This window comes from Triticum aestivum, chromosome 4A, assembly GCF_018294505.1.
Source record: "Triticum aestivum cultivar Chinese Spring chromosome 4A, IWGSC CS RefSeq v2.1, whole genome shotgun sequence".
Lineage (NCBI taxonomy): Eukaryota > Viridiplantae > Streptophyta > Magnoliopsida > Poales > Poaceae > Triticum > Triticum aestivum.
The window spans coordinates 547,758,741-547,814,497 of record NC_057803.1 but is presented as its reverse complement, the minus strand read 5'-3'; the positions used below and the strand labels follow the sequence as shown (position 1 = coordinate 547,814,497).

At 43.4% G+C, this 55,757-nt stretch overlaps 1 protein-coding gene across 1 annotated transcript; it reads right to left on the bottom strand.

The window, feature by feature from the left end:
• Positions 1–18,807: 18,807 nt before the first annotated feature.
• On the bottom strand, positions 18,808–21,174 carry LOC123086876 (uncharacterized). The gene is made up of 3 exons (XM_044508697.1): positions 20,897–21,174; positions 20,122–20,227; positions 18,808–19,446 (listed from the first exon to the last, which is right to left on the bottom strand). The coding sequence occupies exons 2-3, from the start codon at positions 20,179–20,181 to the stop codon at positions 19,006–19,008; spliced, it is 501 nt and encodes a 166-aa protein (XP_044364632.1). The 5' UTR covers positions 20,182–20,227; positions 20,897–21,174; the 3' UTR covers positions 18,808–19,005.
• Positions 21,175–55,757: the final 34,583 nt, after the last annotated feature.

Below are 55,757 nucleotides of genomic sequence, written 5' to 3'. Positions count from 1 at the left end.
CATTCATAGCTTAGAATTCCCTTCATGCCGACACAAGGGGGGCTGCTAGCTACTTCGCACTTTGCTAGGTGAACCTCGGTTGGGGGGAGGGGGCATGCATTCATAGCTTAGGATTCCCTTTGTGCCGACACGAGGGGGTGGGGCAAGCAATACCGTGAGCTTTGCGATAGAGGTGCCACATTGAAGTTGCATTTGGTATTTGAAAATCAAACCACCCTTTTGATACATAAATTTGGTCCACATGCAAGTGTGTTCGTGTTCTGGCCCTGTCCTGCGTCATTTTTCATAAAATTTATGAACATTAGACAAGTTGGATGACGCAACAGATACGATTCGCTCAAACTAACCGTGTGCCACGCCAGTGCCCCTGTCACGCACACATCCGCATAGTACATTGGGCTCCACGAGGCTCCCCCTCTAAAAAATACCTGCCCGCCTCGAGGGTTTTTCTATTTCATAACACACGGTTGTTATCTCCGGACCATGTGCGATATTTCTTGTTCCCAATCCCACCTGCATCCCTAGAAAATATCTACCCACCTCGAGGGTTTTTCTGTTTCATAACACACGGTTGTTATCTCCGGACCGTGTGCGATGTTTCTTGTTCTCAATCCCGCATGCATCCCTAGAAAATATCTGCCCGTGTCGAGGGTTTTTCTGTTTCATAACACACGGTTGTTATCTCTGGACCGTGTGTGATGCACTATCATCAAAATTTTCAATAGCTCGTCATTTCACTCCCGCGTTTGACTCCCGCGTAGTAAAATTTTCAGTACCCGCATCATTTCCTCAAACACCCCCCTCCACACACACACAACACACACACACACACAAAAACCTCCTCGGGCGTGCGCACACACACCCTCCCTCGCTTAAAACCCTAGCAAGGTCCCCACCGCCGCTGCAAGGCCTCCATTGTCAGCATCTGCCGGTTTACCCGTGCAGCTTACCCACCGATCTCCATACCCAGGCCGCCCTGAGTTTATTAGATGACGCCTGCCAAATGCCCCCTTTCCCACAGATCCCCATCCCCATACCCATCCCCCACTCTAAAGCATCGCAGCGTAAGCCCGGTTGCACTTCCCGTGGAGCTCGAGGAGCGACTGGCCCAAAAGAGGTGTGTAGCGGTCTCTTTGCCCGACGTCGTCGAGGAAGCTGACGACCATTACTGGCGGCGGGCACTCAAGCAGTGGGCTAGAGTATGTGGGCATGTCTCGGCCGCTGGCTACGACATCGAGGTCATCGACAGCGACGGCCTGAGGTGGGCTATGTCACAGGTTAAGTGGCCCATCCCCAACCCCTCGGGTTCAACCGCCGTCAATCTCATCCATGGCCCCGCCGGTGATCTCCTCTGGCTCGCTGTCAACAATTTGCCATTCTACATTGCCATCGAGCCCCTTTTGTCATTTCTGAAGGACATGTTCTGCGACGCTGGCTTGGGGTCCACAACTTCCAAGTCATACCTCATCGACGACGACCACGAGGAGGGCACCCTCTCCGGCTCTTCCAAGGGGAAATAGCCCATCTGCTCTTCCAAGGGGAAAGCGTCCGTCTGCGACATCAGGGAGGGCACCCTACAGTCGTGCTCTTCCAAGGGGAAGGAGCCCATCTGTGACAACATGGAGCGCATCCAGGGTCTATGCTCTTCCCACGGGAACGAGCCCATCTGTGACAAGTGAGGAAACCCATGATTTGTTTTGTCGTGCCTCTTCACAGGGGGGAACCCATGATTTGTTTTGTAGAGTCCCTTTTGTAGTGTAGTGAGAATATGTCCAGTTTTAATTGCTATATCTGGTTGTTTGCAGCATGCCTTGTTTATTTCAGTTGTTCACAATGTGATGCTCTATATGTGCAATTATTTACTGTGTAGTACATTTCATCAATCCAGTTTTAAACATACCAATAGGAATGCATATATTTGCTTGTTGTTAAGCCTGTTATAGCTAGCATATGCCTCTTTTAAAGTTTTTAATTGTTCCGTTGTTTGTAGTTAGCATATGTCCAGTTTCAAATGCTATCTTTGGTTGTTCGTAGTATGCCTTGTTTATTCCAGTTATTCACAACGTGATGTTCTATATGTGCAAGTATGAATTGTGCAGTTCAATTTCATCAGTACCAGTTTCAACAATACCACTATGAATGACTACATTTGGTTGATGCATCTTGTAGTTAACACGCCTTTCCATTTTTATTTAACAATAACTAGTGTACTTAGACCGGCACAATACCAGTTTGAATGACTATGTTTGCTTGTTGTTAAATGTTAGGCCTATTGCAGTTACCACACCTTTCCACTTGTTTTTCTTTACTAGTGTGCTTAAACTTGCACACTAAAGCTATCTTTTGGAGATTATTTTGTCTAACATGGATAATTTTGGTTGATGTTTAGCCTGTTGTGCTTAACATGCTTCTCGATGTACCAACACAGGACAATTTTGGGAACGACTTCTATTTTCCATCGAGGTTAGTTTCATCCCATGGCTTATATCTGCTCACTGTTCAGGATATCGGTAGCTGGTACCATATAGGCCGGCGACTGATAAGGGACTAATCGGTGAATCAGACTTTTAACTGAATATATCTGCAACCCATTTATCGTTAGGTTAACTAGGGCCATACGTAATATATCTGATGCTACATAGCAACATGCACTGTACTTAATGTCTAAATATGTAATCCTAGGCTACATAGCAACAAGGAAGAGTGTTACATTAATGTTCTAATGATGTCTAGATATACGTAGAAGAGCAGCAACAATAATAATAACAACAACAACACAGCCATGTTTCGATACTCAACTTAGCTAGAGGTTAGAGTTAGTTTCTAGCTCATGACTAACCCTGAACTAACTCCATCCAAAGAGTTGTTTGGATAGCAGGGTTAGATTGACAATAAATGAACTAGGAGAACTAGCTCCAATTAGTACCTCTTGGGTTGGATAGTGTTTTTGGGTGGGTTATAGATGCAACTAGCTCAAACTAGCCCTCAGGTTTAGATATACTTTAGGGCTATTTGAGCCCGAACTAGCTCAAACTAACTGTAACCCATGGATACAACAACAGTTAATCAGCCGATAATTTGTAAGAATGCACTAAACTCCTTCCGGCCCATAATATAAGATGTTAATTCATCTAATATGTGAGTATATTGGATGTTATAAGATACTCCCTCCATTCCTAAATATTTGTCTTTTTATATATTTCAAATGGACTACCACATACAGATGTATATAGACATAATTTAAAAGAGTGTTGTACTACTCCCTCCGTTCGGAAATACTTGTCATCAAAATGGATAAAATGAGATGTATCTAGATGTATTTTAGTTCTAAATACATCCCTTTTTATCCATTTTGATGACAAGTATTTTCAGACGGAGGGAGTACATCATTGTGCAATTGTTGTTTAGCTTCTAATATTAACTTGGTGCTTTTAGGTACATATGTCATTGGTAAAGATCCACGCTTCGACCCTTTCTGCGTATGGGGCAATGAGATATCGATGAACCAACATCAAGTGAGGAAGCTGGTAAAGATTGTTAGTAAAATGGGTCCAAAGATGGTAATTAAACTATTTGTTTACACTTTATCCAAGACAACAGTGAACTGCAGGATGGTAAGTAAGAACTCTACAGCCTTCTTTTTACTGCCCATAATGAGTTGTGTTAGATGACAATGTCTGAATCTTTTTTCCTTCGCAGTGGTTGGCAAAGCATTTTACTCAAGATTACCTCTCAAACTACATGATTGGTGGGCATGTGATGTCTACCACACAACCTTCTTCTTGTAGACGTTGTTGGGCCTCCAAGTGCAGAGGTTTGTAGGACAGTAGCAATTTTCCCTCAAGTGGATGACCTAGGGTTTATCAATCCGTGGGAGGCGTAGGATGAAGATGTTCTCTCTCAAGCAACCCTGCAACCAAATAACAAAGAGTCTCTTGCGTCCCCAACACACCCAATACAATGGTAAATTGTATAGGTGCACTAGTTCGGCGAAGAGATGGTGATACAAGTGCAATATGGATGGTAGATATAGGTTTTTGTAATCTAAAAAATATAAAAACAGCAAGGTAACTAATGATAAAAGTGAGCACAAACGGTATTGCAATGCGTTGAAACAAGGCCTAGGGTTCATACTTTCACTAGTGCAAGTTCTCTCGATAATAATAACATAATTGGATCATATAACTATCCCTCAGCATGCAACAAAGAGTCACTCCAAAGTCACTAATAGCGGAGAACAAACGAAGAGATTATGGTAGGGTAAGAAACCACCTCAAAGTTATTCTTTCTGATCGATCTATTCAAGAGTCCGTAGTAAAATAACATGAAGCTATTCTTTCCGTTCAATCTATCATAGAGTTCGTACTAGAATAACACCTTAAGACACAAATCAACCAAAACCCTAATGTCACCTAGATACTCCAATGTCACCTCAAGTATCTGTGGGACATCACACAATCTCAGATTCATCTATTCAACCAACACAAAGAACTTCAAAGAGTGCCCCAAAGTTTCTATCGGAGAGTCAAGACGAAAATGTGTGCCAACCCCTATGCATAGGTTCATGGGCGGAACCCGCAAGTTGATCACCAAAACATACAAAAAGTGGATCAATAGAATACCCCATTGTCACCACGGGTATCCCACGCAAGACATACATCAAGTGTTCTCAAATCCTTGAAGACTCAATCCGATAAGATAACTTCAAAGGGAAAACTCAGTCCATTACAAGAGAGTAGAGGGGGATAAACATCATAAGATCCAACTATAATAGCAAAGCTCGTGATACATCAAGATCGTATCACCTCAAGAACACGAGAGAGAGAGAGAGAGATCAAACACATAGCTACTGGTACATACCCTCATCCCTGAGGGAGAACTACTCCCTCCTCGTCATGGAGAGCGCCGGGATGATGAAGATGGCCACCGAAGAGGGATTCCCCCCTCCGGCAGGGTGCCGGAACGGGTCTAGATTGGTTTTTGGTGGCTATGGAGGCTTCTGGCGGCGGAACTCCCGATCTATTCTACTCCTCGAAGTTTTTAGGGTATATGGGTATATATAGGAGGAAGAAGTATGTCGGTGGATCTCCAGGCTGTCCACGAGGCAGGGGGCGCGCCCAGGGGGTGGGCGCGCCCCCCACCCTCGTGGGCAGCCCGGGACTCTTCTGGTCCATCTCCGATACTCCCTGGGCTTCTTCTGGCCCAAAAATAAGTTTCGTGAAGTTTCGGGTCAATTGGACTCCGTTTGATTTTCCTTTTCTATGATACTCTAAAACAAGGGGAAAACCAGAAACTGACACTGGACTCTAGGTTAATAGGTTAGTCCCAAAAATCATATAAAATAGCATATAAATGCATATAAAACATCCAAGGTTGATAATATAATAGCATGGAACAATCAAAAATTATAGATACGTTGGAGACGTATCAGCATCCCCAAGCTTAATTCCTGCTCGTCCTCGAGTAGGTAAATGATAAAAACAGAATTTTTTATGTGGAATGCTACCTAAAATATTTCTCTAAGTAATTCTATTTATTGTGGCATGAATGTTCAGATCCATAAGATTCAAGACAAAAGTTTAATATTGACATAAAAACAATAATACTTCAAGCATACTAACCAAGCAATTGTGTCTTCTCAAAATAACATGGCCAAAGAAAGCTATCCCTACAAAATCATATAGTCTGGCTATGCTCTATCTTCACCACACAAAATATTTAAATCATGCACAACCCCGATGACAAGCCAAGCAATTGTTTCATACTTTTGATGTTCTCAAACTTTTTCAATCTTCACGCAATACATGAGCGTGAGCCATGGACATAGCACTATAGGTGGAATAGAATGGTGGTTGTGGAGAAGACAAAAAGGAGAAGATAGTCTGACATCAACTAGGCGTATCAACGGGCTATGGAGATGCCCATCAATAGATATCAATGTGAGTGAGTAAGGATTGCCATGCAACAGATGCACTAGAGCTATAAGTATATCAAAGCTCAACAAAAGAAACTAGTGGGTGTGCATCCAACTCGCTTTCTCACGAAGACCTAGGGTGTTTTGAGGAAGCCCATCATTGGAATATACAAGCCAAGTTCTATAATGAAAGATTCCCACTAGTATATGAAAGTGACAACATAGGAGACTCCCTATCATGAAGATCATGGTGCTACTTTGAAGCACAAGTGTGGTAAAAGGATAGTAGCATTTCCCCTTCTCTCTTTTTCTCTCATTTTTTTGGGCCTTCTATTTTTTATGGCCTTTCTCTTTATTTTTCGACCGGAGTCTCATCCCGACTTGTGGGGGAATCATAGTCTACATCATCCTTTCCTCACATGGGACAATGCTCTAATAATGATGACCATCACACTTTTATTTACTTACAACTCAAGAATTACAACTCGATACTTAGAACAAAATATGATTCTATATGAATGCCTCCGGCGGTGTACCGGGATGTGCAATGACTCATGAGTGACATGTATGAAAGAATTATGGACTCAACATTAGTCATAAAGAACTCACATACTTATTGCAAAAATCTATTAGTTATCGAAACAAAGTACTACGCGCATGCTCCTAGGGGGATATATTGGTAGGAAAAGACCATCGCTCGTCCCCGACCGCCACTCATAAGGAAGGCAATCAATAAATAAATCATGCTCCGACTTCATCACATAACGGTTCACCATATGTGCATGTTATGGGAATCACAAACTTTAACACACGTATTTATAAAATTCACAACTACTCAACTAGCATGACTCTAATATCACCATATTCATATCTCAAAACAATCATCAAGTATCAAACTTCTCTTAGTATTCAATGCACTTTATATAAAAGTTTTTATTATATCCCACTTGGATGCCTATCATATTAGGACTAAATTCATAACCAAAGCAAATTACCATGCTATTTAGGACTCTCAAAATAATATAAGTGATGCATGAGAGTTCATCTATTTCTATAAAATAAAACAACCACCATGCTCTAAAAAGATGAAAGTGAAACACTAGAGCAACAACAAACTACTCTGAAAGATATAAGTGAAGATCAATGAGTAGTCGAATAATGATGCAACTATATGAAGACTCTCTAACATTTAAGAATTTCAGATCTTGGTATTTCATTCAAACAGCAAGCAAAACAAAATAAAATAAAATGACGCTCCAAGCAAAACACATATCATGTGGTGAATAAAAATATAGCTCCAAGTAAAATTACCGATGAATGAAGACGAAAGAGGGGATGCCTTCCGGGGCATCCCCAAGCTTAGGCTCTTAGTTGTCCTTGGATATTACCTTGGGGTACCTTGGGCATCCCCAAGCTTACGATCTTGCCACTCCTTGTTCCATAATCCATCAAATCTTTACCCAAAACTTGAAAACTTCACAACACAAAACTTAAAAGAAAATCTTCGTGAGCTCCGTTAGTAAAAGAAAACAAACCACCACTTCAAGGTACTGTAATTAACTCATTATTTATTCATATTGGTGTTGAACCTACTGTATTCCAACTTTTCTATGGTTCATAAACTCTGTTACTAGCCACAGATTCGTCAAAATAAGCAAACAACACACGAAAAATAGAATCTGTCAAAAACAGAATAGTCTGTAGTAATCTGTAGGTTTCTAATACTTATGGAACCCAAAAATTATAAAATAAATTGCTGGACGTGAGGAATTTATCTATAAATCATCTGCAAAAATAATTAACTAAATAGCACTCTCCAATAAAAAATGGCAGCAATTCTCGTGAGCGCTAAAGTTTCTGTTTTTTACAGCAAGATCAAAAAGACTTTCCCCAAGTCTTCCCAACGGTTCTACTTGGCACAAACACTAATTAAACATAAAAACACAAAAAAAGAGGCTAGATAAATTATTTATTACTAAACAGGAACAAAAAGCAAGGAACAAAAATAAACTTGGGTTGCCTCCCAACAAGCGCTATCGTTTAACGCCCCTAGCTAGGCATGATGATTTCAATGATGCTCACATAAAAGATAAGAATTGAAATATAAAGAGAGCATCATGAAGAATACGACTAGCACATTTAAGTCTAACCCACTTCCTATGCATAGGGATTTTGTGAGCAAACAACTTATGGGAACAATAATCAACTAGCATAGGAAGGCAAAACAAGCATAACTTCAAAACTTTAAGCACATAGAGAGGAAACTTGATATTATTGCAATTCCTACAAGCATATGGTCCTCCCTCATAATAATTTTCAGTAGCATGATGAATAAATTCAACGATATAACCATCACATAAAGCATTCTTTTCATGATCTACCAACATAGAAATTTTATTACTCTTCACATAAGCAAAATTCTTCTCATGCGGAATAGTGGGAGTATCATAAGAAACTTGAATACTATAAATTGTTTCCACATTAAAAGATTAATGTTCAGAAAAAGGGTAATCATAATCATGACAAGTTATATATATATAATCATCACTACTTTTTATAGCATATGTATCATCACAATAATTATCATAAGTAGCAACTTTGTTCTCATCATAATCGATTGAAACCTCTTCCAAGATAGTGGAATCATCACTAAATAAAGTCATGACCTCTCCAAATCCACTTTTATAATTATCATAATAAGATTCAACGTCCTCCAAAATAGTGGGATCATTACTTCCTAAAGTTGACACTCTTCCAAACCCACTTTCATCAATATAATCATCATAAGTAGGAGGCATGCTATCATCATTATAAATTTGCATATCAAAACTTGGGAGACCAAAAATATCATCTTCATTAAACGTACCATCCCAAAGCTTGGGACCAACATTAATTGCAGCAAATATGTTCTCAAAAACATCATCTTCATCAAACATAGCATCCCCAAGCTTGGGCCTTTTCATATCATAAGCATAATCACTCTCATCATTAATAGTATGGACAACACCAATAGTATAGCAATTATCATCATCACAAGGAGTAATAGGAGCAACATCATTTGGGAGGGATGCCTTTTTACCTTTACTTCTCCGTTTTTTATTTTTCTTCTTCACATCATGTGTGGGTTCAATCCTCTTTTTGGAGCTCCTTATTAATGAGATTGGTTGAATAGAAGGCTCCTCCTCGTTACCTGATTCATCATAAGAAATAATAGGAGGATATTGGGAAGTCTCTTCCCTTTCATTAGTATTCTCTTCATCTTATATTTGTTTTCTTTTCTTTATGTAATTGGCAATATAAGGATTTTCAATACAATTCACCGCGCAATACATATAAATTTTCTCTAGATCAAAATCAAGAAGTTTATCACAGGCAAATACTGGAAGGTAGTTAGTTATACGTTTCATTTCTTCATAACCCATAAGCAAACTAAGTTCATTATGATGTGCAAGGGAAATCAAGTCATCACAATTTTTGGAAACGATTAGATCATGAAACAATTTGCATCGGATGGTTAAATGACCACGTTCATTGCAAAGTTCACAAGTACGGCTAAGAAAATTTAAATTTTCAGCACAAACATCTAGCCTTTCTTGCAACCATTTAGTTTCTAAGTACTTATGCCTCTTGCAAAATCTATCTTCCCTAATTGGTGTGTACATGCAAACTCTATGCACTCCACAAAAATCGACATGCTTATAAGAGACATTATCATCATGACTAGTGCAATCATCATTAGTACTATGGATATTCAAAGAGCTCATACTAATAACATTGCAATCATGCTCATCATTCAAAGATTTAGTGCCATCCATTTTAATGCATTCTTCTTCTAACACTTTGGCACAATTTTCCTTTCCATCATACTCACGAAAGATATTAAAAAGATGAAGTGTATGAGGTAAACTCAATTCCATATATTTTTTGTAGTTTTCTTTTATAAACTAAACTAGTGCTAAAACAAGAAACAAAAAGATTCGATTGCAAGATCTAAAGATATACCTTCAAGCGCTAACCTCCCCAGCAACAGCGCCAGAAAAGAGCTTGATGTCTACTACACAACCTTCTTCTTGTAGACGTTGTTGGGCCTCCAAGTGCAGAGCTTTGTAGGACAGTAGCAAATTTCCCTCAAGTGGATGACCTAAGGTTTATCAATCCGTGGGAGGCATAGGATGAAGATGGTCTCTCTCAAGCAACCCTGCAACCAAATAACAAAGAGTCTCTTGTGTCCCCAACACACCCAATACAATGGTGAATTGTATAGGTGCACTAGTTCGGTGAAGAGATGGTGATACAAGTGCAATATGGATGGTAGATATAGGTTTTTGTAATCTAAAAAATATAAAAACAGCAAGGTAACTAATGATAAAAGTGAGCACAAACGGTATTGCAATGCGTTGAAACAAGGCCTAGGGTTCATACTTTCACTAGTGCAAGTTCTCTCAACAATAATAACATAATTGGATCATATAACTATCCCTCAACATGCAACAAAGAGTCACTCCAAAGTCACTAATAGCGGAGAACAAACAAAGAGATTATGGTAGGGTAAGAAACCACCTCAAAGTTATTCTTTCTGATCGATCTATTCAAGAGTCCGTAGTAAAATAACATGAAGCTATTCTTTCCGTTCAATCTATCATAGAGTTTGTACTAGAATAACAACTTAAGACACAAATCAACCAAAACCCTAATGTCACCTAGATACTCCAATGTCACCTCAAGTATCTGTGGGTATGATTATATGATATGCATCACACAATCTCAGATTCATCTATTCAACCAACACAAAGAACTTCAAAGAGTGCCCCAAAGTTTCTATCGGAGAGTCAAGACGAAAACGTGTGCCAACCCCTATGCATAGGTTCATGGGCGGAACCCGCAAGTTGATCACCAAAACATACATCAAGTGGATCAATAGAATACCCCATTGTCACCACGGGTATCCCACGCAAGACATACATCAAGTGTTCTCAAATCCTTGAAGACTCAATCCGATAAGATAACTTCAAAGGGATAACCCAATCCATTACAAGAGAGTAGAGGGGGGTAAACATCATAAGATCCAACTATAATAGCAAAGCTCGCGATACATCAAGATCGTATCACCTCAAGAACACGAGAGAGAGAGAGAGAGAGAGAGAGAGAGAGAGAGATCAAACACATAGCTACTGGTACATACCCTCAGCCCCGAGGGAGAACTACTCCCTCCTCGTCATGGAGAGCGTCGGGATGATGAAGATGGCCTTCGGAGAGGGATTCCCCCCTCCGGCAGGGTGCTGGAACGGGTCTAGATTGGTTTTCGGTGGCTACGGAGGTTTCTGGCGACGGAACTCCCGATCTATTCTGCTCCTCGAAGTTTTTAGGGTATATGGGTATATATAGGAGGAAGAAGTACGTCAGTGGATCTCCGGGCTGTCCACGAGGCAGGGGGGTGCCTAGGGGGGTGGGCGCGCCCCCCACCCTCGTGGGCAGCCCAGGACTCCTCTGGTCCATCTCCGATACTATGTTGGCTTCTTCTAGTCCAAAAATAAGTTTCATGATGTTTCAGGTCAATTGGACTCCATTTGATTTTCCTTTTTTGCGATACTCTAAAACAAGGAAAAAACAGAAACTGGCACTGGGCTCTAGGTTAATAGGTTAGTCCCAAAAATCATATAAAATAGCATATAAATGCATATAAAACATCCAAGGTTGATAATATAATAGCATGGAACAATCAAAAATTATAGATACATTGGAGACGTATCAGCATGCAAAGGTTAAAGTATTTCTACCAGAACATGATGATTATCTAGATGTTTTCATGAAGACCGTGAAGGATGGGCGGTCGGCCATCACAAGGGGTTGGACTAGAGTCGTGTGTGCCTTCTGCATGGAGGAGGGCACAATATGGGCATTCCGCTTCACCTTGTCCAGCAACCAGAATATATTTCGCCTCTTTCTTTACCATCTTTAATAGTACAAGTATACAACTGTGGTTCATCATTCTTTATTTGGTTTTTATGTAATTCTTCAACATATGTACCTATGAATCGAATAATGCATTGGTTGTTTGAACCTAATGGATATGAATAAAGTTGTAGCATACATTCAAATTCAAATATGGTACAATTTTAAATAGAAACAATTAAATTATGGTGAAATTATGCTCTCCAGGTTGTTACGGCACACACGGTTGGTAAAACACAAACGTTTGCGATATACACCATAATCTGAGACGGTTCACAGAGAGGAAATGTGTGCAAGCATGCACACAGTTGCCGTTTGGAAAGCGTGTGTGATGTCAGACAATATCACAAACGGTGTTGGCAAACTAAATATTTGTGTTAGTTGCCTTATCATACACAATTCATAATCATGAACTATTTCTGATGAAGTATGCATCGTAAACGTTGCACCAAAGAATAGCGTGTGCGATAGCTATCGTGTACGATGATGATACGACGGTCCGACGTTTCGTAATCTTGTCCGACACTCGTATGACGATTAGCTAATCTTCTTAACAGTGAACCGTTTGTGATGGGTCGTGCATCATACACGTTCTATACGTTTGTGATGGGCCGGACATCATAAATGTAGCACCACAGAATATCGACTGCGATGGCAATGCGAGCAGAAACGAGTAGGAGTACTGTAGGGGCCCTATCCCCGACGGCTTCTGGGTCGTGTGGGAAGGACCCCCCTATCGCCCACACTCACTTGGTGACGGTTCCAAATGTCGTCGCGGAAAGGGGTTAAAAATCGTTTGTATAGCACCGACACGCACCGGTGTGTTCTAGAGTCCGTTCGGGGCTTGGGGGGGGGGTCGTCGTCATCATCATCAACCATCATCCATCAATAATTACATGATGCTCACCACCAAGAGTGAGTAATTCCTTCATAGGCTTGCTGGACGGTGATGGAGTCAGATGGTATTTATCATATAATCGAGTCAATTTGTTAGGGCTTGATCCCTAATATCCATTATGTTCTGAGATTGATGTTGCTATGACTTTGCTATGCTTAATAGTTGTCACTAGGGCCCGAGTGCCATGATTTCAAATATGAACCATGTATGTTTTCATGAATATATTTGAGTTCTTGATCGTATCTGCTAGTTATATGCACTTGTTATTGTTCTGATCCGTAGACCCCAAAGAGATGATAGTTGGGATACTCTCCTGGGATGACTGAAATTCGAGCAGTTCATGTATTCACCATGTGTTAATGCTTTGTTCCACTTCTCTACTAAAAGGAGGCCTTAATATCCCTTAGTTTCCTTATTGGGCCTCGTTGCCACAGGAGGGTAGGACAAAAGATGTCATGAAAGTTCTTATTATAAGCACATATGACTATATACGGAATACATGCCTACATTACGTTGATGAATTGGAGCTATTGTGAATCGCTCTAGGTTGTGACTGTTACAAGATGAATTTCATCCAACACAATTATCCATCATTGATCCAATGCCTAAGATTTTCTTATATTGATCTTTTCTAAGTTACTATTGTTGGTGTTGCTGTTACAATCTCTACAAAACTGCTACTGCTACTGTTCTTGTTACTATTGATACTGTTATCATTGCTATCAAACTATCATACTATTGTGCTACTAAACACTTTGCTGCAGATATTTAGTTCTCCAAGTGTGCTTGAATTAACACCTCAACTTCTAATACTCATAAATATTCTTTGGCTCCCCTTGTGTCAAATCAATAAATTTGGGTGAAATACTATCCTTGAAGACTGTCGTGATCCCCTATACTTGTGGGTTATCAAGACCTTTTTCTGACACCGTTGTCGGGGAGCATAACTCTGTTTGTTGACTCACTTGGGAATTATATCTATTTATCACTATGAAGAATCTGAAAAGACGCTAAGACCAAGATCATACCCTCTAAGACGAGGGGGTAAGGAGCCACCATCATACTCTACACTTGATTCACCTTCTGGTTTAAGTAGGCTTGTGACACCACCAGTTGCTATTCATTCTGATATGTCGCAAGTAATTGATGATGCTACTTCTGCTATAAATGAAACTTGTGATGATGCTAGTACTTTGCTTGATAATATTGTGCCACTAGGTGAATCTCTTGATGAACAAATTGCTAAAGCTAAAGAAATTGAGAATGTTGAAACTGATCAAAATTATGATTCACCTATTATGCCTAGCTCTCCTACAATAGTTGAAATGCCTAAGATACCTGATGGTTATGTTATAGATGGGGAGACAACTAGGGAAATTCTTGCTTGTAATGATAGAGATGATGAAATATGATCCTAAGTTTGCTACTTCTCATATCTTTGTTATCGATAGGGATTATGAATTCTCTGTCGATCATGAATTAATTACTTTGGTCGAATCTACTCCTTTTCATGGTTATGAAACTGAAACTGTTATAGCACACCTTACCAAATTAAATGATATTTCCACCCTATTTGCTCATGAGAAAAAAAATCGTTACTATTACATTCTTAAGTTGTTTCCTTTCTCATTAAAGGATGATGCTAAGAAATGGTCTAATACTCTTGCTCCTAGTGGAACCTTATCTTCCCAAAGCTTCCTAAAGCCTCAAGCCTCTCAACATCTCCATGTTGTTTTGGCTTTATCCGTGCGAAGTGCGCCGTAGTTTAATTAAGGTACTTTTATGTTTATAATGAGGCAGTATGTTTTATAAACCAATAAGTTATTAATTCTAGTTCCAATTTATGTTTTCGAGGCGCCTATTTGTGCAAATTTGTGTTTTTGAGGAGTTAAGAATTCGGGGAAAAGGTCTACATGCAAAAAAAAACTGTGGAAATCCAACTTGTCTCTAGGGAGCATATGCTCTTGCACGTCAAAAATGTATTTTACAAATATTTAAAAATAGATATGTCCATTGTCACACCAAAATGCTAACTGCAAATTTTAAAGGCAAAAGCTTAAGCATTTAAAAAAATTCAAACGCTAAATGTTCTTTTCATATACGAAGCATCGCTTTCCTGTTTCGCATGAAAAGTGTCAAGCATGCTTGTTACACTAACATGAACATTTTAAAACATTCAGAATTTTTAAATTTTGTTAAGTTTTTTTGGAGGAGGGGGGTTAAGAGAAGAGGTAGAGATGCTCTAAATGTGGCTGCCAATGTGTATCCCTGTCCTTCCTAGTTAAGCACGATCTCGAGTTGCAGTATATCAAATATCCTAACTGAATGTGTTACAACCAGCCAACGCCAAAGATTTGGAATCCTTGGTGTGCAGGCCATCTCCGGGTTGAACACGAGCATGTGACGTATGTGCCAAGTCTCAACTGTCAAATCTTCGCTAGGCTAGAGTGTTGCACTCGTATGAGACTTGTGTAGTGTGTGGTTGATGTCGTCCTGGTTTGGTACCTGTCGCATTCGCCTCTTTCATGTTCTGCTCCCCTCCCTCTCATGTGTGTGTGCTCCTGTAGTTGTACTCTGTCAGGCAGTACACAACTACACTAGAGAGGGTCTTCAGGACGAGTAGGGTATCTCTAACGATGACTCTTAAAACGCCCACATCATAAATTACTTAACCTCATGTGGAGCATGGAGTGCTAGTCTTATCAGTACTAGGCTATATGCGAAGGGTCGACAATACAACGCAATGAGCATCATATAAGAAATGAGGGGGATATGTCGTGTTTCTTTTAGAATCTTGTATGTATGTATCGTTTTATGCGAGATGAATGATGCCCTTGCCTTAAGGATGGCCTAAATGGGCCGCCCAACTCAACATTTATAAATTTTCTGGATGGTTTATTGTTATTTTACATTTTTCAAAATATTATAAATACAAATATGGTTTAACTTGTATTAAAAAAATTGTACTCACAGTATTTAGAAAAACTTACGTGTATACAAAAAATTTATTTAAAAATAGACATCAAAATATATATTTGAAAAAAATGTTAATCATGTATTAGAAAAATAGACAATGTGTAAAAAAATATAGAAATGTGTTAAAAATGAAGAAATAAACGAAGAAAACAGATGAAAACCGAATAAGGAAACAAAGAAACCGAAGAAAAAGGAAAAAAAGAAAGTAAGAAAAGAAAAACCAAGAAAAAAACGAGAAGAGCGGGAACAGTCTGCTACACTATTTGGGCCGAATCCACGGGGTCCTTCTCGGGTCAAACTCGAGAAGGACCCCGAGAACGGGTCAAACTCACTCGATGGAAGCGAACCAACCTGTGGTTGAGATGGTTAGGTGGACAGTGGTATCCCCAGCCCACCAGAGTTCAAATTCTGGTGATCGCATTATTTCTGGATTTATTTCAGGATTTCCGGCGATGCGCTTTTAGTGGAAGGAGACGTTCCCGTCGACGACGAGGCGCCTACGGTGACTTCGTAAATCAGGATGATATGCCGGCTCAGTCTCTCGGCGGTGCTCATGGGGGTAGGGTGTGCATATGTGCGTTCATAGGATGAGTGTATGCGCGTGTATATGAGCGCTTGTGTCTGGACTGATGCTAAAAAAAACTAACTCGATGGAAAGAGCAGTCCACCCCATCTGGCGAGCCCCGCCGCCGTCGGCAGCCGCCGGTTCCGCTCGCCGCATGCCCCATGGACGCATTCCAGTTTCACACCTTCCTAGCCACGCCGCTGACTGCTGCCAGCCAGCAACAGTGAGCTCTCCTTCCATCCATCCTTTTTTTTCCCGTATTGTGTGTTCTTGTGTTTTTCTGCTGCTGCCGCTGCCGCCGCCGCCGCCGCCGCCGCCGAGGGATACTGTGATTGATGCAGCTGTGTGACTGTGTTGACTGCGTAGATAATTTATCACTGGATGGATTTATCTGGCAAACCTCGCGGCGGTGTAGCCTGGCAATTGATGGCCCGTTGGTTGAGTTTCAGTGTATCAGTGTATCTTGTTCGTAGTTGCTACTGTTGCGAGTTGAATCACAAGGAGTCAGGGACTGATTCTAGTTCTCAACTTACTCCACTTAGTTCAGTACTTCAGTAAACGGTATTCATGGGGTAACTCACGCAATTCAGATTTCTGCTTCTTATAGCTTCATTGCAGAGAAGTCCAGGGATTTGTTATTTTTGCATATGAACATTTTGGAATTCAGAATTAGTTATCGTGCTTACGAACCTCGCTGAAATTCTGAATTCAATTGTGTGGCTGAAATTCTGAATCAATTGTGTTCTTGGTTCAGAGTTTTTGCCGAAACAAGTAAACTAAATGTGCATATGCCTCGGAAAGATGGAGACTGTTACGCAGTCATCTCTTGTCCATTGCAAATTGTTGAAGCAAATTAGCTCTATGATGTGACAACATCTCTGCTTCTTCTTTCTCTGAAATCTACAACACCAAATCCTAGCTAAGTCGGTCATTGTGCGACCCTCAGGATAACAGGCTGGTGCAGCCAAGGAGACTGATTCGTCTCATCGGCAATGGTAAACCTCTTACTATCAGTCTGAAACCTCACCGCCCTTGTGTCAAACTCCTTGAACTGAGCCAGATCAGACTCGGTCGAAGTTGACGATACCGCCATCCTGGAGTCTGAGTTTGAGGACTTCCCACTTGCTTGCCCGTGTGGCTTCTGCTGCTCCCGGTTGCTAGAGTGAGCTCAAGTTTGCATTCCTCTGCAGAGGCAGGGGTGCAGCTGTAGAGCTGCTGACGGTCGGTAGCCTTGTCGTCTCGCCAGACCTCGAGTTTATGTTTCGTCTCAGTGTGAGCCTGGTTCAGCCCAGCTATCTGCATCTCCCTCGTTAGTTGTTTCTGAACATGGTAAACTCGGTGCATCTCATGAACCTGGTTCAGCAAAGATGTGCAGATTGGTGAGAAGCTTTTTCGCCTATCTTGAAGTGCACAACTAATGTAGTACTGCTTCTTAGAAACTAGTCTTAATGTCTCAACTACTTGCTTCTACTCTATTTCCTATCACCTATTATTATTCGTACATCCATCAACTGGATATATAATGGGACGCAAAGAGAGCATGGTGCGACCTAGCAGTACTTAGGAAGTCACACTCACACCCTGAGCAAAGAGTTTCCCCTGTTTGCACGGTAGGAGACACCAAACTGCAGGCTACGAGGCTGGTTTGGACTAAATTTTGGGAATGAGTGGCATCAGGATATAGCCTCTTTCAGGCCAGTGAGCTCAGTGGGCTACATGTTCAGTGTTAACCCATGTCCAACCTGTAAGGACGGTATTAGATGGGAACACTCCTATTACTATTAAAACATGGGTATGCTCACATTTGTTGATGCATTGGAGAAATTAACTTATGTGTTAAGGTGTTGCATGTTCTGGTTAGTTCCCCAACTATGGAGAGCTACATACACACCCACGAAATTGTCCAGGGAAAAGTTTGCGATGATGCCTAATGACTGGCTGTATACTGGAAGCGCGTCCGGTGTTCTACTGGAAGATGCACACATAGGTAGAATAGTGTTTACACGAATGTGTTGCCTTCCATGTTGTTTGAATGTTTGTTCTTGCCCCAGGATAACCATCTTCATCTCCCCTCCGTCCATCTCTTGGAAAATGCTAGCTGCAAGTCTTTCTGTGTCTATCTCCAATCTGTTTCATGGGAATTTCAGAATGACTACGGCATGCAATTTCTGTCGTAAATGGTAATAAATAGGATCTGTCTTCGGTGTTGAAATATTTGTTGTAGTGCCTTGTTCCATTAATTGGTGGCTTTCAGTACGACCTATGTACTTATGTCCTTCAGAAAGAAAAGAAAAACGTCTGGATTATTTTCTGTGGAGAAACCAATTTCATTATTTTTCTGTGGAGAAACCAACTTACTCCGCTTAGTTGAGTAAACAGCTACAAATATTCATGTGGTAGTTCACGCAATTCAAAAATCTGTTGTGTTATAGCTTCACTGCAGAAAAGTCCAGTAAGTTGTTACTTTTGCATATTAACATTTTATCATACTTGTCGTGCTTATGAACGTGGCTGAAATTCTGAATCAATTGTGTTCTTTGTTCAGAGGTTTTGCCAAAACAACTAAATTAGATGTTACATATGCCTCCGAAAGATGGAGACCTCTTGTCTATTGCAAATTGTTGAACCAAATTAGCTCTGTGAAGTGACAACATCTCTTCTTTCTCTGAAATCTACAACACCAAATCCTAGCTAAGTCGGTCACCGTGCCACCCTAAGGATCACAGGCTGGTGCGGCCAAGGAGACCGATTCGTCTCATCGGCAATGGTAAACCTCTTGCTCTCGATCTGAAGCCTCACCACCCTTGTGTCAAACTCCTTGAACTGAGCCAGATCGGATTCGGTCGATGTTGACGACACCGCCATCCCGGAGTCTGAGTTTGAGGACTTGCCGACTTGCTTGCCCTTGTGGCTTCTGCTGCTCCCGGTTGCCAGAGTGAGCTCGAGGTCGCATTCTTCTGCAGCAGAGGCATGGGTGCAGCTGTTTGAGAAGCTGTAGAGTTGCTGACGGTCGGTAGCCTTGTCGTCGCGCCAGACCTCAAGTTTATTTTTCGTCTCAGCGTGAGCCTGGTTCAGCCCAGCTAACTGCATCTCCCTCATCAGTTGTTTCTGAACATGGTAAACTCGGTGCATCTCATGAACCTGGTTCAGCAAAGATGTGCAAATCGGTGAGAAGCTTTTTCGCCTATCTTGAAGTGCACACAGCAAATGCAGTACTGCTTCTTAGAAACTAGTAGCATTAATGTCTCAACTACTTGCTTGTACTCTATTTCTTCTTACATATGACTATTCGTACCTCCATCAATTGGATATATAATAGGATGCAGAGAGAGCATGATGCAGCCTATTATTACTTAGGAAGTCACACTCACACCCTGAGCAAAGATTTTCCATTGTTTGCACCGTAGGAGACACCAAACTACAGGCTACAGAGTCTGCTTTGGACTACATTTTGGGAATGGGTGGCTTCAGGATTATAGCCTCTTTCAGGCTAGTGAGCTCAGTGGGCTATGTCTTCAGTCCGAACTCATGTCCAACCTGTCAGGATGGTATTGGATGGGAACACGGCTATTACTATTAAACATGGGTATACTCACATGTGTTGATGCATTGGGGAAAATCAACTTATGTGTTAAGGTGTTGCATATTCTGGTTAGTTCCCCGACTATGGAGAGCTACACACACCCACGAAGCTGTCCATGGAAAAGTTTCTGATGATGATTGCTGCCCTAGTACGGCTGTATACCTGTCCAATGTTCTACTGGAAGATGCACATACGCATAGGTAGAATAGTATTTACATGAGGTGTTGCCTTACCTGTTGTCTGAATGTTCGTTCTTGCCCCAAGATGACCATCTTCATCTCCTCTCTGTCCATCTCTTGGAAAATGCTAGCTGCAAGTGTTTCTGTGTCTATCTCCAATCTGTTTCATGGGAATATCACAATGAGCACCGCATGCAATTTCTGACATAAATGGCAATAATAGGATCTATGTTCAGTGTCGAAATATTTGTTGTAGTGCCTTGTTCCATGAATTGGTAGCTTTCATTAGAACCTATGTACTTATGTCCTTCAGGAAGAAAAGAAAACGCCTGGATTTTTTGTTTTTGTGGAGAAACCAATTTTCATTTGTTTTTCCGATTGAACTTATAGCTTTCAAAAAATACAGCCGATCAAATCTAGTACTCCCTCCAATCCATATTAATTGTCCCTGATTTAGTACAACACGAAATCAGCGACAATTAATATGAATCGGATGGAGTACTGTATTTCTCTAACTAAGTGAACGGCATTCTGTTACGCTTCTGGCAACAACCGTAAAACTGTTCTTTCTTTCTATGACAGGGTAGCAAAATGGATAGAGCTATGAGGGAGACGGAGAAAGAAGCAGCTGGCAAATTCCCTTTCAGACTAGCGCATGCCACTAGGCCTTCCGAAAAAATCCATCGCAAGATACAGAACATCACAAGGCTAGAGCACTTGAGAAGAACACAAGGATCTGCCTACTCCGAGCTCTGAAGCATGCCACAACATGTTCCATGGAAGAAGAAGAAACAAGACAAGGAAGAGATCAGAAGAAGGATGTGCCCACCTCTGTTTTGGTTTCCAGCCGCCTCCCAAAGAAGGTACTCCCTCTGCCTCTCCCCAAGAAGCTCTCCTCTCTTACAGTTTGTTTACCAGGCCAGAGCTTTGCTTCTGCTGAGATGCAAGCAAGCAAGCAAGCAGGTAGATATAGTCATATAGATATGATTTGAGGCACTAGGGCGAGAGGGAGGTGATGGAGGAGATATAAGATTCTCTCCGGCTGCCATGAGCTTCACAGCGCAGCAGCTGGTGGGGCCTTTTTTGTAGGCATGCCGAACGAATCCAAGTCACTTTGTCCAATGAGTTCGATTCCATGTATCTTGATGTGTCAAAGATGCTTCCGTCTGTCTGGTGCCAGGAAAAGGATAGGCATGATGAGATAAGAAGCTCCAGCTGAGTATTATATTTTCAAACAACCTCTAAATCCTGTGTGTCCCCTGGTGTCTCTACACACTTGAAACGCCTTGGTTCTAGTAATGTTATATATACACATGCACTTGGATTGCCTGCTAGGGATTAGAGAAACATGTTTTCCTGTAATATCATTGTGGGTTTTCATGTAATGGTATATTAAGATTTCATCTATGAGAATATTTCTAGCAATCACCCCGGTACACTATCAAATATGTTGGGTATGTGCTTTGTTTTTCTTTTTAAAAAGGAGGATAATCCATGACCTCTGCATTTCTTTTTGAATTGTTTGGATTGCTTATCACATACTCCCTCCGTTCGAAAATACTTATCATAGAAATGAACAAAAATGGGTATATCTAGAACTAAAATATGTCTAGATACATCTATTTCTCCGACAAATATTTTCGGATGGAAAAAGTATGTCACATGGTATGACCTCTGCATTATTGTGATGCACACAACCATAGGGTACTAGTGGTAGCGTGCTTTGTTAGTCTTTGATCATATTGTCACTTTGTGATGTGTACCTTTCATGTACTTACCGGGTTGCCGTAGCACATTAGAGTCCTCATTGTTTTTTATGGATCAATCCCTCCCAAGAATCATTGAGCAGACAAGTCGACATGCGGCGTGTCTAGATCTCTCGTATTCACATGCGCACCGGATTACTACTGTCAACTCCAGTTGTCCATATCCTAAACACATATTATAGTGATTGCTTATGTTAGTGCCATCCTAAGTCAAACTATCAGCCTCGCATGGGAAATAAAGCTACCGAACGATGGCGACAGATCATGCAGTTAATTTATATTTGGTGCAGAATATGTCATGCTTTATTCCAGGATAATTAAGTTTATGACTTGTAGATCAGTACATTATTTGCCTTGAATAATATTGTTAGAGCATCCACAACAGGACGCTCTATACAAGTCCCAAACGCCGAGACGGCCTGCCCGGACGCAAAATTGCCCCCTGACTGGACGCCCCAAACTTAGCCTATACGTTCGGGCTGACCGGCGATGGATATGGGGACGCCCGGATGAGCCCAGGCGTATCCGCCGCGTTTGATGTCGAGCGAAGAGCGGGCGGCAGCGCGACCCCTAATGACGAGTCCATTGTCTGCAGGTAGAGTCAACCGTTCTAGTTGGGCCTGGTCAACGGTAGAGGGCTTCCGCCCTTGGTCAAGGAAGGAGCTTTCTGAATAAAAAAGGAAGGAGCTTTGGGCTCCGCCGCCGGTTTCTCCTTAGCGAATGTTGCTTTCCCTCCCTTGCGGTCCTCCCCGTCTTCGGCCATGGTGTCGGAGGTGGCACAGGCTAAGGCCCAGTTCTTTTGGGCGATTCTCCCAGAATCGCCCCCCTCCCCAGCTTCTCCCAGAATCGTCACTTCATATATTTTTTTACAATCCTATCTAGTTAAGGTCTAATTAGCTAGGATTGTAAAAAAAATTGCAGTGACGATTCTGGGAGAAGCTGGGGAGGGGGTGATTCTGGGAGAATCGCCCAAAAGAACTGGCCCTAAATGTCTTTACGCGAGGTGTTTAGAAGGAGGCAAGAGCTCTAGACATAAGGAGGAAGAAGGCCAGGGGAATAGAAGCATAAGACTATCCCGAGGCGCCTTCTCTTTTTATAAGAGGGGTAGAAACAAAACGGTGCGCGAGCTCATCGCCTGTCTCGACGTGACGCAAGACCTTAGACCACTCTCTAAAACTAAATGTTGGCTGAGAAAGCTCAAGGCGGCCTATCTGGGCCTATCTTCTCTTGACCAGTCTATTGTGCATCCATGCATCTCACCGGTAGTAGAAGAGGCACATTTTCCCCCTCAAGGTGGGTGATTCTATAATCTCCGAGCCACCGGACTTGGCGGTGGACACTAATAGAAAAAGGGTCTAATGTGAAACTCATTAGTACCGGTTCCAACGGCTAGGCGGGCGGCGCTCATTAGTACCGGTTCGTGGCGAACCTTTAGTATCGGTTCGTGCCACGAACCGGTACTAAAGAGGTTGTGGCCTTTAGTACGGGTTGGTGGCTTCAACCGGTACTAAAGGGGGGGTCTTTAGTACCGGTTGGAGCCACCAACCGGTACTAAAGGTGGTGGCCTTTAGTATGGGTTGATGGCTCCGACCGGTACTAAAGACCCCCCTTTTAGTACCGGTTGGAGCCACCAACCGGTACTAAAGGTAGTGCGCTGCCACCCGCAGTGCATAATGTTTAGTCCCACCTCGCTAGTTGAGAGGAGTTCGCACCGGTTTATAAGCCCCCTCGTGGCTACCGTGTCGAGCTCCTCTCTAAGCAGGCCTTTGTGGGCCTATTACAAGTCTTCTACCCTGTGGGGCCTACTAGGCCGTACGGGCCTGCATCCTGGCCCAACTAGAGATTGGGTTTCTAGTCGTACGCATGCCATGCCGGCCCAGTAGGCGGGCTGTTTTTACTTTATTTCAAAAATAAAAAATCCTTACCAACCGGGACTAAAGGTCCTCCAGACCACGGCGCGCCTCATGCCACGTGGTTGCCCTTTAGCACCGGTTCATGCTGAACCGGTACTAAAGGGGGGGCCTTTAGTGCCCACACTTTAGTGCCGGTTACCGAACCGGCACTAAAGGGCCTTACGAACCGGTGCTATTTGCCCGGTTCTGCACTAGTGGGATGCCTATGACCACTTCACTACCGTACTCGGCTCAGCTGAGGAGCGCTGCTACTCCATCAACCTTGCGTCCATCCACCAAGGCCCGTCTGATCCAGGAGAGCTTGAGCTGCCATTTTCTGAGGATGAAATTTGAGCTGCCATGAAACCACTTCCCACCGGTAAGGCGCCCGGCCCTAATGGCTTCTCAGTGGAATTCCTACGAAGTTGCTGGCGGGTGATCAAGCATGATATTTGCGAGGCCTTTGACAAGCTTTACATGCTCAACGGTCGCGGCTTCCAGAAGCTTGATGAAGCTTTCATCGCCTTGCTTCTGAAGAAGTCTGATGCCAAGACTTTGCATCACTACCAGGCTATCAGTCTCATACATCTCTTCGTCAAGCTTTTCGTCAAGGTGCTCCCTCCACTTGGCTCCCTGACTCAGCTCGATGGTCTCCATGAACCATAGCATGTTCAACGTCGGCAGATGCATTCATGACAACTTCCGCCTCGTCCAGCAAACTATGCGCCTCCTCCACAATCTAATCTGAAATTTCCAAGGATGTTGCTGAAGCTAGACATTGCTTGTACCTTTGATTCAGTCTCCTGGGCATTCCTGCTTGGCACCATGATTCACCTTGGCTTCGGGGCTAGGTGCGAGAGTGGATCTCCATCCTTCTGTCCACAACCTCGACTCGTGTCCTCATCAACAGTGTGACTGGACCTTCCATCGGGCATGCCTGCGCCAGGGTGATCCCCTCTCGCCCATGATGTTCACGCTCGTCATTGGTATCCTCAACTCCATGGTCACCAAAGCTGCCGAACAGGGTTTTTTAGCACCTTACTTCGCTCTACGCCGACGATGTGGTTATTTTCTGCCACGCAGACTGCACGATCCTCCTTGCCGTGCGTGAGATTCTTCAGTTCTTCGGCAACATCTCCGGTATGCGAATTTTGGCAAGTGCTCCGCTTCCCCGATTCGCTACTCTGAGAAGCAGTCCATCAAGGTGACCTAAATCATGAGTTGCCCGGTCTCTCAGTTCCCCGTCGCCTACCTTGGGCTCCCGCTCTCCGTGTGGAAGGTGCCCATGTCCGCCCTACGTCCCCTCATTGAGAAGCTCGAGAAAAACGGTCTCCCTGGTATGTCTCCATGCTCTCCCTGGGTAAGAGATTGGCCTTTGTTCTTCATGTCCTCTGTGTATTGCCCACACACCTTCTCATGGCATTTGCTCTGCACAAGTCAGTTTTACACCGGTCCAACAAAACCATTCAGAGCTTTCTTTGCATTGGCCGCAAAGATGCTCGCGACGGTCAGTGCCTTGTTGCTTGGTCACGCGTGTGCCATCCTCTTTCCTTGGGCGGCCTTGGTGTGCGAGACCTTCACCGCGCTTGTATTTCCCTAAGGGTGGGTTGGCTTTGGCTTCAATGCATCGATGACAGCAGGCCTTGGCGTCACCTGCACCTTCCTGGCGATCCCGATGTTGGGGAACGTAGCAGAAATTCAAAATTTTCCTACGTGTCACCAAGATCTATCTATGGAGAAACTAGCAACGAGGGGAAGGAGAGTGCATCTACATACCCTTGTAGATCGCTATGCGGAAGCGTTCAAGAGAACGGGATTGAAGGAGTCGTACTCGTCGTGATCCAAATCACCGGAGATCCTAGTGCCGAACGGACGGCACCTCCGCGTTCAACACACGTACAGCCCAGTGACGTCTCCCATGCCTTGATCCAGCAAGGAGAGAGGGAGAGGTTGAGGAAGACTCCATCCAGCAGCAGCACAACGGCGTGGTGGTGGTGGAGGAGCGTGGTACTCCAGCAGGGCTTCGCCAAGCACCGCAAGAGACGAGGAGGAGAGAGGTAGGGCTGCGCCAGGGAGAGATCAAATCGCGTGTCTTGGGCAGCCCAAAACCCCCACTATTTATAGGAGGAGGGGAGGAGGGTGCGCCCCCTCTAGGGCTCCCACCCCTAGGGGGGGCGGCATCCCTAGATGGGATGGAGGGGGCGGCCAAGAGGGGGAGAGGGGGGCGCGCCCTAGGGTGGGCCTTAGGCCCATCTGAGCCTAGGGTTTCCCCCTTCTCCTCCTAGCTGCGCCTTGGGCCTTGTGGGAGGCGCACCAGCCCACTCAGGGGCTGGTCCCTTCCCACTCTTGGCCCATGCAAGCCTCCGGGGCTGGTGGCCCCACTTGGTGGACCCCCGGGACCCTCCCGGTGGTCCCGGTACGTTACCGATAAAACCCGAAACTTTTCCGGTGACCAAAACAGGACTTCCCATATATAAATCTTTACCTTCGGACCATTCCGGAACTCCTCGTGACGTCCGGGATCTCATCCGGGACTCCGAACAACATTCGGTACCACATACAAACTTCCTTTATAACCCTAGCGTCATCGAACCTTAAGTGTGTAGACCCTACGGGTTCGGGAACCATGCAGACATGACCGAGGCGTTCTCCGGTCAATAACCAACAGCGGGATCTGGATACCCATGTTGGTTCCTACATGTTCCACGATGATCTCATCGGATGAACCACGATGTCGAGGATTCGATCAATCCCGTATACAATTCCCTTTGTCTAGCGGTACGATACTTGCCCGAGATTCGATCCTCGGTATCCCGATACCTTGTTCAATCTCGTTACCGGCAAGTCTCTTTACTCGTTCCGTAACACATCATCCCGTGATCAACTCCTTGGTCACATTGTGCACATTATCATGATGTCCTACCGAGTGGGCCCAGAGATACCTCTCCGTTTACACGGAGTGACAAATCCCAGTCTCGATTCGTGCCAACCCAACAGACACTTTCAGAGATACATGTAGTGTGCCTTTATAGCCACCCAGTTACGTTGTGGCGTTTGATACACCCAAAGCATTCCTACGGTATCCGGGAGTTGCACAATCTCATGGTCTAAGGAAATGATACTTGACATTAGAAAAGCTTTAGCATACGAACTACACGATCTTTGTGCTAGGCTTAGGATTGGGTCTTGTCCATCACATCATTCTCCTAATGATGTGATCCCGTTATCAACGACATCCAATGTCCATGGTTAGAAAACGTAACCATCTATTGATCAACGAGCTAGTCAACTAGAGGCTTACTAGGGACATGGTGTTGTCTATGTATCCACACATGTATCTGAGTTTCCTATCAATACAATTCTAGCATGGATAATAAACGATTATCATGAACAATGAAATATAATATAATAATAACTAATTTATTATTGCCTCTAGGGCATATTGCCATGTGATTAACACTCACAGGTCACATCACCATGTGACCAATATCCAAAGAGTTTACTAGTGTCACTAAACTAGTTCACATCATCATGTGATTGAGACTCAATGAGTTCTGGGTTTGATCATGTTTTGCTTGTGAGAGAGGTTTTAATCAACGGGGCTGCAACATTCAGATCCGTATGTACTTCGCAAATCTCTAGGTCATATTATAAATGCTGCTTCCACGCTCCACTTGGAGCTATTCCAAATGGTTGCTCCACTATACGTATCCGGTTTGCTACTCATAGTCATTCAGATAGGTGTTAAAGCTTGCATCGATGTAACCCTTTACGCCGAACTCTTTATCACCTCCATAATCGAGAAACATGTCCTTATTACTCCAAGGACAATTTTGACCGCTATCTAGTGGTCCACTCCTGGATCACCTTTGTACCCTCTTGCCAGACATGTGGCAAGGCACACATTAGGTGCAATACTTAGCATGGCATACCGTATAGAGCCTATGACAAAAGCATAGGGGACGACATTCGTCCTTTCTCTTTCTTCTGCCGTGGTCGAGCTTTAAGTCTTAACTTCATACCTTACAACTCAGGCAAGAACTCCTTCTTTGACTGATCCATCTTGAACACCTTCAAGATCATGTCAAGGTATGTGCTCATTTGAAAGTACCATTAAGTGTTTTGATCTATCCTTATAGATCTTGATGCTCAACGTTCAAGTAGCTTAATCCAGGCTTTCCATTGAAAAACACTTTTCAAATAACTCTGCATGCTTTCTAGAAATTCTACATCATTTCCGATCAACAACATGTTAACAACACATACTCATCGGAAATTCTATAGTGCTCCCACTCACTTCTTTGGAAATACAAGTTTCTCATAAACTTTGTATACACCCAAAATCTTTGATCATCTCATCAAAGCATACATTCCAACTCCGAGATGCTTACTCCAGTCCTTAGAAGGATTGCTGGAGCTTTACATACTTATTAGCATCTTTCAGGATTGACAAAACCTTCCGGTTGTATCACATACAACCTTTTATCGAGAAAATCATTGAGGAAACAATGTTTTGACATCCTATCAGCAAGATTTCATAAATAATGTAGTAACCGCTAATATAATTCCAACAGACTCTTAGCATCGCTACGAGTGAGAAAGTCTCATCATAGTCAACTCCTTGAACTTGTCGGAAAAAACTTAACGACAAGTCGAGCTTTCTTAATGGTGATACTTACCATCATTGTCCGTCTTCCTTTTAAAATCCATCTGTACTCAATAGCCTTACGACCATCGAGCCGTTCTGCCAAAGTCTACACTTTGTTTTCATACATGGATCCTCTCTCGGATTTTATGGCCTCGAGCCATTTATCGGAATCCGGGCCCACCATCGCTTCTCCATAGCTCGTAGGTTCATTGTTGTCTAGCAACATGACTTCCAAGACAAGATTACGTACCACTCTGAAGTAGTACGCATCCTTGTCATCCTACGAGGTTTGGAAGTGACTTGATCCGAAGTCTCATGATCAATATCATAAGCTTCCACTTCAATTGGTGTAGGTGCCACAGGAACAACTCTTTGTGCCCTGCTATACACTAGTTGAAGAGATGGTTCAATAACCTTATCAAGTCTCCACCATCCTCCCACTCAATTCTTTCGAGAGAAACTTTTCCTCGAGAAAGGACCCGATTCTAGAAACAATCCCTTATTGCTTTCGGATCTGAGACAGGAGGTATACCCAACTGTTTTGGGTGTCCTATGAAGATGCATTTATCCGCTTTGGGTTCGAGCTTATCAGCCTGAAACTTTTTCACATAAGCGTCGCAGCCCAAAACTTTTAAGAAATGACAGCTTAGGTTTCTCTAAACCATAGTTCATACGGTGTCATCTCATCGGAATTACGTGGTGCCCTATTTAAAGTAAATGTGGTTGTCTCTAATGCCTAACCCATAAACTATCGTGGTAATTCGATAAGAGACATCATGGTATGCATCATATCCAATAGGGTGCAGTTATGATGTTCGGACATACCATCTCACTATGGTGTTCCAGGCTGTATTAGTTGTGAAACAATTTCCACAATGTCTTAATTCTGTGCCAAACTCGTAATTCAGATATTCATCTCTATGATCATATCATAGATCTTTTATCCTCTTGTCACGGCGATCTTTCAACTTCACCCTGAAATTACTTGAACCTTTCAATAATTCAGACTCATGATTCATCAAGTAAATATACTCAACATCTACTCAAATCATCTGTGAAGTAAGAACATAACGATATCCACTACATGCCTCAGCACTCATTGGACTGCACACATCAAAATGTATTACTTCCAACAAGTTGCTTTCTAGTTCCATTTTACTGAAAACGAGGCTTTCAGTCATCTTGCCCATGTGGTATGATTTGCATGTCTCAAGTGATTCAAAATCAAGTGAGTCCAAACGGTCCATTTGCATGGAGTTTCTTCATGCATATACACCAATAGACATGGTTCGCATGTCTCAAACTTTTCAAAAACGAGTGAGCCCAAAGATCCATCAACATGGAGCTTCTTCATGCGTTTTATACCGATATGACTTACGTGGCAGTGCCACAAGTAGGTGGTGCTATCATTACTATCTTATATCTTTTGGCATGACCATGTGTATCACTACGATCGAGGTTCAATAAACCATTCATTTTAGGTGCAAGACCATTGAAGGTATCATTCAAATAAACAGAGTAACCATTATTCTCCTTAAATGAATAACCGTATTGCGATAGACATAATCCAATCATGTCTATGCTCAACGCAAACACCAATCTTGATGGTAGAGGGAGCGTACGATATTTGATCAACCTTGGAAACTTCCAACACATATCGTCATCTCACCTTTTAGCTAGTCTCCATTTATTCCGTAGCATTTATTTCGAGATACTAACACTTAGTAACCGAACCGGTATCTAATACCCTGGTGCTACTAGGAGTACTAGTAAAGTACACATTAACACAATGTATATCCAATATACTTCTATCGACAACCTTCTCATCTACCAAGTATCTAGGGTAATTCTGCTCCAGTGGTTGTTTCCCTTATTACAGAAGCACTCAGTCTCGGGTTTGGGTTCAACCTTGGGTTTCTCCACTAGAGCAGCAGCTGATATGCCGTTTCATGAAGTATCCCTTCTTGCCCTTGCCCTTCTTGAAACTAGTGGTTTCACTAACCATCAACAATTGATGCTCCTTCTTGATTTCTACTTTCGCGGTGTCAAACATCGCGAATATCTCAAGGATCATCATATATGTCCCTGATATATTATAGTTCATCACGAAGCTCTAGCAGCTTGGTGGTAATGACTTCGGAGAAATATCACTATCTCATCTGGAAGATCAACTCCCACTCGATTCAAATGATTGTTGTACTCAGACAATCTGAGCACAAGCTCAACAATTGAGCTTTTCTCCCTTAGTTTGCAGGCTAAGAAAATCGTCGGAGGTCTCATACTTCCTGACATGGGCACGAGCCTGAAATCCCAATTTCAGCCCTCGAAACATCTCATATGTTCCGCGACGTTTCAAAAATGTCTTTGGTGCCTCAACTCTAAACCGTTTAACTGAACTATCACGTAGTTATCAAAATGTGTATGTCAGATGTTCGCAACATCCACAGACGACGTTCGAGGTTCAGCACACTGAGCGGTGCATTAAGGACATAAGCCTTCTATGAAGCAATGAGGACAATCCTCAGTTTACGGACCTAGTCCACATAATTGCTACTATCAACTTTCAACTAAATTTTCTCTAGGAACATATCTAAACATTAGAACTGAAGCGCGAGCTACGACATAATTTGCGAAGATCTTTTGACTATGTTCAGGATAATTAAGTTCATCTTATGAACTCCCACTCAGATAGACATCCCTCTAGTCATCTAAGTGATTACATGATCTGAGTCAATTAGGCCGTGTCCGATCATCACGTGATACGGACTAGTCAACATCGGTGAACATCTTCATGTTGATCGTATCTACCATACGACTCATGCTCGACCTTTCGGTCTCTTGTGTTCCGAGGCCATGTCTGTACATGCTAGGCTCGTCAAGTCAACCTAAGTGTTTCGTGTGTGTAAATCTGTCTTACACCCGTTGTATGTGAACGTTAGAATCTATCACACCCGATCATCACGTGGTGCTTCGAAACAACGAACTGTCGCAACGGTGCACAGTTAGGGGGAACACTTTCTTGAAATTATTATGAGGGATCATCTTATTTACTACCGTCGTTCTAAGTAAACAAGATGCAAAAACATGATAAACATCACATGCAATCAAATAATAGTGACATGATATGGCCAATATCATATAGCTCCTTTGATCTCCATCTTGGGGCTCCATGATCATCTTGTCACCGGCATGACACCATGATCTCCATCATCATGATCTCCATCATCGTGTCTCCATGAAGTTGCTCGCCAACTATTACTTCTACTACTATGGCTACCGGTTAGCAATAAGGTAAAGTAATTACATGGCGTTGTTCAATGACACGCAGGTCATACAATAAATAAAGACAACTCCTATGGCTCCTGCCGGTTGTCATACTCATCGACATACAAGTCGTGATTCCTATTACAAGAACGTGATCAATCTCATACATCACATATATCATTCATCACATCCTTTTGGCCATATCACATCACATAGCATACCCTGCAAAAACAAGTTAGACGTCCTCTAATTGTTGTTTGCATGTTTTACGTGGCTGCTATGGGTTTCTAGCAAGAACGTTTCTTACCTACGCAAAAACCACAACATGATATGCCAATTGCTATTTACCCTTCATAAGGACCCTTTTCATCGAATCCGATCCGACTAAAGTGGGAGAGACAGACACCCGCTAGCCACCTTATGCAACTAGTGCATGTCAGTCGGTGGAACCAGTCTCACGTAAGAGTACATGTAAGGTCGGTCCGGGCCGCTTCATCCCACAATGCCGCCGAATCAAGATTGGACTAGTAACGGTAAGCATATTGAACAAAATCAACGCCCACAACTACTTTGTGTTCTACTCGTGCATAGAATCTACGCAATAGACCTAGCTCATGATGCCACTGTTGGGGAACGTAGCAAAAATTCAAAATTTTCCTACGTGTCACCAAGATCTATCTATGGAGAAACTAGCAACGAGGGGAAGGAGAGTGCATCTACATACCCTTGTAGATCGCTATGCAGAAGCGTTCAAGAGAACGGGGTTGAAGGAGTCGTACTCGTCGTGATCCAAATCACCGGAAATCCTAGTGCCGAACGGACGGCACCTCCGCGTTCAACACACGTACAGCCCGGTGACGTCTCCCATGCCTTGATCCAGCAAGGAGAGAGGGAGAGGTTGAGGAAGACTCCATCCAGCAGCAGCACAAAGGTGTGGTGGTGGTGGAGGAGCGTGGTACTCCAGTAGGGCTTCGCCAAGCACCGCAAGAGACGAGGAGGAGAGAGGTAGGGCTGCGCCAGGGAGAGATCAAATCGCGTGTCTTGGGCAGCCCAAAACCCCCACTATTTATAGGAGGAGGGGGGAGGGTGCGCCCCCTCTAGGGTTCCCACCCCTAGGGGGGCGGCAACCCTAGATGGGATGGAGGGGGCGGCCAAGAGGAGGAGAGGGGGGCGCGCCCTAGGGTGGGCCTTAGGCCCATCTGAGCCTAGGGTTTCCCCCTTCTCCTCCTAGTTGTGCCTTGGGCCTTGTGGGAGGCGCACCAGCCCACTCAGGGGCTGGTCCCTTCCCACTCTTGGCCCGTGCAAGCCTCCGGGGCTGGTGGCCCCACTTGGTGGACCCCCGGGACCCTCCCGGTGGTCCCGGTACGTTACCGATAAAACCCGAAACTTTTCCGGTGACCAAAACAGGACTTCCCATATATAAATCTTTACCTCCGGACCATTCTGGAACTCCTCGTGACGTCTGGGATCTCATCCGGGACTCCGAACAACATTCATAACCACATACAAACTTCCTTTATAACGCTAGCGTCATCGAACCTTAAGTGTGTAGACCCTACGGGTTCGGGAACCATGCAGACATGACCGAGACGTTCTCTGGTCAATAACCAATAGCAGGATCTGAATACCCATGTTGGTTCCTACATGTTCCACGATGATCTCATCGGATGAACCACGATGTCGAGGATTCGATCAATCCCGTATACAATTCCCTTTGTCTAGTGGTACGATACTTGCCCGAGATTCGATCGTCGGTATCCCGATACCTTGTTCAATCTCGTTACCGGCAAGTCTCTTTACTCGTTCCATAACACATCATCCCGTGATCAACTCCTTGGTCACATTGTGCACATTATGATGATGTCATACCGAGTGGGCCCAGAGATACCTCTCCGTTTACACGGAGTGACAAATCCCAGTCTCGATTCATGCCAACCCAACAGACACTTTCGGAGATACCTGTAGTGTACCTTTATAGCCACCCAGTTACGTTGTGACGTTTGGCACACCCAAACTATTCCTACGGTATCCGGGATTTGCACAATCTCATGGTCTAAGGAAATGATACTTGACATTAGAAAAGCTTTAGCAAACGAACTACACGATCTATGTGCTATGCTTAGGATTGGGTCTTGTCCATCACATCATTCTCCTAATGATGTGATCCCGTCATCAACGACATCCAATGTCCATGGTCAGGAAACCGTAACCATCTATTGATCAATGAGCTAGTCAACTAGAGGCTTACTAGGGACATGGTGTTGTCTATGTATCCACACATGTATCTGAGTTTCCTATCAATACAATTCTAGCATGGATAATAAACGATTATCATGAACAAGGAAATATAATAATAATCAATTCATTATTGCCTCTAGGGCATATTTCCAACACCCGAGGCACACAACATATCCCGAGCTTCCATCTCTTAGTCCATTAGCAATGGCTTATCTTGCCGTCTTTGGACGGGTCACTAGATCCATTGTCACTCTGCTGTCAATATTTCTCTACTTGTCTTCAAGCTCGTCCCCAAGCAACGACGCAAGGCTCGCTCTGTCAAGGAGGGATTGCACTTGCGTCCCTGGGTCTAGGACATCTGCGGCGCTCTTGGCCCGATGGAGCTTGTTCAGTATGTCGATTCATGGTGGCAGGTCCGACACATCTCGCTTTGCGACTGGCCGGATGAGTTGTACTGGTGCTGGACTAGCTTAGGCGTGTATAGCACCAAGTCCTGCTATGATCAACTATTTGTGGGATCTATCCCTGACCCATGTTGGAGCCTCACCTGGAAAAATTGGTCGTCGTTTCAGACCAAGGTGTTCCTCTGGCTTGCTCTTCATGAACATTGTTGGACTGCCGATAGACTCGCGCGTCGGGCCCCTCATCAACCATCCTGCCCCTTTGCGACCAGGAACAGAAGTGCATGTTGAAGGAAATATGCCCTAGAGGCAATAATAAAGTTTTTATTTATATTTCCTTATATCATGATAAATGTTTATTATTCATGCTAGAATTGTATTAACTGAAAACTTATTACATGTGTGAATACATAGACAAACAGAGTGTCCCTAGTATGCCTCTACTTGACTAGCTCGTTAATCAAAGATGGTTAAGTTTCCTGACCATAGACATGTGTTGTCATTTGATGAATGGGATTACATCATTAGGGAATGATGTGATGGACAAGACCCATCCGTTAGCTTAGCATTATGATCATTTAGTTTTATTGCTATTGCTTTCTTCATGACTTATACATGTTCCTCTGAATATGAGATTATGCAACTCCCGAATACCGGAGGAACACCTTGTGTGCTATCAAATGTCATAACGTAATTGGATGATTATAAAGATGCTCTACAAGTGTCTCCGATGGTGTTTGTTGAGTTGGCATAGATCGAGATTAGGATTTGTCACTCCGTGTATCGAAGAGGTATCTCTGGGCCCTCTCGGTAATGCTCATCACTATAAGCCTTGCGAGCAATGTGACTAATGAGTTAGTTGTGGGATGATGCATTACAGAACGAGTAAAGAGACTTGCCGGTGACGAGATTGAACTAGGTATGATCATACCGACGATCGAATATCGGGCAAGTAACATACCGATGACAAAGGGAACAACATATGTTGTTATACGGTTTGACCGATAAAGATCTTCGTAGGATATGTAGGAGCCAATATGAGCATCCAGGTTCCGCTATTTGTTATTGACTAGAGATGTGTCCCGGTCATGTCTACATAGTTCTCGAACCCATAGGGTCCGCACGCTTAACGTTCGATGACGATTTGTATTATGAGTTATGTGATTTGATGAACGAAGTTTGTTCGGAGTCTGGGATAAGATCACAGACATAACGAGGGGTCTCGAAATGGTCGAGACATAAAGATTGATATATTGGACGACGTTATTCGGACATCGGATGAGTTCCGAGAGGTATCGGGTAACTATCGGAGTGCCGGAGGGTTATCGGAACCCCCCGGGGGAACTAATGGGCCTTCATGGGCCTTAGTGGAGAGAGAGAAGGGACACAGGGGGCTGGCCGTGCCCCCCCCCCCGTTGGCAGTACGAATTGGACTAGGGGAAGGGGGCGGCGCCCCCCTTTCCTTCCCCTCTCCCTCTCCCTTCCTTCTTCCCCCTTCCACCTAGTGGAATCCTACTAGGACTTGGAGTCCTAGTAAGACTCCTGTCTCTGGCGCGCCCTACAGGGGCCGGCCGGCCTCCCCCTCTCCTCCTTTATATACAGAGGTAGGGGCACCCTAGAACACACAAGATCAATTGTCTTAGCCGTGTGTGGTGCCCCCCTCCACAGTTTACCACCTCGGTCATATCGTCGTAGTGCTTAGGCGAAGCCCTACGCCGTAACTTCATCATCACCGTCGGCACGCCGTCGTGCTGATGGAACTCTCCTTTGTCCTCAACTGGATCAAGAGCTCGAGGGACGTCATCAAGCTGAACGTGTGTTGAACACGGAGGTGTCGTACGTTCGGTGCTTGGATCGCTTGGATCGTGAAGACATTCGACTATATCAACCACGTTACTAAACGCTTCCACTTTCGGTCTACAAGGGTATGTGGACACACTCTCCCTCTCTCGTTGCTATGCATCTCCTAGATAGATCTTGCGTGATCGTAGGAAATTTGTTGAAATACTGCGTTCCCCAACACATGCCCCACTTGCTTGGGGGTTGTTCGTTCTCGCGCCAAATCAGGCACGAGATTCTCTCCTAGTGTAGGATCCATGCTGCGTCTCTGACCGCCGACGTCCCATTCCTTGTTTGGTGGTCGACCTCGCGTACTTCCATCCCCACTCCCATGTGTAAGGGCTTCATCAGAACCAGTGCGCGTGAAACTGTTGGGGATCGTAGCAGAAATTTAAAATTTTCTATGCACCACCAAGATCAATCTATGGAGTAAACTAGCAACGAGGGGAAGGAGAGTGCATCTACATACCCTTGTAGATCGCTAAGCGGAAGCGTTCAAGTGAACGGGGTTGATGGAGTCGTACTCGTCGTGATCCAAATCACCGATGATCCTAGCGTCGAACGGACGGCACCTCCGCGTTGTACACACGTACAATTGGGAGACATCTCCTCCTTCTTGATCCAGCAAGGTGAGAGGAGAAGTTGAGGGAAGACTCCATCCAGCAGCAGCATGATGGCATGGTGGTGAAGGAGGAGCGTGGCAATCCTGCAGGGCTTCGCCAAGCACCGCGGGAGAAGAGGAGGACTTGGGAGAGGGGGAGGGCTGCCCCAGAACTTGGGGTGCGGCTGCCCTCCCACCCCCCACATATATATAGGGGCAAGGGAGAGGGGGGCCGGCCCCTCAGATCCAATCTGAGGAGGGGGCGGCGGCCAGGGGGGTTGCCTTGCCCCCCAAGGCAAGGGGGGCGCCCCCCCCCCCCCTTTAGGGTTCCCCCAAACCCTAGGCGCATGGGCCCTAGGGGGGAGGCGCCCAGCCCACTAAGGGGCTGGTCCCTCTCCACACACAGCCCATAGGGCCCTCCGGGGCAGGTGGACCCCCGGAACCCCTCCAGTGGTCCCGGTACAATACCGGTAACCCCCCGAATTATTCCGATGACCGTATGATGACTTCCCATATATAAATCTTTACCTCCGGACCATTCCCGAACTCCTCGTGACGTCCGGGATCTCATCCGGGAATCCGAACAACATTCGGTGACCATGTACATACTTTCCCTATAACCCTAGTGTCATCGAACCTTAAGTGTGTAGACCCTACGGGTTCGGGAGTCATGCAGACATGGCCGAGACAACTCTCCGGTCAATAACCAACAGCGGGATCTGGATACCCATGTTGGCTCCCACATGCTCCACGATGATCCCATCGGATGAACCACGATGTCAAGGATTCAATCAATCCCGTATACAATTCCCTTTGTCCATCGGTACGATACTTGCCCGAGATTCGATCGTCGGTATCCCGATACCTTGTTCAATCTCGTTACCAGCAAGTCTCTTTACTCGTTCCGTAACACATCATCCCGTGATCAACTCCTTGGTCACATTGTGCACATTATGATGATGTCCTACCGAGTGGGCCCAGAGATACCTCTCCGTTTACACGGAGTGACAAATCCCAGTCTCGATTCGTGCCAACCCAACAGACACTTTCAGAGATACATGTAGTGTGCCTTTATAGCCACCCAGTTACGTTGTGACGTTTGGTACACCCAAAGCATTCCTACGGTATCCGGGAGTTGCACAATCTCATGGTCTAAGGAAATGATACTTGACATTAGAAAAGCTTTAGCATACGAACTACACGATCTTTGTGCTAGGCTTAGGATTGGCTCTTGTCCATCACATCATTCTCCTAATGATGTGATCCCGTTATCAACGACATCCAATGTCCATGGTTAGGAAAGCGTAACCATCTATTGATCAACGAGCTAGTCAACTAGAGGCTTACTAGGGACATGGTGTTGTCTATGTATCCACACATGTATCTGAGTTTCCTATCAATACAATTCTAGCATGGATAATAAACGATTATCATGAACAATGAAATATAATATAATAATAACTAATTTATTATTGCCTCTAGGGCATATTTCCAATAGTCTCCCACTTGCACTAGAGTCAATAATTTAGTTCACATCGCCATGTGATTAACACTCACAGGTCACATCGCCATGTGACCAACATCCAAGAGTCTACTAGACTCAATGATCTAGTTCACATCACTATGTGATAAACACTCAAAGAGTTCTGGGTTTGATCATGTTATGCTTGTGAGAGAGGTTGTAGTCAACAGGTCTTGCCATATTCAAATCCCTATGTATTTCGCAAAACTTTATGTCATATCGTAGATGTTGCTACCACGTTCCACTTGGAGCTATTCCAAATTGTTGCTCCATTATACATATCCGGTATCTCTACTCAGAGCTATCCGGATAGGTGTTAAGCTTGCATTGACGTAACTCTTTACGTCGAACTCTTTATCACCTCCATAACCGAGAAACATTTCCTTATTCCTCTAAGGATAATTTTGACCGCTATCTGGTGATCCAGTCCTAGATCACCTTTGTACCCTCTTGCCAGACATGTGGCAAGGCACACATCAGGTGCGGTACTCAGCATGGCATACGGTATAGGGCCTATGACAAGAGCATAGGGGACGACCTTCGTCCTTCCTCTTTCTTCTGCTGTGGTCAATCTTTGAGTCTTACTCAACTTCACACCTTACAACTCAGGTAAGAACCCCTTCTTTGACTGATCTATTTTGAACTCCTTCAAAAACATGTCAAGGTGTGCGTTCTTTGAAAGCACCATCAGGCGTCTTGATCTATCTCTATAGATCTTGATGCCCAATATGTAAGCAGCTTTATCCAGGTCTTCCTTTGAAAAACACTCTTCAAACAACCCTTTATGCTTTCCAGAAATTCTACATTATTTCGGATCAACAATATGTCATCCACATATGCTTATCAGAAATGGTGTAGTGCTCCCACTCACTTTCTTGTAAATACAAGTTTCTAACAAACATTGTATAAACCTAAAAGCTTTGATCACTCCATCAAAACATATATTCCGATTCCGAGATGCTTGCTCTAGTCCATAGAAGGATTGCTGGAGCCAGCATACCTTTTAGCATCCTTAGGATCGACAAAACCTTTTATTGTATCACATACAACTTTTGTTACAAAAACTGGTAAGAAAACTTGTTTTGACATCCATCTGTAAGATTTCATAATCGAAAAATACAGCTAATGCTAACATGATTCCGATGGACTTAAGCATCGCTACGGGTGAGAAATTCTCATCGTAGTCAACTCCTTGAACTTGTGAAAAGATTCTTTCCCATAAGTCGAGCTTCATAGACGGTAACATTACCGCCCACGTCCGTCTTCTTCTTAAAGATCCATTTATCTCAATGGCTTGCCGATCAATAGGCAAGTCCACCAAAGTCCATACTTTGTTCTGATATATGGATCCTATCTCGGATTTCATGGCTTCTAACCATTTGTCGGAATACGGGCCCACCATCGCTTCTCCATAGCTCGTAGGTTCATTGTTGTCTAACAACATGATATCTAAGACAGGATTATTGTACCACTCAAGAGTAGTACATATCCTTGTCGACCTACGAGGTTTGATAGCAACTTGATCCGAAGCTTCATGATCACTATCATTAACTTCCTCTTCAACAGACGTAGGCGCCACAGAAAACATCTTTCTGTGTTGCATCACTCTCTGGTTGAAGTAAAGGTTCGACAACCTCATCAAGTTCTATCTTCCTCCCACTCAATTCTTTCGAGAGAAACTCCTTCTCGAGAAAGGACCCGTTCTTAGCGACAAACAATTTGCCCTCGGATCTGAGATAGAAGGTGTACCCAACTGTCACCTTTGGGTATGAAGATGTGTTTGTCCGCTTTGGGTTCGAGCTTCTCCAGCTGAGGCCTTAAGCATCGCAGCCCCAAACATTAAGAAATGACAACTTTGGTTTGTTGCCAAACCAATGTTCACACGACGTCATCTCAACGGACTTAGATGGTGTCCTATCTAAAGTGAATGCAGCTGTCTCTAACGCATATCCTCAAAAATAAAAACGGTAGATCGGTAAGAGACATCATCGATCGCACCATATCTCATAAGGTTCGATTACGACGTCTGGACACACCATTTATCTGTGGTGTTCCAGGTGGCTTCAACTGTGAAACAATTCCACAATGTCTTAAGTGATTGCCAAACTCATAACTTAGAAATTCTCATCGATCAGATCGTAGAAATTTGATCTTCTTGCTATGATGGTTCTTAACTTCACTCTGAAATCACTTAAACTTTTCAAATGTTTCAGACTTGTGCTTCATTAAGTAAATATACCTATATCTACTAAAATCGTCAGTGAAGATGAGAAAATAGCGATATCCACCGCACGCTTCAATTCTCATTGGATCACACGCATCAGCATGTATGATTTCCAACAAGTCACTTGCCCATTTTATTTTACCTGAAAACGGGGTCTTAGTCATCCTACCCATGAGGCATGGCTCGCATGTGTCAAGCGATTCAAAATCAAGTGACTCCAAACATCCATCGACATGGAGTTTCTTCATGCATCTTACGCCAATATGACCTAAGCGGCAGTGCCACAAGAAAGTGGTACTATCATTATTAACTCTACATCTTTTGGCGTGAACATGCGTATTACTACGACCGAGATTCAACGAACCATTCCATAGGGTGTGTGACCATGAAAGGTATTATTCATGTAAACAGAATAACCATTATTCTCTAACTTAAATGAATAACCGTATTGCAATGAACATGATCTAATCATATTCATGCTCAACGTAGACACCTGATAACATTTATCTAGGTTCAATACTAATCCCGAAGGCAGATGGAGCGTGCGATGGTGATCTCATCAACTTTGGAAACACTTCCAACACACATCGTCACCTCGCCCTTAGCCAGTCTCCGTTTAGTCCGTAGCTTTTGCTTCAAGTCACCAATAATAGCAACTGAACCGGTATCCAATACCCAGGTGCTACCAGGAGTACTAGTGAGGTACACATTAATAACACGTATATACTTTGTTGAAGTTGCCAGCCTTCTTATCTACCATGTATTTGGGGTAATTCCGCTACCAGTGACCGTTCCCCTTAAAATAGAAGCACTCAGTCTCGGGTTTGGGTTCAACCTTGGGTTCCTTCACTGGAGTGGCAACTGGTTTGCCATCCATGAAGTTTCCCTTCTAGCCCTTGCCCTTCTTGAAACTAGTGGTCTTGTTAAACCATCAACACTTAATGCTCCTTCTTGATTTCTACCTTTTGCGGTCTTAAGCACTGCGAACAGCTTCGGGATCAACTCCATCCCTTGCATGTCATAGTTCATCACGAAGATCTAGTAGCTTAGTGATAGTGGCTAGAGAACTCTATCAATCACTATCTTATCTGGAAGTTTAACTCCCACTTGATTTAAGTGATTGTAGCACCCAGACATTCTGAGCACATGCTCACTAGCTGAGCTATTCTCCTCCATCTTGTTGGCAAAACAACTTGTCAGAGGTCTCACACCTCTCAACATGGGCATGAGCCTGAAATCCCAATTTCAGCTCTTGGAACATCTCATATGTTCTATGGCGTTCAAAACGTCATTGGAATCCCGATTCTAAGCCGTAAAGTATGGTGCACTAAACTATCAAGTAGTCATCAGGACGTGTCTGTCAGGTGTTCACAACATCCACAGACGACGTTGTAGGGGTTTGCACATCGAGCAGTGCATCAAAGACGTAAGCCTTCTGTGTAGAAGTGAGGACACTCCTCGGACTACGGACCTAGTCCGCATCATTGCTTACAATATCTTTCAACTTAATCTTCCTCTAGGAACGTATTGAAACAGGGAGCTACAACGTGAGCTATTTATCTACAACATATTTGCAAAGACAATTTAGACTATGTTCATGATAATTGAGTTCATCTAATCAATTTATTTAATGAACTCCCACTCAGATAGACATCCCTCTAGTCATCTAAGTGAAACATGATCCGAATCGACTAGGCCGTGTCCGATCATCACGTGAGACGGACTAGTCATCAACAGTGAACATCTCATGTTGATCGTATCTTCTATACGACTCATGTTCGACCTTTCGGTCTTCTGTGTTCCGAGGCCATGTCTGTACATGCTAGGCTCGTCAAGTCAACCTAAGTGTTTCGCATGTGTCCCGAGGCCATGTCTGTACATGCTAGGCCCGTCAACACCTGTTGTATTCGAACGTTAGAATCTATCACACCCGATCATCACGTGGTGCTTCGAAACAACGAACCTTCGCAACGGTGCACAGTTAGGGGGAACACTTTTCTTGAAATTTTAGTGAGGGATCATCTTATTTAAGCTACCGTCGTTCTAAGCAAATAAGATGTAAAACATGATAAACATCACATGCAATCAAATAGTGACATGATATGGCCAATATCATTTTGCTCCTTTTGATCTCCATCTTCGGGGCTCCATGATCATCGTTGTCACCGGCATGACACCATGATCTCCATCATCATGATCTCCATCATCGTCTCTTCTTGAAGTTGTCTTGTCATCTATTACTTCTACTACTATGGCTAACGCTTTAGCAATAAAGTAAAGTAATTACATAACGTTTATGTTGACACGCAGGTCATAAATAAATTAAGACAACTCCTATGGCTCCTGCCGGTTGTCATACTCATCGACATGCAAGTCGTCATTCCTATTACAAGAACATGATCAATCTCATACATCACATATATCATTCATCACATCCTTTTGGCCATATCACATCACACGGCACATGCTGCAAAAACAAGTTAGACGTCCTCTAATTGTTGTTGCAAGTTTTTACGTGGCTGCTATAGGTTTCTAGCAAGAATGTTTCTTACCTACGCAAAAACCACAACGTGATATGCCAATTTCTATTTACCCTTCATAAGGACCCTTTTCATCGAATCCGATTCGACTAAAGTGGGAGAGACAGACACCCGCTAGCCACCTTATGCAACTAGTGCATGTCAGTCGGTGGAACCAGTCTCGCGTAAGAGTATGTGTAAGGTCGGTCCAGGCCGCTTCATCCCACGATGCCGCCGAATCAAGATAAGACTAGTAACGGCAAGTAAATTGACAAAATCGACGCCCACAACTGCTTTGTGTTCTACTCGTGCATAGAAACTATGCATAGACCTAGCTCTGATACCACTGTTGGGGATCGTAGCAGAAATTTAAAATTTTCTATGCATCACCAAGATCAATCTATGGAGTAAACTAGCAACGAGGGGAAGGAAAGTGCATCTACATACCCTTGTAGATTGCTAAGCGGAAGCGTTCAAGTGAACGGGGTTGATGGAGTCGTACTCGTCGTGATCTAAATCACCGATGATCCTAGCGCCGAACGGATGGCACCTCCGCGTTCAACACACGTACGGTTGGGAGACGTCTCCTCCTTCTTGATCCAGCAAGGTGAGAGGAGAAGTTGAGGGAAGACTCCATCCAGCAGCAGCATGACGGCATGGTGGTGAAGGAGGAGCGTGGCAATCCTGCAGGGCTTCACCAAGCACCGTGGGAGAAGAGGAGGACTTGGGAGAGGGGGGCTGCCCCAGAACTTGGGGTGCGGCTGCCCTCCCACCCCCCACATATATATAGGGGCAAGGGAGAAGGGGGCCGGCCCCCTCAGATCCAATCTGAGGAGGGGACGGCGGCCAGGGGGGTTGCCTTGCCCCCCAAGGCAAGGGGGCGCCCCCCCTTTAGGGTTCCCCCAAACCCTAGGCGCATGGGCCCTAGGGGGGAGGCGCCCAGCCCACTAAGGGGCTGGTCCCTCTTCACACACAGCCCATAGGGCCCTTCGGGGCAGGTGGACCCCCGGAACCCCTCCAGTGGTCCCGGTACAATACCGGTAACCCCCCGAATTATTCCGGTGACCGTATGATGACTTCCCATATATAAGTCTTTACCTCCGGACCATTCCGGAACTCCTCGTGACGTCCGGGATCTCATCCGGGACTCCTAACAACATTCGGTGACCACGTACATACTTTCCCTATAACCCTAGCGTCATCGAACCTTAAGTGTGTAGACCCTACGGGTTCGGGAGTCATGCAGACATGGCCGAGACAACTCTCCGGTCAATAACCAACAGCAGGATCTGGATACCCATGTTGGTGTTGGGAACGTAGTAATTTCAAAAAAAAAATCCTACGCACACGCAAGATCATGGTGATGCATAGCAACGAGAGGGGAGAGTGTGATCTACATACCCTTGTAGATCGACAGCGGAAGCGTTAGCACAAAGCGGTTGATGTAGTCGTACGTCTTCACGGCCCGACCGATCAAGCACCGAAACTACGGCACCTCCGAGTTCTAGCACACGTTCAGCTCGATGACGATCCCCGGACTCCGATCTAGCAAAGTGTCGGGGAAGAGTTCCGTCAGCACGATGGCGTGGTGATGATCTTGATGTACTACCGTCGCAGGGCTTCGCCTAAGCACCGCTACAATATTATCAAGGATTATGGTGGAAGGGATCACCGCACACGACTAAGAATATGATCACATGGATCAACTTGTGTCTAGAGGTGCCCCCCTGCCCCCGTATATAAAGGAGCAAGGGAGGAGGAGGCCGGCCCTAGGAGGGAGCGCGCCAAGTGTGGAGTCCTACTAGGACTCCCTAGTCCTAGTAGGATTCCACCTCCCATATGGAATAGGAAAAGAGGAAGGGAAAAGGAGAAGGAAGGAAGGGGGCGCCCCCTTCCCTAGTCCAATTCGGACCAGACCAAGGGGAGGGGTGCGGCCACCCTTGAGGCCCTTTTTCTTCTTTCCCGTATGGACCAATAAGGCCCAATACGTATTCCCGTAACTCTCCGGTACTCCGAAAAATACCCGAATCACTCGGAACCTTTCCGATGTCCGAATATAGTCGTCCAATATATCGATCTTTACGTCTCGACCATTTCGAGACTCCTCGTCATGTCCCCGATCTCATCTGGGACTCCGAACTCCTTCGGTACATCAAAACTCATAAACTCATAATATAACTGTCATCGAAACCTTAAGCATGCGGACCCTACGGGTTCGAGAACAATGTAGACATGACCGAGACACATCTCCAGTCAATAACCAATAGCGGAACCTGGATGCTCATATTGGCTCCCACATATTCTACGAAGATCTTTATCGGTCAGACCGCATAACAACATACGTTGTTCCCTTTGTCATCGATATGTTACTTGCCCGAGATTCGATCGTCGGTATCTTAATACCTAGTTCAATCTCATTACCGGCAAGTCTCTTTACTCGTTCCGTAATACATCATCTCACAACTAACTCATTAGTTGCAATGCTTGCAAGGCTTATGTGATGTGCATTACCGAGAGGGCCCAGAGATACCTCTCCGACAATCGGAGTGACAAATCCTAATCTCGAAATACGCCAACCCAACATGTACCTTTGGAGACACCTGTAGAGCTCCTTTATAATCACCCAGTTACGTTGTGACGTTTGGTAGCACCCAAAGTGTTCCTCCGGCAAACGGGAGTTGCATAATCTCATAGTCATAGGAACATGTATAAGTCATGAAGAAAGCAATAGCAACATACTAAACGATCGGGTGCTAAGCTAATGGAATGGGTCATGTCAATCACATCATTCTCCTAATGATGTGGTCCCGTTAATCAAATAACAACTCTTTGTTTATGGTTAGGAAACATAACCATCTTCGATTAATGAGCTAGTCAAGTAGAGGCATACAAGTGACACTCTGTTTGTCTATGTATTCACACATGTATTATGTTTCCGGTTAATACAATTCTAGCATGAATAATAAACATTTATCATGATATAAGGAAATAAATAATAACTTTATTATTGCCTCTAGGGCATATTTCCTTCAGTTGACTCCCACATGCTCCACGATGATCTCATCGGATGAACCACGATGTCAAGGATTCAATCAATCCCGTATACAATTCCCTTTGTCCATCGGTACGATACTTGCCCGAGATTCGATCGTTGGTATCCCGATACCTTGTTCAATCTCGTTACCGGCAAGTCTCTTTACTCGTTCCGTAACACATCATCCCGTGATCAACTCCTTGGTCACATTGTGCACATTATGATGATGTCCTACCGAGTGGGCCCAGAGATACCTCTCCATTTACACGGAGTGACAAATCCCAGTCTCGATTCGTGCCAACCCAACAGACACTTTTGGAGATACATGTAGTGTACCTTTATAGCCACCCAGTTACGTTGTGACGTTTGGTACACCCAAAGCATTCCTACGGTATCCGGGAGTTGCACAATCTCATGGTCTAAGGAAATGATACTTGACATTAGAAAAGCTTTAGCATACGAACTACACGATCTTTGTGCTAGGCTTAGGATTGGGTCTTGTCCATCACATCATTCTCCTAATGATGTGATCCCGTTATCAACGACATCCAATGTCCATGGTCAGGAAACCGTAACCATCTATTGATCAACGAGCTAGTCAACTAGAGGCTTACTAGGGACATGGTGTTGTCTATGTATCCACACATGTATCTGAGTTTCCTATCAATACAATTCTAGCATGGATAATAAACGATTATCATGAACAATGAAATATAATATAATAATAACTAATTTATTATTGCCTCTAGGGCATATTTCCAACAGAAACATCTCAGATACAACTTGGCGCCTAGACCTAGGATCAGGGAGGATGTTTTCGTTGAACCAATTTCAAGATCAGCGCTTTTGTGAAGACGAGGAACAACTTGGATGAGCCGAGGTGCGGCCAGACTTGAAGACCGGTTTAGGTGCTACTGATGGTGTCCTAGCTAGGAGTCCTCTCACCATGATGATTCCCAGCCTGATCGGCCATGCTGAGGACCCTTATGTTGGTTTCATCTCGTGCCCTCCGAGCGCAGCCCATGACGATTATAAGGAAGATCCCGAGGACTTGACATATACTCCAAGATGACAAGTCCGTGAGGAACTCTACCTTCTCATACGTAGCTGACTAAGATCATGTAAACTCTAGGCCCCCGGTTCCTATATAAACCGAGGGTCAGGCTCGTAGAAGAGACATTACAATCTGTTGGTTGGTACTTGTACTTGTACTATACCCCAACGCAATAAACACAAGCAGAAAGGGTATTATCTCTTCGGAGATCCTGAACCTAGGTAAAATACGGTGTCCCTGTTACCGTCGTTCCTAAACGCCTTGCTTAGGACCCCTAGCTCGAGATCTGCCGGATTCAGTTCCGTCAAGGGAGGGGGAGGTGGTATGTGTACGTCTACATTATACTCGGTGTTTGTCAAACAAAAATGTTAGAAACTTAAATCCCCCCCCCTCCTCCTCCAATAGCATTTGTGTTGTTTTGTTGGTGGAACTGCCCATATTGTCAACCAATAACCCTTATTTTAATGATCAACCAACAACTTCATATAACTAGGGGATACCCCACACGATTGATGCGGGAATTCATTGATGAAAACTTGGATTGATAACATGAGAATCAAAATTAAAAATACACATGACTTATTATATTTGATAACATAGTTATACTACTATTTATTGAATATACGTAGAATAATTAAATGAAAAATATTTTCTCATGCATGGTTGAATGTTATGGTGGGTGGTTTCCCATGCATGATTGCATGTTGAGGTGAGCCTTATCTCATTTATAATTGTATGATAAGATAACATGTCTGCATGTTCATATAAATAAATTAGTGACGATGATAATCTATACCTACTAATAAAAGAAATATGTATTCTTAGTCCGTCATGCTATTTTGTAGAAAACCCGTGATGTTTCTGACATTAAACCCATTGTACATAACAATTGTTTTTAAAAATACTTATATCTTCTAAACCGTAACTCCAAATTTAACATGTTATATATAGAATTTGATTAGAAAAATATGTAGAATCTAAATATGATGTTATTTTACTTGTTAACAATTTTTTCTAAAATACTATCTAAGCTGCAATGTCAATCAACAATGCATTATCCGTCTTTTTTCATACCGGTACTCATTCAGGTTGGGGATGAACACCTCAGCAAAACCAGGATTGGACATGAAATTGAAGATAAATTTGCTAGAGACACCCAATAAATAAGGACATGCATGACAAAAAAAAGAGGACCCAATAAAGATGGGATGTCCACTATAAAATAAATAAAAGAGAAAATGCAGAGGAGATCCGGTAAAAATGAGATGTTGCGCTATTATCCTATATATAAGGAAAAAAAGGACATGCATGAAAAAAAATAAAAAGGAGGCATGCATGAAGAAAAATAAATAAATTTGATAAGATATAAATAGTGATGAAACAGGGACCAATACCTATGACATGTATGGCAAAAAATAGTGATGAAATAGGGGCACAAGTACGTGCGCCAACAGGAGACCATATAAGAATGTTCTTTTGTAGACAAAAAAACTCCTTTTATGATTAAAAAAGCATGTATTTTTTTAACAACCTTTTTAACAACTCTTCATGTATTTAAGAAATAGCTACAAATTCTCGGAATATAGAACATTTTTTATAAATTAAGAGCATTTGGTTTTTTCTCTTCCATTGCAACGCATGAGCCTTTTTGCTAGTAATAGTCATGTATATAGGATTACTCTAATAATCATGTGTTTCAGTTTTCCGACAAGAGGAGGAATACTATAAAAGTTGATAGTGGATTTACATTTAGAGCCGGATAACAGGAGTAGTAGCTTTATGCAGAGGTTGTTGGTGGAGTAGATCATCGCTTGCATTAACGATTGACCAACAACCAGCGGGTGCACCTGTTGCCACACACGCGGCCTGATATGGTTGGCACACTTGCCGCTTTCAAAGGTTCCATGAGCACACCACACGTGCACATGACATGCAAAGGAGAGAAGATACTTCCAAACTCCCAAGGACACTGATTGAACAGTGGGCGGACAAAGGTTAGGCAAGTGTCAAATAGCCAGCCGGAGCAGACATCGCCATCAACAAAGGGAATAAAACTTGGCAGCATATCGCACGATACATTGCACTTTGTGTGCATCCCAATCACCGTGGAAAAATCAAGGGGACAACTTCCATGTCGGGATTCATCCTCTCTGGAGCACACCAGTATGTTGATAGGTCTGCTTGTCCTGACCAACTAGCCCTTCAGATGCGGATTCAGAGAGGTTTCCTTTTCTTCAGTTCGTCGTTTTCAGGGTCACTGCTTTGCTGATACTCCCGCCGTTCCAAAATAGATGACCTAGCTTTATACTAAGATTAGTACAAAGTTGAGTTATCTATTTTGGAACGAAGGGAGTAGGTTTGGCCTTGAGAATTTGTGATCGTCCTTGCACCTTGCTAGAAGTGGAGCAACTATTTGTAACTGAGACGCACAAGTGTACGTAAAAGAAGTGGCCAACGAGGTCCATATGTTCATGTCGTTTTACAGATTGTTCGTACATGCGGAACCAGCATAATCAACCGATGGGCCAGTTCCAGTTGGTTATCATGAAATGGCTTAATAATAAATTAGTACGTATGTGTCCATGGATTGCCAAACCCACCCCTCTCCATCGGTTTAGACTTTTAAAGTAACTCGCTAGTGCATGAATTTAATATGTTACACTTGGCAACTAAAAAATAATGGTTACTTAGGGCATCTTCAACGCCGATCCGTAAATTCCTTCAATATATGTCTGTTTTTGTGTCCGAACGTGGTCCGCGGACATGATATGAAAGGAAGCTATCCAACGCTAATTGTAAAGTATTCGGCTAGAAAGAGAAAAGTAGATGAAGATCATGCATATACTGGGATATTGCGGTGCGGTGTCCAGTTGAGAGAAGGGAGGAAAAAGGGGAGGATCACGCGAAGGCTTTTGATTGGTCAAGTGAATGTTCCGTATTCGGTATAGCTCCCATGTTTGTTTCCGCTTTGCCGGAAAACAGGCGTCATAACCACTTTGTGGACCGATGCCGCTTTGTTTTTTGCGGGTCTCCTTTGAAGGTGCCCTTCAAATGGTACTACCTCAGTTTCAAAAATTTAAGACGGGGCCTACCAAAACAACTTATATTTTGAAACAAAGGTAGTAAAGTAGAGACACATAATAAAGAAAATAAAAACTTTAGTAATGCAAACGACTCGTAACTACATTCGCACCAAACGAGTGATTTGCAAAAAACATCGATATTAAAGGTTAGGGTTACAGAAACCACATTTTTATAGTTTTGTGCCAAAAATCACTAATCCTGGGGCTATTTTTTTTTTGCAGAAATCACTAGTCGTCCGGTTCGCTTGTTTTAAGCTCGATTATGACAGATAGGACCCACATTAGCCGTGTGGCGTACCGATTCGTGATAGACGACAGTACACTAGGTATTTTCCTAAAAAAAACTCATCCCCGCCTAACAAAATCTCCCTTCCCGCCCCGCCCGATCCAGGTCGGGATCAGATGTTCCCGCACACCACCGGCCTTGCCTCCTCTGACGTCATCACCGGCGGTGTACCGCGCGCCCAAAACTACCGCCGCCACGGCATGGCCCAAGTGCTCACCACCTCCTTCCCGTCGGGACCCTCGTGGGTGTCTACCATGCCGCTGTTGCACGCGTCGGGATGGACAACCTCCTCTACGTGGCTGCCGGCGACGTAGATCCACCCTCCCAAGGTTGTCGCGGGTCCCTTCCACGGCAACCCGAGGTGCAGTTACAGAGCTTTGGTCGATGGTGCTGGTGAGCCGGTTCGTACTCACCTGCAGCTACTTAGGCTCGACAATCAAGCCGGGCCAAGGTGGCCGGAATGCTGTCGACGAGAGGGCGAGCTCCTCGCACTGGCTGAGCTCCCGCGGTCTTGGCACAAAATTAGCCTCGGAATTAGTATTTTTTTGGCACAAAACTATGAAAGTATGGTCTGTGCAACCCTAGCATTTAATATTGATAGTTTTTGCAATTCACTCGTACCAAACAAAGCATAGAAGATGCATGCAATTGGTGAAAGTAGCCGCAAAGTGCTAGTGGAGCACATACACACATCATGCATCTTTGGTTGGTTGTTTGATTGGAGAGTTAAACAAAAGTGAGAGCTAAGGTTTCGGATGATAGCATCCGCTTACGGCCAGCTTCTAGTGGGCACGACAAAGTGGACGTGTGACTACAACTTATTAGCATACTCCCTTCATTTCAAAATATAGTGTGTCCGCGTTTCCCGAGGTCCAACTTTAACCCTAAATTTAACCAACAAGACCAACTGTGGCGGGAGAAAAAATTATATAATTGAAAACTTCTTTCGAATACGAATCCACTGATATAATTTTTGCTCCCACCGCAATCGCTCTTGGTAGTTAAATTTACGGTCAAAATTAAAACACGTAGATAGAGGAAGCACTACATTATGGAATAGAGGGAGTATATACTACTCCCTCCGTCCGAAAATACTTGTCATCAAAATGAATAAAAGGGGATGTATCTAGAACTAAAATACATCTAGATACATCCCCTTTTATCCATTTTGATGACAACTATTTCCGGACGGAGGGAGTACTAGACACCACTAGTCGACGATGACAGTAAGACTTCGGTGTGAGAAAAGAGGCGAGCATGTCGTGTGTTACGCTTGTCGATCTCTTGGTTCGGCGCCTAACACGACAAAATGAATATGGGCTTCCTTTGACGATCCAAAGCAGATGGTTGCGGCTAAGACTTCAAAGTAGCTTTAGGTCTAGCTTCGGATTCCTTCCGTTCAGTAGTACATCAACTGCAGCTTGAACTTTGGAAATAGAATAACGAAACTTATCAAATATTCGAGCACTTAATAATACTCCAAATTTAATAGAAGTCAACCTGTAGCAACGCACGGACACGTTTACTAGTAACTACTCCCTCCGTTCCGAATTACTTGTCTTGGATTTGTCCAGATACGGATGTATCTAGACTCATTTTAATGCTAGATACCTCCGTATCTAGACAAATTTAAGACAAGTAATTCGGAACGGAGGGAGTATATAAGTGACCCCTAAAAAAGTATTCCCTCCGTCTCAAAATTCTTGTTTTAGATTTGTCTAAATATGAATGTATCAAGTCACATTTTAGTATTAGATACACCCGCATCTAGACAAATCTAAGATAAAAATTTTGAGACGGAGAGAGTAACTATAGCCACCGCCTCCTGCTCCTTCTCCAAAAAAAGCTAGGGTTCCTGCCTCTTGCCAGCGCCGCCGCAGCTCCGCCTCGTCTCCGGTGGCCCTAGGGCCATGGGACGCCGTGGATCCTAGTAAGGGCCGGCGGGAGGGCTCCGATTTTAGTCGTTCCTTTTCATTTTGTTAGGCTTTGTATCCTGTTCAGAAAGACGAGACGTCGGCGGCTCCCTGGAGATAGAATAAATGTCTTCCCGCCTAGCCCCGTTCCAGCGGTGCGCCTAGCATCGTTGGTGGGTGTGTGAAGGTGTGTCTTCGGCGGATCTATCTTTGATGGATTTGTTCGGTTCTCGTCGTTGTTCGTTTATATTCGTGTGTCTTTGGGTTGGATCCTTTCGATCTACGTTATTTCTTCATCGGCGGTGGTTGCTGCTCTGGTGCGCTGGTCCTATGGCGCCTTAGGACGACGACGTTCCGACTGTCTACTACAAAAGCTGTGCCTGACTCCGGCGATGGAGGGGCGATGACGGTGGCGCGCCTTCGGCTTGCTTCAGTGCTTGTAGTCGTCGCTAGATGCTCTATGAATCAGGATGTAATTTTTGTTATTTTCGGTGTTTGTTGTATAGTCATAATTGAAAATGAATAGATCAGAAGTTTTCTCGCAAAAAAAAATAACTATATAGGAATTCTCTATTCGCCGCTCGTCGCGTCGAGTTGTCGACGCAACACACAGAGCTGGCAATCGAGCGGCGACCTGGGCCGACCCATGAATGTGTTCGAGCATTCTCCAGTTTTGGGAACCTTCTAGAGTTTCCTAGCCAGGTTTTCTGGTTTGGGAACCTTCTACAAGGTTTCTTGAACCGTTTTTTATTTCACCAGTTTTTACTGTTTCCTGTTTCTTTTTGGTTTTTCCTGTTTCTTTTTCTATTTCTTTTTTCTTTCTTTTCTTTTCCTTTTATGTTTCTTTTTTTACTTTTCAAGTATATGTTTATTTATTTTTAAAGTTCATGTTTCAAAAATTGTTCGTAAAGTTAAAAAATGTGTGTGCTTTCAAAAAAATGTTCAATTTTTTTAAAAATGGTTGTGTTTTAAAAAATTGTTCATAAATTCAAATAATGTTCTCATTCTTCAAAAATTGTTCAGAATGGTTTTGTTCAAACTTTTCAAATAATGGCTGGGATTTCAAAAATGTTCCTTTTTTCAAAAATTGTTCGCAAATTTCAAGAAATGATCCTCTTTCCAAATTTCTGTTCACGTATTGAAAAAGTTGTTTTCATTTTCAAATTTCGTTCACCAATTCAAAAATTGTTTGCGTTTTCGAAAAATGTCCAAAGGTTTAGAAAAAAGTTTCTGTCTCAATTTGTTGTTCACCTATATAAAAATGTTCGAATTTTCCAGAATTGTTCATGATTTTCCAATTGTTCTCAGTTTAAAAAATTGTTGTGAATCTAAAACGTCGTCCCTGTTTTTAAATTTTGTTCACTGATTCAAAAAAATGTGCACGTTTTCAAAACTTGTTCTGGAATTTTTAAAAATCTTCATGTTTTCAAAATGTTAGAGTTTTTAATAAATTTTTTATAATTTCAAAAGATGTTCCATTTTTTGAGTTTCTTTACTAATACGATTTTTTTGACATTTTTGAAAAATGCTTGGGGAGTTGAAAATTTCTTCATAGTTTCAAAACATGATGAGAAATTTAAAATTCGTTCGTGTTTGTTAAAAATTATTTGGAACTTAATTAAAGTGTTCGAAATTTGAAATATTTTTTTTGCTTTTTAAGTCATGTTCAGTTTACGCTAGTATATTTAGTACTTTACAGTTCGCTCTGCTCATTATGTCAACAACGTTCAATAGGTGGACTGGTTAGCCGTATTCATGCACAAACATTAAGTCTGTAGTTCGAATCCCAGCTTGTGCAAAGCAATGCTTTTTGCCCGACAGCTCACTTTGTTCAACTTGAAATGGCCCGGCCCAGTCGGGAGCGCCCTATGGGTGAAGGGAGGTCTGTTTGCCGCAGAATGCGGCGAATAAGATCCCCCAACTATATAAGTGAGTATGAGTACAAGCCCGAGCCCCAGATTTCATACGCAACAATACATGGGCCTCTTTGGTCTTCTCCAGGGCCAAGCGGGAAAATCGAAGGCCCTGTGTGAAACTGTAAAATGGGACTTAACTCACTAAAAAAACACTCCATAAACATGACTATAATTATACAAAGATCATAATATCTTACGTACCAATTGGAAGTATCAAGAATAATTCCTATTCTTGGTTGTATAGTCTTCATTAAACAACATCATTCTTTTAGTGTTCTTTGTAATAAAATCTTCAATAATATTCTCATAATCAATCTTCTACAATATACCACTCTCCAATGTTATTCTGGCCAAATCAGTGAGTCATTGTTATGTCATGGTACTTCACATCTAGGACTTCAATAGCCTTATTTAGTAAAGCTCTGTTCCCCCGGGGCTTCGAGCCCTTTTCTTCTAAAAAAAGCTTTGTTTCGTTGATGCAACAGTCACATGGATAGTCAACAGAACTCTATATGTAATACTTTGCATCGGGGAAACAATCATGCCGCTTTAAAAACTTTAGAATTTCAACTGGCCCGGTTTTTTCTTTTGGAATGGAATTTTGAGGAAACATCAACTCCACATATAGTTCATTAGCATCAACGTTAGACTTTCCATCCTTTTTAAGAGCAACCTCAAGATTACTACAACAAGTTTTCAAGCTCCTCTTATCCAATGACTGTAACTTTTCACAGGTAAAAAGCTAGTACCCCTGATATTGGTCCAATATGCTTGTAACTGAGCTAATTGGTTGATCAATAATACATATAAAATAGTTGACTCCGAATGATTCCTCTGCAAACTATGTGGCAACATTTGTCATCCGGGTTCTTATCAACATTTGTACTTTGGCTATCTCCAATGCTTCTAAAAAACTAGTTTCCCTATACACCTTGAAGAAAGGTATCAGTCCATTCTTAACTAACAAGATTAACTGAGCTCATGTGGAACAGTAAAATCAGTAAAACAATTCAAAAAAAATCAAAAATTCCGAATTTTTTGTTAGCAAGCTTTGGTGAATCTTTTTAAATTATTGCAAAGTTTCTTCATAGAATGACATTCGTGGAAATCCTGGCAAAAAGACTAAATCGATGCTCCAAAAAAGTTATTTTCAAAAGCATTTTGGAGTCCTGATTTTTTTTGCACGACTTGCACAAATGTAATTTCATAATAAAACTTTACAGGCATTGATTTTTTTATCAAAGTTTGCCACAAAAAATTCATTATTTATTTATTTCAATTTTTTAGAACATTTTTTTGGATTTTACTGTTCACCTGAGCTCGAGCTGAGAAGCATATCCTTTGCTGGAAAGTGTTTGCTTATAGCCTTATACGGCCACGGCATAGTTTGAGCCGAGAAACTCTGATTTGTACGGTTTAGTTAGCAAGTCCAGGCCGCCCACGCTCCGGCCAGCCCAATTCCCTCGCACGCGGCGCCTCAGTTCTTCTTC

Coding starts and splice junctions, on each gene's coding strand:
- LOC123086876 (XM_044508697.1), bottom strand. CDS start 20,181: ATGGACAGAGAGGAGATGAAGATGGTCATCTTGGGGCAAGAACGAACA. Junction 19,447..20,121: donor AACGAACATTCAGACAACAG/GTAAGGCAACAC, acceptor TTGCTGAACCAG/GTTCATGAGATGCACCGAGT.